Raw genomic sequence first — 72,089 nt, forward strand, 5'->3', positions numbered from 1 at the left:
AGCCTTGAACTCCAGGTTTGGAAAGAATCAAGACTTCCTGTCCTGGGATGGGCTCCTCAAAGAGATGAGGGCAAGAGTTGGGGGCAACGCCCCCTCTCCTCCATACTTATACACCCAGCAGTCTCAAAGGAATGGAGCTATTTTTCTGTATCTCCTTGTGATGCAGCCCTAGCCCCACCACCTCCTGGAAGCCTTCCTGGATTACTATCCTGTCTTTCTGTTAGGGGCATTGCCTTGTTTTCCTTCCCTTCTTGTTTTTCAATCCTGACCTCCAAATGGTGTCTCACAGAGATGCACATAGGAGGTGCTCAGTAATTACTATTTGTTGAGTGAATAAGTGAGTGATGTACTGTGGTCCAGGTAGGAAAGAATGCAGGAATCTTTGGAATTCTGAATCCATTTCCAGCTGCACCATTAATTTATCTGTGTGGCTCTGGGCAAGTCTCTCCAATTCTCTGACCCAGAGTTTTCTCATGTGTAAAATGGGGATCATAATACCTACCTTCCAAAGAACTTCAACATTTACAGGTTGTGGTAGGCAGAATTATGTCTCCCCCCACAAAGATGTCTACATTCTAACCACTGGAACTTGTGAATATGTTATGTTATACAATGAAGGGGAATCAGACCTGCAGATGGAATTAAGGATGTTAATCAACTGATCTTAAAATAAGGAGATTATCCTGGATTATCTGGATGGGCCCAATGTAATCATAAGGGTCTTTAATAATGGAAGAGAGATGCAGACGTGAACAAAAGAGATGGTGCTGAGAGAAATACTCAGCCTCAGGTCGCAGGCTTTGGAGATGGAGGAAGAGGCTAAGAGCTCAGGAATGCAGGCAACCACTAGAAAGAGTAAAAACCAAGGAAATGGATTCTCCTTCTCCTAGAGCACCCAGGAGGAATGCAACCTTGTGGGTGCCTTGCTTTTAAGCCAGCGAGACCCATTTCAGATTGCTGATCTCCAGCACTGTAAGAGAATATGTTGCTTTAAGCCACTGTGTGGTAATTTGTTACAGCAGCAAGAGGAAACTAATGCACAGGTGTTGTGTGTAAAGTCCCTGGCACACACTGGGTACTTTAATGGTTGACATCAGAGAATGACTGACTGAATGAATGAATATTAGTGTTTCTCACTAGACTATCAGCAAAGTGAGGTTAGTGTTTCTTCTCTTATATACCACCCAGCATCTAACAGAGTATTGCGCACACACCAACGCTCCAAAAGGCTTCTAGACTCAGCCTGAATTTCACCTTTGGGGATTGAGCTATGCCAGAAGAAGAGGTGGGATAGAGACTCAGCATAGAAGAGGATGTAGGAGCTTATAAAAGGCAAATTGACTTCTTGCCTGAAGTGTCAGGGCGGTGAGTGCAGGTTACCTCCAAGAACACATAACACAGAAGCCAGTTTTTAACGCCACCTTGCTGGGAGGCTGCAGGCGAAGATGCTGGAGAAGATGGGAGAGAGGACTCTTAACTCATCTCCAAGACACAGAAGAGGCTGTTTCTCTGGATGAGAGATGCTATTCATCGGGGGAAAAATTCAAGCCCGTTTCTATTTACAACACTGTTTGCTGAGGCATGAGGCTGAATTCACCCAGGGTATCCAAAGAGCTAAGCCCTGGTGCAGGCAAAGACAAGGAAGGCCATTGCAGAGCCGGATTTGGCAAACTTCCTTCATGCACTTGGGCCCTCCTGGAAGTCCAGGTTCCAAACAGGATATCTTGCTTATAGGGACCCTGCTGATCGATTATCAGTCTGACGCTGCTGCAAATCACTGAATGTCTTCCTTCCTTTAAAAGAAAGGAAAAAATTTGGTTTCAGTTAAGAAAGCACAGGGTAAGAAACCCAGAGGTCACTTTCTCTTTCTTTCGAGCTCTCTCTCACTCTCTTAAATAAGGAGAAAGGCTATATTTTTCCATGGATTAAGTCCAACACAGAGAAGACTGTCACTGTGAAAACAATAGAATTTATCTCCACTGATATAGCTTGACACTGGGACAAGTGCCTGAATTGTTGCCATAGCAATAAATGTGTCGGACTTATGCATGCGTTTTCTACTATAGGATTTTGATTAATGGCATTGACTAAATGGTGTAAAGGGGGAGAGACCATGAAGAAGGCCCGAGGAGAGAGAGCCAGGCTGCAGAGGGTCTGCCACAGCCCACTACAGATGGGTGGCAAGTGGAGTTGACCAGAAACCAGTTAAACGGGAGGTGAATCTCTTCAATGGAGCAGCATCTGCACGGCCGGCTGCAGCGCCTTGTAGCAGGGGTCTGAGAGCGGGAGGGGAGGAGGGATGACAGCGAAGCCAGAGCTCCATCCGGACCAGAGAGCTAATGAAATCTCATTTCCACTGAGTACTTCCTATGTGCCTGTGTGCTTGAGAGTTTATGTGTCTCCGTTTATTAATTCCTTACATGAACTCTATGAGACAGCTATTTTTTTTTCTGATAAAGAAACTGAGGCACAGAGAAGTTAATTAACTTGCAAAAGTCACACAGCTAGTCAGTGGCAGAATCGGGATTCAGACCCTCAGGCTGTCTGGCTTTGAACGCTGAGCTTTACCACTGCATTGTGCTTTGCTCCAGGAACAGGTACCGTTCTCCTGATTTTGCCTATCAATACTGGCAGTGAGTGTGGAAGAGGGGGCATGGCGGGGGAGAGAGGGGTGGTCTCAGTGAAAGACATCCCCACCTCTGGAAAATCAAGGCAAAGTCCTCAGAGCGCTCTGCAGGAAGGGGGCGCATCTTACTCGTTGCTAACCTCATAGGTACCAGTAAGTGGCATTTGGCGTGCTACCCATCAGTATGTACTGAGCACTTCACATTCACCAAAAGGCAGGGTGGGACAATTGAATGAGGCCTGGAAGCCAGAAAGGTTTGACTCCTGACAGTGTCAATGTGACCTCGGACTGCTCACTGGATCTCTCCAGGCCTCCGTTTCCTCATCTGTGAAATGCATATAATACAAGTAGCACCTCATCTGTGGTTGTAAGGATTCAATGAGAGGGTGTATTGCAAACACTGAACAGAGTGATTGGCATACTCACTCAAGTAACTCCTCAAATTAAGTTAATTTTTCAAAAGACTCATTTTTCTAATTTGCCTAGTGTTCAGAAAACCCTTTCTGTTTTCAGACTTATTCTTTCCTTTAGGTCAGACAAGTTTTCTACTGTCATTTTCCTTGACTTTTGCTTCTGCTCCTCTTATTCTTTCCTCTTTGACATTTTTTTTTTTGACTTGTAAACTGGGTCTCCTGCGTATGCCTGCCCACTTTCCTTCCCTCCTTTTTTCATTTCTAAGGTCTATTGTCCTTTGACATCAGGCTGCAATAATCAAGTTTGTCTTCCACCTCACTCATTTGATATTTTTCTTCAGTATTCATTCTGTTGTACACTCCTCTGAAGTGGCTCCTACTTTTAAATTATTCCTTTATGACAATCTAGTCTAATTCTACAGATGCAATGTTATATTAAATATTTTTGAAATCACTATTCAGAATTCTTTTAATTTTTTTTTTTTCAGTTTTCAGCAATAAATCTATGTAAGAAAGGCTGTTTCTCCAAGGTGTCCCTCTTCTGCTGGGCCACAGTGTTACTGGTCTGAGTTCATTCATTCATTCACTCAAGAGTTATTGAGTGTCTACTATATACCTATATCATTCATCACATCAGATGGTCATAGGAAAGGAAAATATAGCAGGGTGTTGGGGAACTGAGTGTGGCAGGGGTAGCTATTGTTTATAGCATTGTCAGGGAAGGCTTCTCCACAAAGACAATATTTGAGCAGAGTCCCGAAGAAATTAAGGGAGCAAGAGATGTGGCTCTCTAGGGGAAGAACATTCTAGCAGAAGGAATAGCCAGTGCAAAGGCCCTATTCCATTTGCAGAAACAAGCCTGTTTTCTGTAGAAGACAGCTTAAGTGGGAAACTCCACAGAGATGGCTGTCACCAGGGTACCTCTTTCTGCCTCAAGCCTAGCCTATGCCATAGGATAATTTTTGTAGGGTTTTCTCTAATTCCCAGAAATAGAGGGTTTTTTTCCCCCAGGAGAGGAAATTTTGAGTTGGTCCATGATGTCTCCATCAATAAGATGCTGCTTGCATTCTAGCAGAAATCCTTTGAGTTTTGAGAGGTGGCTGACACTTATCCTAGTTTCAGGGATTGCTGCTGGTATGATGAAGGCTTGTAAGGAAGGAGGTACCCCATACTCCACTGCAGGAGACTAAGGATAACAAATATATACCACAAGTGCCCAGATCCCATGGCAGGTAGCACTTGTTGATCATGGTGCTCTTTCTTGCTGAGATTAGATGCCACTTCAGAATCCTTCTTAACACCCCAAGTTAGTCATAATAGCACCCAAAATGAAACCTTTTGATCATCTTTGATGATGGTTTCTGATAATATACATATCAATGGAATTTTTGTATTAGGTCAAACCATATGAAATTGCTATTAGGTAACTTTTTTTAAAAAATGACAATTTCATGTGGTTCAATCTAGTCCATTGAATTAAATACAGCTCTGTTCAGTGGACGTTTGTTGAGAAATCTTTTGCTAAGCAAAGATTTCTTATTCTCTGTGAACACTTCAACCTGAATATACCTGCAATTTTTCATACATTAAATATTCTTAAAGTGGGACCCAGCTGTATTGATTAATATCCTAACACAACTACCTTGGAACCAGCTTCATTCCCAGCCTTTGTCTAATTGTTTTTCACCTTCTGGGATGATGAGGTGGCTGAACCTAACATAAAGAGCCCCCCAAAGACATGCCAATAAGCCATCATTTTCCCTCTAACCTGTATGTGGTAGCTTGTGTTATTGTTCTCATTCATTCACTCCCTCCCTATAAGAGGTTTATAGTTTCCTCATGCATTGCCAACTTGCAGTGCTTCCCTGTGAGAGATGTGTACTTCCTGCCCCCATGACTTCAGACTTGGTCAGGTTACTTGTTTTGGCCAATGGAATGTGATGTACGGTACTTTAGGCAGAAGCTTTCAAAGACACTGCATGATTCAGTCATGGTGCTTCTTTTCCTTCTGCTATGAGTCCTAGATATCTGGTTTGGAAGACACATGGAGCAGAAGTGTTAAGCCTAAGCTTTGCTGTAGCAACATATAGAGTGAGTGAGAAATAAACCTTTGAAAGCCACTGAAATGTTGGGGGTTGTTTGTTATTGTAGCTGTACCTGGCCAAGGCTGACTAATACACTTTGTCAGCATTAAATACCATGTTAAGAAATAACTTTCCCAGGGCTTGCCCAGAGTAAGTGTCATGTAGCTATAGAGCTTTTGGTTTACATAAGCTGTTGGTATCAATGGTGTGGAGGGTGTAAGACCATCCAGCCTTTCTAGACACAACCTATGATAGATGTGCCAGAAACTTTAGAAGAATGTGTCCAAACCACATGATCATAGGTGTTTTGTGGAAAAAAAAGAGACTTGGACTTCAAATATGTTTGGAAACACTGGGTTAAATGAAGTTAAACAGGATTCTTTCTAGCAAGACTTCTCAGAGTTTTTAATATGCTGAGGTGCATTGTGAGTCTCCTAGGGAAGAGGGTGATACAGAATTCACTGTTTTCCAAGGTTGTTTGATAATGGGATTTTTTTTTCATAGACTATTACATGGGCTTAACGCTCTGCAAAAAAACTCAGCAAATGCTGCCTTTGGTGGCAGCAGAATTTGCATATTTCTCGGAAATTTCCCATCTCTTCCAGCCATCGATCTATTTCACTGTTTGTCTTCACTCTCGCCTTTGTTTTGTCTTGTCTTCTTTTGCGACCTGCTCCTCCATCCCCTTTCATCATTCTACCTTTGCTTCCTATTTCTCCTTCTTCCCTTCCTCCTCTTCTTTCTTCTTTCCTCTCCCATCCCCTTCCAACCCCCATTGTCTCCTCTTCTCCTCCCCTCTCCTGTTCACTCTCTTCACCCTCTTTTTCTCACTCTCTCTGGCTTTTCAAGAAGCCCAGAGAGTTTTCTCTGACTGGATGACCCAGGGGAATGTCTTGCTTGATTGTCAAGTACCATTCCTGAAAATAAAGCCAGCGATGGCGCTGCCTGCTCTTCCCAGGTGTGGTGTTAATTTTAAAGCAATGGGCTTTAACACTGCATCAGCCTCCTTAAGGAGAGATCCTTTGTTCTAGACTCAGACAAAGCAGCCCAGTCGGCCTTAAAAGAAAAAAAAAAAAGCTGTTTCATTTTATATTGGAAAAATACAATGTGACATCTGGAGAATAAATTGTTCAGTCAGCCAGAAATACGCCTTGTAAAAATTGCTTAGGTTTCTGTAACAAGATTATTTACTGAGAGTGTTCACCTATAATACAGCACACTTTTGAAATGGACCTTTTATGAAACACGTCAAGAACTGTAGAAATGTATTCAGTGCATTAATCTACAACACTGCACACTTTACCACACTTTCAGAGTAGATTTCAAAACTCAGACCATCTAATGAGATAGAGGTTATTCTTGTCCTATATTCATTCTGGTCATGTTCTATACGGAGCCCTTGGGATATTTAACATAATGCAGTAAGTTTTTCAACACACACACACACAGACACTCCCTCTCACACACAATCATACACACTGTTACATACGCTCCCACACACAAACAAAATATATGACTCTTCAGACAAGTATTCAGTTTAGAATGCAGTAGGCCCATATTTCAACAGCCTGTGTGCAAGGCAAGGGCTGGCTATTTTAGAAACCAGAACTTTATAAATATTTAAAGATCCTGATTTAATTCCAATGAGAGATCTCTCAGGTGCTGTCAGTTACTTTCCATGACTCCTTCATTTCTGATAAGGGGGTGACAGTTTGGAGAGCAATCTCCTGGCAATTTGAGGAGCTGCCTCGGTTAGAACCTGGCAGCTGGGACCGGGCCTGAGGTGGCTGAAGCAGTTGGATCGTGGAGAAGTGGGTCAGGTGGGGCAGGCAGGGAAAAGCACGCCCTACGCTTGCCTGCTTTGCTGGCCTTGACTTTCCTTTGCCACTCTGACTACAGAAATGGGTTCTTCCAGCTGGGTGGCTCCACGTGAGGTGGTCCAAACCCTTCTGCCACAAGGTCAAGTCGACTGCTCCATTGGTTCAATGGATATCAGTTCTAGAACATACAGAGCAGAGAGGAGACTTGCAGCATGGTTCCTCCACCAACCCAGTGGATGGTTCCTCCACCAACCCAATGAAAGGCCCAGGCTCTCAAAGTTCACCTTGGCCTGGAGAGTCTAGCCTGTTGCTGGGAGAGCTAACTTGGCCAGGATGGAAATTCAGGAGAGGAGAAAAAGAGGGTGCTAGAATTCTCTCTCTAGTGCCAAAGATGAACTCATCTCTCAGCCATCACTGCCCGTCCTCTCGGCATCTCCACACAGCAAAGTCTGCGTGAAAGTGAAGGCAGAGCTGGTGGAAGTTGTGCATTTTCTACATCCTGGAGGATGGAGTTCTGGAAGACTTGCCAAGCTCTGCATTCAGAGGGTCTCTCCTCTCAGAGACTGAAGCTCTGGAAGAAGCCTGCCAGAGGGCCTGGCTGTTCTTCGTATAGAGCAAACCCCTTTGTTCCACTGCTTCTCATTTACTTGGATGAATTTCAGACCTTTCTTCTGGCTCTCAGGCTCTCTCTCTCCTGCCCTTCTGATTTGGCAAAGAATGAAGAATGACATTTTTCTACTGTCTCTGCTCAGTTTTCTTGGACTTTTTTTAAAAAATGGGCTTCACAGTTTTCAACTCCAAACTCTCTGTTACAGAGAGTTACATCATAATTTCTTGTTGAAGAGGACAAAGGCTTAACTGCATGGGAACTAACATGCAAATTAAAAGTGAAAATATTCTTCCAAAAATCTGAAGAGGTCAAAAAAAAAAAAAATAATCCAGATTTTTTTAAACACCCAGATTTCATTAAGATATTTTGATGGAAAGAGCTAGAAAATCTTGGAAACCAATTGGACAGGCTAGATCTCAGTTGGCATATATGTAAAATGAAGTTATGGTCTTCACTGGCCTTATATTGTTTGCTTATGCTGAAATATGGTCTTAGCCCATTAAGTTACATGCATAATTGAAGCTAGAAATCAAGTACGGGGATAGATTTGAGATCAATTTCTATTCTAATAACAAAAATAAAAACATATTTATTCTCCAAAAAAATGGGCTTTAGCATTTTTCAGTTTTGTTTTCTTCTAAGTCTCACACTCTGGGGATCTACCAGTCTCCTTGAGGAATCTTCTTCTACTCACAGGCTCCATTCCTTTCATGGGAATGTTGTCTTTCTTCTTGATGGTCCCACTCAAGACACATGTCCTCCCTGAAGCCTCCCATAACCCTTTGGTTCACACCAGTCTTTCCCTCCTTATCCTCTCGGGCAATCTATGGAACCATGTAGTTTAACATTCAATCACACATGGCCTTGCCTTGCTTCACCCCCTTGCCTTCCCCTGTATGTTAAATGGAGGCACGGGTGGATGGACAGACCAATGCACTAAGGTAAATACACAAGGGGCTCTCATCTCCACAGCATCACGGACTCATCATGTGAACATCGGGCAAGCATCTCAACCATTTGAAGCCTCAGTTTCCTTGTGTATCAAATGGAGGTGTTACATTGCTTGTCACATTAAAAAGTTGTAATACTAACTGTAATAGTAAGTGAACTAATGAAGCAAAAATACTTCATAAACTGAAAATCCTGCAACATATAAGGAGTATCAATAATATTGAACTTCTTGTCTTCCATTTGCTTCCAACCTTCCCACAGCGACTAGAAGAGTGTTGAACACACAGTAGGAAACCAACAAACATTGATGGCATAGAATGTCTCTTTTTGCCACAGGGTAACCTTTACAGGTTCCAGCTTCTGGAAGGTCTACTACAAAGCACAAAGCAAGACTTAATGAGGATGAAAATGATCTGCGGGCCCTGTCTGTTCTTTACACAAGGATTTGAAAAGCTAAGTTTAGATTCTTCTCCACAATTTTCTAGGAAGCTGGCTTGAGAGTTTTGTTGTAGAGGATTTTCTGGGAAGATGATGGCGGAAGCCTGAAAGTTTAGCACACACTGTGAGATGATATTTTTCCTTCTTTCAGGAACAGAATACTAACAAATTAGGATCATTATTTAATAGGTCAGAGGTCACTATATTATTTCCTGTAAAATAGATTCATGCTTATACTAAGGGAAAGAGAGAAATACCTACGCTCTTGGTGAGAGCCCATTTGATTAAGAATTTGGTTAGCTTGCTTCTTGGTATTTCTCCACAGATAAACTTTCCCTTGAATTCTGAAGACAGTGATAGACTTGACTGAGGACCAGAATGAGTACACTCTTTTCTTTGGTTGCACTAGTGGCCTGGGGGTGGAGGGGGACTTGGTTTTAGCCCTGAGGCTCCGAGCCACTCAGATACTTGAAGAATTCACCTTCAGGTTGAGGCCTGAAAGGAATGTGTGATATTTGTGCATATGATTTGGCTATTAAGATAGTGGGTAAAATCAACTATTCTTCAATAAAAAGATAAAAATGAATAAAGAAAAAGATAGTGAGTAAAGAGCAGGTGAATCCTTTTGGTCAGTCTCTCCTTCTAGGAGTTCTACAATCTCTATCTCACCGTGATGGAATAAAAACTAAGTGTGGACTGTTCCAAATAGGGGAGACAGCGTCAGGATTTACAGCACCCAACAGAGATCCTGGGTTCTGCACCCTGACTGAAGCAACCCTGTCCCTCTTCCCCTGTTCCAATGGACACGTATCTAAACATCAAACTGGTGTGGGGAGAGCTGCAGGCTCCAAACTGAGGCTCCATCCATCAGAAGCACTCTATTCTCCTTCAAATGCTGTTTAGAGGGGATTGAGGAAACCATATCTCAGTGTGCACCTCATTCACTGATGAAAATTTCCCTTTAAAGACATTTTAAAGGCATTCATCGAAAGGCTTGTCGGTTCAAGATTTTGTGAGAAAACTGTGGCATAAATGGAAATAAGTAAGATATGATCCTCTTCGCGGTAACTCTCTATCTGCTGGGGGAGACAGAGCTGTACAGAGGCAATGATGGCACTAGACTATTGTTAAGTGTTGTAATACATGTGCAAGAATTCACTGAAAGAGCCGGGAGGAAGCCATCTGTGTGGGCTGAGGGAGTAAAGCAAGCTCCTTGGAGGAGGAAGACAATCTAGCAAGGGCTATCCATGGGGATCAAACCAATATCTTCAGTCACTACACTTTCGCTTCACAAGGCTTCAGCACCAGGTTGATCAAAGAGGGCTTTGAGGAGTATTTGACATGCCATGTTGGAGAACAGGTCCTAGAAATCATGTTCAGTCTTTAGATACGGGACTTGGTTCAGCACTATTAGTCTTTGAGATTTTTCTCATCTCCTTCTGTATATCTTTTTGGTCTTTATGATTCTTGTTGGCCACTAGCGTGCGGGGGCTCTGATCTAGGTACTGTCAAAACTATTTGAGTTTCAAGTAACATAAGCCAACTCAAGAGAGCTCCAGCAAAAGAAAAATGAATTTGCTAAAAATGTGAATGCCTTATGAAACCCAAGTGGAGGAATATAGTTGAGTCTCAGAACAGAATTGCTATCAGAAACTGGAAAAGCTGCTAGGGATCCAGGCATATCTCCCCCACTCTCATTTCTGCTTCTCTCTGAGCATCTTTTTTCATTCTTCTCTTTATATATCTGTTCATACTGCTTCTCAGTCCATATAAAAAAGAGATGGCTGCCCCAGATGTCAAGTTTTTAATGTGTCTGTCATATTCCATCATTCACATGAATTAACTGGTTATCTCTGAATTCCTATTTCACATTCCATGTAAAGACAACCTATTTATTATTGTTTTTCAGGTTTTATTTTTAATTTTATTGAAGTGTAGTTGATTTACAATATTGTATTAATTTCTGCTGTATAGCAAAGGGATTCAATTATACATCTATATATTATACACATATATATACATATATGTGTATAATATATATATATTTTTTTCATATTCTTTTCCGTTATGGTTTAATCACAGGATATTGATTATAGTCCCCTGTGCTATACAGTAGGACCTTATTGTTTTTCCATCCTATATATATCATACTTTGCATCTGCTAATCCCAAACTCCCAATCCTTCCTTTCCCCACCTCCCCTGCCCCTTGGCAACCACAAGTCTATTCTCTATGTCTGTGAGTCTGTTTCTTTTTCGTAGATATGTTCATTTGTGTCACATTTTAGATTCCACATATAAGTGATACCATATGGTATTTGTCTTTGTCTTTCTGACTTATTTCACTTAGTATGATAATCTCTAGGTCCATCCATGTTGCTGCAAATGGCATTATTTCATTCTTTTCTATGACCGAGTAGTATTCCGTTGTATATACATACCACATCTTCTTTATCCATTCATCTCTCAATGGACATTTAGGTGTTTCCATGTTTTGGCTATTGTAAATAGTGCTGCTATGAACATAGGGGTGCATGTATCTTTTTGAATAATAGTTTTGTCTGAGCGAATCTGTTTAAACTAACTTAAGCCATGTGTCTCCCTTTGGTCCAGTTAAGCGTCTAACACCCAGTTCTAACTGCAGTGGGTGTCGGGTTCCCAACACATTCAAGCTATTCTCTGACAGCAGCTGGGTGTCCTACAATTCAACCCAGTTCTGACACTATTTACCTGGAGAGAGAATCAGATCCCACAGGTTCAGGGCTCAGTCCCACAAGACTGACCTCCACTTCAGATGCCAATCTGAAGCCCAGGTTGTTACCTGTGCTACATGACCAACTGGCTATAGACTGTAGGTTCCAGTGACCTCCTCCTTGGGTTATAGATTAAGGGCTCAGTGCTATGAGACTGCCCCCCTCCTTCAGACCACAAGTCCAGGTAGTCACCTAGGCTTCTGACCAGCTGGCTACAAATCAAAGGTTCCCACGATCTCCTCTTCGGATTTGATTAATTTGCTGGAGTGGCTCACAGAACTCAGAGAAACATTTTACTTACTAGATTACTGGTTTATTATTACCATTATCATTATTTTTAGCAAGGAATGGAAATATCTGGAAAGTTTTATTTAATATGATCATAAAATGAGTTATCATTTTGTGTTGCTTGATATATTGTTTCTTGATATATAAGTGCTCCTTTACAGCAGAGAGATACCTGTGCCTGGAGTCTCTTGCAGAGCCCCCAGTCCAGGGTCAGGAAAGGTGGACACCTCTTCCTGGGGTACACAAAGACTAAGGCGGTGGGTGGGGATGGCAAAGCGCCCAAGGCCTTGCCCTTACAGTGATGTGGTAGCCATTCGTCCCCCCCGATGGTCTCCAGGGAGTCCTCCAAGTGCTGGCTGTCCCCCTGTGGGATGAGGGGCCTCAGCCCCAGCTGCTGGAACTCATGGCTGTCCGCATAGAGCTGCCGCACGTGGACGGCGAGCGCGTGGCCTGAGGTCCTTTGCGGTACTGGCGCCCAACGGTGGCCGACTGCTGGATCTTCTGCGAGGAGGGCTGGGTGCGCGGGGTCAGCCCGGAGGCCGCCAGCAGCTCGGGGTCCCGGGTCTCAGAGCGCCCTCACTGGTGGTCTGGGCTCTCCGCGACATCTGCACGCAGCAGGCCAGGCCAGGTGCCCCCAGCGCGCGCGCACGCAGGGAGTAAGGTGCCCGCTTCGGGCTCCCGGGGTCCCTTAAGGTACTTTCCTGGAAGAGCCAGTCACTTCTCGTGAAGGTACAGGTGGTGGAGGGTGTCGAGGCCCCCTTCCTATGTTGCTCTGCCCCGAAAACCCAGGGTGGACTCCGCCTAGAGAACCTGGGAAACTCCAGCCGAGCGGGGAACCGGGATCACCAGGCAGCTGCCTCTGCAGACCCCACTCGACTCGGACACGGAGCCTGCCTCGAGGCCTCTGGAACTTTCCACAGACAGACTCGGGCTGGAGAAATGCCGAGGTCCTGGGCTCTTCAGGCCCACCAGGTGCAAGGGGTCATCCTGGAGGTGGGAGACAGAGGCAGTGTCACGGATGGGACCTGAGATGGGGTCGTTGCCAGGCCAGCCTGACATAGTAGGCGGACAGGTTGGTCACAGCCTTGTGCTGCGGGGGTCACGTGTCGGGGGGCTGGTGAACGCTTTGCATCGTCAGTGAAGTGCAGGATTTCCTTCCTACTGAAGGCAATCGGGGATCCAGGTATGCATGCTATTTTAACTGACCTCAGCGCTTCACTTCCTTTGTTTCCTACTTGCTCAGCAATCCGTGGGCGGTGTGCTCAGGCAGGGACAGCATCAGGGCATGCAGACGATGTCTCTCTGTCGCCTTCTCCTAGGTTTTCTTTTCTTTTTAAAAATTTTATATTGGAGTAGAGTTGATTTACAATGTTGTGATAGTTTCCGGTGTACAGCGAAGTGATTCAGTTATACATAGATTACTGGTTTATGATAAAAGAATATAACTCAGGAACAGCCAGATAGAAGAGATACATGAGGCAAGGTATGGGGAAAGGGGGCGGAGCTCCCATGCCCTCCCCAGGAGTGCCACTGTCCTTGAATCTCCACCCGTCCATCCACCTGGAAGCTCTCTAAACCTAGTCTTTTTGGGTTTCATGGAGGTTCCATTCTATAGGCACGGTTGATTAAATCATTGACCATTGGTGTTTGACCTCAAACTCCAGCCCCTCTCCTCTCCCCAGAAGTCGGAGGTGGGACTGAAAATTCCAACCCTCTAATCGCAAAGTTGGTTCTCCTGGCAACCAGCCCCCATCCTTAGGTATGGTCCAACAGTCACCTCATTAACATAACAAGAGACACCTTTATTGCTCTTAGCATCAGAAATTCCAAGGGTTTTAGGAGCTCTGTGACAGAAATGGGGATGAAAACCAAATATACATTTGACTCTTGAAGTACTCAGGGCTTATGGCTGCCAATCCCTGTGGAGTCAAAAATCTGAGAGTACAGCTCTCTCTGCCTCAGAAACAAAGGAATTGATAAATGACTTACCCAAGGACAGGAAGTTGAAACAATTTGGATAGAATCAGGACTCAATTTTGATTCCACCTATTTTGACCTCTAATTGAACACAAACTCTTCCCCACATTTCGTTAAAGATATGTAAAATGAAAATACAAACATTATATTTATCAGAAAAAAATATCACGTATAATTAGACCCACGCTGTTCAAACCAATGTCGTTCAAGGGTCAACTGTGTATTTCTTTTAACAAATCACAATATCACACCGATCGCCTTTGTCCATAGGCTGGGTCAAAGAGTATAAACACAACTGTCAGTGTCCCATTCCTGTGATAGAAAGAAATTCTTTAAAAAAAGAAGTATTGCTCAGACACTGGGCAGATCACTCCCTCCCACCTCATCTCTAAAAAAGTATATACGATCTATCCCTTTCCAAGTGCCTGTGCTGCAGGAGAATCACAAATGACCAGGTTAGGGAAAGCTCGTGTATAGGGAGAAATAAGAAAAAAGAGCATTACTAATTTTAGATGCCATCCTTCAGAATAACAGTGATGTGAAACTAATCTTTGTGAACTCAAGCTTTGGCCATATCAAGGTTGTATTTCTGAATATTCCTACAGTGCATACAATAACTTCATTTTCCACCAGGTACATCATTCTGCCTTACAGATGTATATATGATGCTCCTAAACAAGGCAGGGTCATGAAGGCCCTAGCAAGTCCAAACTCTTTGGTATCAAACACAAGCCCTTTTAGACTCTCAAGGCCTTTGCTCCTTCTCCAGTCTCAGCTATGATCGCTCCTGATCTTGCAATTTATGTTGCAGACATTTAGAACTGTATGTAATTCCTGAAACAATGCATACTGTTTGTGACTCCATGCCTCTGGACATCCTATTCCCTCTTTCTGGAACTTCCTTCTCGTCACCTGTCCATATCACAAACTCCTAATCACCTGCTAAAGCTGACTCAAATATATTCCCCTCCAGGAAGCTCTCCTTGAGACTTACACACACACACACACACACACACACACACACACACACACACACACCACTGAATGGGATGACAAAGTGGCCGAACCCAGCACAAAGTGGCACTCTGAGGCTGGGGGCCTCCATGCAAAGCGCCACCTCTAACCCTTCACTTTTTCTTCATTCATGAATTAGTCACATATACTAGATGTGACCTTAAACTCCTTAGGACCGCTTTGTTTTATTTATCTTCATGTTTACTCCCCTGTAAACATATCTTTGGACAGGAAAGTAGTGTAGCTTGGAGATTAAACACAAAAACTCTGGACAGATGGTCAGATGGACCCATCTTTGTTCAAATCATAGCTTTTCCAACTCTTAGCTGTAACCCTGTGCAAGGTATCTCAATCTCTAAGTCTGTGTTCACACCTATAAAATAGGAATAATCTTAAGACTTACCTGTAAGGGTTATAATGTGGTGATTTAATGAGATAATATGTGTAATCTAGAAAGTCTTCAACAAATGTTAGATATTATTATAAAAAATCTTCTGAACAGAATTTCTCTGTGGTTTGATGACTTGGAAGGGACTCTATTTCAACAACAACAACAAATCTTGTGTACCTTGGGGATCCTTCCTAAAAACAATGATAAACCATTGTCCATTAGATGGGCTAAAGTGCTGGTTACCAGGAGGTTCTGGTCAATAAATTCAGTTTCATCTCCTGCGCGCTTTTTAGCTTTGATTCATTTTCCCTTTTCCTAGATGGGTGAGAATTGGAAATACAGGCTGAGCTTTGATTTTGCACCTAGGGATTCTCTTCAACAGCCACGAGACTACTGGGATGAAACGTCCTTCCAGAGCTCTCTCATCCTTCTCCCTGCTTACCAGCCAAGCCTGTGCTCAATTCATCCCAGAAAAATGTCCAACTTGAAACAACAGAGGAGTTTCTGTAAAGTTCTAGAACTCAGACCTTCTCAACCAGAACTCCAGGGGGAATAACCTCTTATTCTGCAAGAGAAAGCAGAGATTGGGGGGAAAGAGCAAAGGAAAAGAAAAAAAAATCTCTCTCTCTCTCTCTTATACATACAAACCCTGCTCTGTATGTGAGCTATAGGATTTTTGAATTTATAAGAAAATACAGCTTTTTGTTAAGTCTGCTGGGGACAGCGCTTCTTTCTGGATCTCACTGGAGGGTGATCCATCTTGAAGTGCGCCCACATCCTCAAAGGCACAAGGACCAAAGGTCTGGAGCATATCTGCACACTCACCCACCTTGGCATGCTTTCTCCAGGCCACTCATATACTGGCTCATTGTTTCGTCCATTCTTTCATCTCTTTTTCTCTCTGTATTTCTCCCCTCTCCCCACTCCTGTTTTTTCCTCCTCCTACTTCTCTCTCCCCCGCCATCGTTGGAGGAGCCTATACATTCCTGGTCATAATTCTGTTCTCAACACTAAGAGATGGGACCCATTTCCACCTCCACAAAATCAGCCCCAGGACTGTGTTCATCACACCTGAGCACAGCTTTTGTGGGCAGACACATGCCTGGAGGGATTCTAGCCCCGGAACACTGCCCGGCAGCCTCTTGCCTCACGCTATAGAATGTGGATAATGTTGCCCCATCCAGAAAAGCCTGCACTTCCAGAGCTGCTGCTTTTGGGCCCCAGCCAAGATCCTCTTTGAGCTGTTTATTTTGAAACCATTTCTTGTTGGATTCTGCAACAATCAGTCTCAAAATTAAAAAAAAAAAAAACATAAAAAGAAATGGCCTGATCGCCACACACTGATTAACTGTCCCGGGAACATGATAGATCTCTGGCATGATGCAAATAACTGTTTTAAATCTGCTGCCACTTTTCTAAATATTAACATTAGGATTAAAAAGAAATGTCTCCTACCCCAAATAAAAGAACATGAGGTTTAGGGCTGAAGGGAGTTGATTCTGACATTGGTTATGATGTTTTTAAAAAAATATTTCAATTTGGAGAAAACGAGATAGGGGATAACTGGGTACAGGAGAGAGTTGGGTGTTTTTCTTTTTCTTTTTCTTTCTCTTTCTTTCTTTCTTTCTTTTTTTGAGAGGGGGTTGGGTCTGAAGCCGTGCATGTCAGAGAATTTACCCAGGAGGATGGCAAACCTGCGGCAGAGTCAATTTAGTTACAAGATCAAAATCTCTTGACTCACAGGAGACAGTGTTAAAATGTTGGGAACAGCTACAGATCTTTAAAAATCGTGCTTCTGCAGCAAAACCAGATTCCGAATTGCTTTACAGGCTCTTCATTTATAAAGCCCCTTTCAATCTGGCAGTTTTGGGTCCAAGCCGTCAGGATGTTTAGGAAGCTGTGAAACCAAGGCATTGACTTCATGCAACCCGCCTCCCCCCACCTCCGCCCCAAATCCCAGCCCCGACCCAGGGCAGGTCCAGTTGCTGGAAGGACAAGAAGAAAAAGCAAAGTCCCAGACTAGGGCTGATTTCCAGGTGTTTGTGGAATGATGGGTTGCAGGACTAGGAAGCCACTCTCTGATGCTCGCTTGCTAATATGAATAACAAACGTGTTAACGTCAGCTACTGGGCACGCACTATATGCCGCGCATTGTGCCAGATATTTATGGGCAGGGATCAGCAAACTAGGGCCCATGGACCGTGTCCATTCCACTGCTTCTTTTTGTATAGCCTCTGAGCTCAGAATGGTTTTTGACATTTTTTAAATGGTTAAAAGAAATCAGGGCTTCCCTGGTGGCGCAGTGGTTGAGAGTCCGCCTGCTGATGCAGGGGACACGGGTTCGTGCCCTGGTCTGGGAAGATCCCACGTGCCGCGGAGTGGCTGGGCCCATGAGCCATGGCTGCTGAGCCTGCGCATCCGGAGCCTGTGCTCCGCAACAGGAGAGACCACAGCGGTGAGAGGCCCGCGTACTGCAAAAAAAAAAAAAAAAAAATCCAAGGATGAACACCTATTTCATTGCAAAGCCACTCATGCTCTGCCATCCCCTGCCTAACTTCACTCCACGCCACCCTCTTCTTGCCTTTTGCCTGTAAGCCACCCTCATTTTCCTTCAGGTTTACTTCAAAGTTCTTGCCTATGAGGTTCCCATGAAGAAGTACACTCTTCATGTACCTGGCTCCTTTACATCTCTCAGATGAGGTGACCTTAACAAAAAATAGGTCCTGCCCGCTCACAAAGACATCTCCAAATAGCAGTATTTATTTCTTGCTCAAGCAAAAGTGTATGCAGACATTAAAGGCTGGTAGGCAGCTCCATAATCACGGAGGACCAGGCTCCTTCTTCAACATGCCTTCTGTCTTGGAGTCCAAAAACATTGCTCTAGCTCCTGCCATCACATATGACTTCCAGTCAGCCAGAAGGAGGAAGAGAAAGTAGAACAGCTTGCCTCTTTTGCTCACCTTGCATTGGCCAGGATTTGGTCAGATGGCCACAGCTAGCTGCAAGGGAGTTTGGGACAACTAATCCTTTTTCTAGAAGACTTTATGCCCAGCTAAAAAGTAGAGAGTTCTGGTGATGAGTGAGAAGGGGGGAATGGGCGTGAAAAGACTACTACCATAGAACCTTGTACTTTTCCTTCTCCAACTTGTAGTTAGATCTTTATTTGTTAGTATTTTTGAATGTCTTTTTCTCTCACTAGGCTAAAACTAAGACCTTCTAACCCGTTCCTGCTATGTCCCCAGCACTGAGCAGAGAGCCTGGTCTGTTGTTGCTAGCTGCTCAGTATTTTTTGAATGGATGACAAGCGGAGTCAGGCATGGAACTCAGGATGCCAAGCTCTTAGCCAGTTTCCCCAGCTCTAAGCCAAGGTGTAGGTAGAGGTCACTTTATCTTTGTTAAGCTACAAGATAAGAGAATTCCAGGCAGAGAGTATACAGGTGGGTGATCTATTCCTGACCCTCTGGGTAAAGTTATATTGTCTGATCAGTGATTGCCCACCTGATGAGAAAGACACCCAGTGAGAATGTGATATGATGAACACGTGCACAGGTCAACAGCAAAGGCTTAGCTCAGTAGCAAGAGGGCTGGTCTCCTGTGTGCAGCCCTCTGCCCAAGTCATGCTTAGCGGTGTCATTTCATGAGCCCCAGGCAACAGGGATGTCACCATGGGTCCATTATTTGAGCACAGTTAGCACCAACCCTCATACTCTTGAGTGAGATCTCTACTAGCCAAGATCACTTTTGTAGCTTTCTCATAGAGAAATATCTTTTGTAGTCACTTAGATTTTTTGTTTTGCAGAGTGCTAAGTAGAGACATCATTTCTCAACTGCCTACTATGTGCCTGGAACACCCAGTCTCTGGAACATACACCGTCAATCAAAGCACTCAACTGCTATGAGAGATTGTCAGTATAACCAGTGGAAGAAACAATGTTCTGTGTTCACCAAACCATTTCTTTCTCCTTTTGAGCTCGCAGGAAGGTTACATTTCTTGTCTCCTCTTTGATGGGAGGGCGGGTGGCAGGGAAGGGTACATAATCAGATCTGGTCATTGGAATGTGGGCAGAAACAACATATGCTATCTCCAGGCCAGGCTCCTTCTTTTCCTCTGTCTTCCCCTTCCGTGGTGTGGTGGCCATGTGTGAAGATGGTCAAGCTACAATATGGAAGAAACCTATGCCCCTTAATCCCCAAGTCTCTGTGTGTGGCATCCCAGGAGTACCTCTTCAGATTCCCCTGTACGTTATTCAAGTCATGCTCTGATTACCAGCTCGCCAAAGGTTCAAGCCTGCAAGTCTTATTTACACCAAAGCTTCATTGTTGATGGTGAATATATAGATAATTCAAAAGTGTGGAGGTGTGAAGGCTCCATTGGGGAAAATTTTTTGTTTGTTTATTTGTTTTTCCAGTTTTATTGAGAAATAATTGTCTACATCATTGTATAAGTTTGAGGCATACAGTGTGATGATTTGACTTACATATACTACTGTAGAATGATTATCACAATAGGTCCAGCTAACATCCATCATTTCATACAGATACAATATAAAGAAAAGAAAAAAAAACTAAATAATAAAAAAACTAAATAATTTTTCTCCTTGTGATGAGAACTCTTAAGATTTACCCTCTTAACAACTTTTCTATATATTACACAGCAGTCATCATGTTGTACATTACATCCCTAGTACTTATTTATCTTATAACTGAATATTTGTACCTTTTGACCACCTTCTGCAAATTTTCCCTCCCCCACCCCTTCATCTCTGGTAACCAAATGTCTGATCTCTTTTTCTATGAGTTTGTGGGGTTTTTTTGTTTGTGGTTTTTAGATTCCACATGTAAGTGAGATCCTACAATATTTGTCTTTCTCTCTCTGACTTATTTCACTTAGCATAATGCCTTCAATGCCCACCTATGTTGTTGCAAATGAGAGGATTGTCTCATTTTTTATAGCTGAATAATATTCCATTGTGTGTGTGTGTATATATATATGGCCAGCTTCTTTATCCATTTATCCTTTGATGGACACTTGGGTTGTTTCTATTTCTTGGCTATGGTAAATAATGCTGCACAGGTATCTTTTCGAGTTGGTGTCTTCATTTCCTTTGGATATATTCCCAGAAGTGGAATTGCTGGATTATATGGTAGTTATACTTCTTTTTTTTGAGGCTCCTCCATACTGTTTTCCTTAGTGGCTGTACCAATGTACAATCCCACCAACAGTGCACAAGGGTTCCCTTTTTTCCATATCCACACCAGCATTTGTTATTTCTTTGGATGCGGACCATTCTAACAGGTGTGAGGTGATATCTCATTGTGGTTTGAGCATCTTTTCATGTACCTGTTGTCCTTTCATATATCTTCTTTGCAAAATGTCTGTTTAGGTTCTCGGAGTAAACTTTTGATCCATGGGGGTGGGAGCCAGTGGATAAATGCTTCACCCTTTTTCTAACAGATACATAGTTATAAGGCCCATTTCATGCACTTTCTCAGAGTCTGTGACATCACACACTCCATCATTCTCAGTGGCCAACAACTTGGTGAGGCGTCCTTGTATTCACTCTTCCTTCTAACCTGCTTCATTCTCGTTGTTCTCACTCCTGCTGCCTGGAATCATGCTCCCCAATAAAGTACAGGTATGTAAATCCTTTCCTCAGGCTCTGCCTTCTGTGGGACCCCATTTAAGACACCCAGCTGCATAGAGAGCTTTCTGGGAGAGCCACTCAACCAGGAACACCAATGTCGAATTTTGTGTCAACAAGAAATAAATTGTGATTGTAGTAAGCTATTGAAACTGGGTTTGTTTATGACAGCAGCTAACGCTAATTACTCTCACTAACATATTACTCTCTTTTTACAGATCTGAGGACTGAGTTCAAGGACGTGAAATAACTTTCTGTTAGTCACACAGTTTGTGTTAGGTTCAACCAAGGTTCACATAACTTGCACTGACACGCTTCTGTAGAAGTTTTGCTTAGCACTGAACGTGTTTAATTTGCTCTGTAGAGTTCTGTTTATTCCCCATATGTGTGGTGGTGATTTAAGCACTTGAAGCTGGCCAAGAGTGGGGTTTCCTGAATTTCTCTTGGTCAAGTGCTAACGAGGCCTTTGGGTGCCAGACTGTTCCTCCAGAAATCTTCAAATGAAGCTTTCCCCCGAAGATGCTCCCCACTATGTAAAAGGTTTTAACAATGAAAGGAAAGAGCAACTTGAAAAAACCCGACTCTGGGCTCTGAACAGTTTTTTGGTTCAAGAATTAAACCATAAGATCCAGCAATCCCATTTCGGGGAAAAGCATAATTTGAAAAGATTCATGCACCCCAATGTTCATTGCAGCACTATTTACAATAGCCAAGACATGGAAGCAACCTAAATGTCCATTGACAGAGGTATGGATAAAGAAGATGTGGTAAATATATACAACGAAATATTGCTCAGCCATTAAAAAGAATGAAATAATGCCACTTGCAGCAACATGGATAGACCTAGAGATTGTCATACTGAGTGAAGTAAGCCAGAGAGAGAAAGAGAAATATCGTATGATATCCGTTATATGCAGAATCTAAAAAGAAATTATACAAATGAACTTCTTTACAAAACAGAAACAGACTCACAGACTTGGAGAACGAACTTGTGGTTACCAGGGGAGAAGCATGGCAGGAAGGGATTGCTAGGGAGTTTGGGATTAACATGTACATACTGCTATATTTAAAATGGATAACCGACAAGGACCTACTGTATAGTACAGGGAACTCTGCTCTATGTTATGTGGCAGCCTGGATGGGAGGAGATTCTGGGGGGAGAATGGAAACATGTGTAGGTATGGCTGAGTCCCTTTGCTGTACACCTGAAACTATCACAACATTGTTAATCGGCTATACTCCAATATAAAATAAAGAGTTTTAAAAAAAAGAAGTACCAAATTTCACTTAACTAATTACCCATAGGTAAGCATTCTATATTGTTTCAATTTGATTTGTTGTTATAAAAATGACTGTAATGAACATTCTTGAATATATATCTTTACATACTCATGCTGTTATTTCTGTGAAATAGAAGCCTAGAAATAGAATTATTAGGTCACATCTAACATTTTAATAGATACTGTTAATTTACCATCCAAAATATTGTACCCATATTTAGGTAGAGTCTGGATCTGCTCTATTCTCTTTACCCTCTCCTGCACTTAATGTTCTCAAGGTCGTTTTTGTCCCCCATTTTATAAAGTGAAAATAATATCTCATTGTTGCTTTTACGCATTTCTTTAGCATGTGGCAAGGCTGAGCATCATTTCACGTTTGTTGGCTGAATGTGTTTCTTCTGTGAATGGCTGCTCACATCATGTATCACTTGTCTATTGGGTTTTTTGGTCGTTGTTATTTCTTCTCATTAATTACTATTGAACCCCTACTGTTGTGAACCTGTCAGATAGATTGCCCTCGTGGAGCTTCCAGTCCAGCAGGGAAGAGAGACCTTGAACAAAGGTAAAAAGAAGCAAATGCAGCCTATGAAAGTGTTGTATCCAGTTCTGTGGGAGCACCTAACAGTCTTGGGTGGGATGAGCAGGGAAGGCTTCCAGGTCGATGAGCTATTGAATAGTAGGAGGAATTGGCCAAGTGAAGGCAGACAAGGGGATTAAATTCGAGGATAAGGAAGAGGCAAGCATGAGGGCAATTAGGAGCCTCTGGTCTGGCTTTATTACTTACTTACATATCTATAGAAATATAACCGCTTGTATCAACAGACTGATGGGACCAGGTGATATTGATTGTAATGTAATCGGTCCTTTGTATTATTAATAACAGTAATAATAATAGCTAACATTATCGATCACTTAGTATGCTCCAGATAATTCTTTGAGTACCTTATATGTATTATCTCATCTAATTCTACACTAGATACTATTTTTTTATTCCCATTTACTGATGAGGAAACTGAGGCACAGCCAGGAAGTAGTGAAGCCTGTTGTTTGCACCTGTGTAGTAAGTACTCCCTGTGTCAGGAAATTTCTATTTCTGTTGTGTTCCGCTTAGTATCCACTTTAGGGACGGGGCTTCATTGCGCTTCCATCACATCATTGCTGTGTCATGTTGGGACCAGGACTCTGAGCATTAGATTCTTCTTCTGTAAAACAAAAATAAGGATGATAATGATACTTAACATTGCTAGATCACTTTGGTAAGTAGGATTATATTTCAGTTAAAAAAAATTAACCTTATAATCACAAAGTGTTATTTCTCACTCATGCTCCGTCATGAGTTGTCTGGGAGCTCTGCTCCACATCTCCTTTCTCCAGGACTTCAGCTCTCACGGGCTCCATCGTGGCATGGGCTTCTGCTGTCCCTGTAGCAGGGGACGGGGGCACCACAGTGTCCTGCACTAGCAGCCATGTGCTTCCATTCGGCAGTGATGTATATTCTTCCACTTTCATTTCATTGGCCGAAGGTAGACATGTGGGCACACCTGAGGTCCAGCATAGGAAAAGGCAGTCCTTCCAGGTGTGTGGAGGAAGAGGACCGAGACCACTGGTGAACTACCATCGTTCACGTGCCAACTCGGTTCTGCATTTTACTGTAACAACTCTGCGTAGTAATTATGATTGCTGTGCCCATTTTAAAGATGAGGAAATTGAGGCCCAGAAAGGTTGAGTAACCTGCCCAAGGTCACTTGGGTAGTAAGTGGGAAAACCAAGTTGCAACCCCATCAGTCAGTGCCCAGATCCCATACTCTTAAGCCACCCCCCACGTTTACCTTACAGGGTTATTATGAGAACAATAGATAGGAAGAGATTTGAAAAATGTAAATTACCATAAGGAGATCTGCACTGTTGTTGGTGTTGCTACTGCTGCTTCCTCAATGTGCAGGTTTCAGGAAGTCCTTAGGTGAGGAAATTGATTTGACTCAGCCCCCTCCAGTGGCCTCCTCCCTCTCCACTCCCCAGCCATAAAGACATAGATTTTTCAGAAGGTGTTGCTGTCTTTATCATGAATGAGTCCCACATGAACAACTCTGCACACAATCTTTTTCCAGTCCGGGTCCCATTAACCTAAAAATCTCAGGCGAGTACGGTGATTAGAATGAGTAAACATCAGTCACCAAAGGGCCAGCTCTGTGAATAAGTCAGGTAGCACAACGTAAAGTGGGATAACACGTCGTAAATTAATGTGGTTAAAATGCATACTTGATAGTGATCCCAAGGAAGGCTATTTACCATCAGCACTTGACGCGACAGGAGCAATGTGGAAGCCAAAGCAATTTGCATCGCATGGAAACACTCAGGTTTGCCACTGCTGACAAATTATCAAACACTTTGGCTGTCCTCCACGCGCAGTGCTGTTTAATGTTTACCTAAAAAGCAATGGGGCAGGGATGTGCTCTGTGTGCCTTGCAAATGGGGAATGATAGAGGTCAGTAGTGATGCACAAAGCAAAGCAAAGGAAATCTATTTTAGTAGCCATTCCCCTCCCTGGGCTAACACACCTGGCTTTTATCCTCTCTGGAATTTGATGGGACCATTCCATCCCGGAACTGGGTGAAAAGAGACACAGTCAAGACATCAGCAGTCATCTGCACTCTCTATCCCAGCCTCCCTGTCCTGGTCTGTTTCCTCCAATGAGCAGCCTCCATTGTTTTTGGTACTAAGATTTCTTTATGCCTAATCAGACAGCTAAGGAATGGTACCTTCCATTGGTGCAAGTCTCGGGTAAAAATTATGTGTCTCTTTTTAAAAATATCCAGCCCAGAGCCCCAGGGTCCTCCCCTCACCTTGAATGCCTTGGGTGCCACACAGAGAATAACACATAGCATCATTGCCCTTCTCTCCTTCATCAAAAGCAAACATTCCCCTGTACCTTATTCTTAATGTTCTAACAATGTGTACATAGCGTATCTACATTATAGGCACTTTTATCTTAGGAGAATTCAACTAGAAAGCAGGCAACCAAAAGGAGGAGGAAAAGAAAAGATGTAAAGAATGCTGAAGACTTCATCAGAGGTTGAGAAGGGGAAGGAGAGTCTGACGGTCTCAGTACCTGCTGGCCTGTCAATAACATGAATGGCTCTCTACACCGAATGCAAGGGTTGGGTTTACAGATATGCAGTTTTCATGGAACATGGCCCTTGACTTCTTCTTAAGGGGGTGTGAGGATAGTAACTTGCTTTTCATCCTAAAAGGTAGAACCTATACCCACTGTAATGGGGGAATACAATAATAAGTGAATAGCATTGAAGCTCATTCTTTAAACTGAACTTTCAGTAGATTTTGCACCTTTGGGGAGTTGTACCAGGAAGGACAGAGGATTTGCTCTGTCTGGTGTTCCTTTTCTCTCATGCCACCAAGGAAAAAAATGTCTTGTAGTCTGGAATAGGGCAGACCGTTGCTTAATTTTCATTTGGTTGAGAAGAGGATTTCTCAAACTTGAGCCATAGGTAGACTCTTCTTAGAGGAAAGTAATCTTCATAGATCCCAATGAGAGCATAAAGTATTTTTATTAAAGGTTAATATATATGAATGTAAAATCAAATACAATCTCCTTGTGCTTATTGTTTTAGTCAATTATGAAGCCAAAACAAATTCGATACTAAACAAAAACATCATTGCAGATTCAAACTAAAACTATTCAATAAATAGGATGGAACATGTTGTTCGGCTTAATTGGATTCCCATCTTTGAATACGGTTGTCATACTTTGGGCTTTTGGGCAGGCTCTCCTGGGGTAGGAGACCTAAGCTACCAACAATACTATCTGTCTTCTCTTTCTCATCTCTTGGCTTGAATTTACCGTCTCATATGAAAATGTAGGCACTGAGTTCTCCTGTATTCTTTTCTACAGAGAGAAAAGGTAGTAAGTAGTACTTAGAGCCTGCATGATGGTCAATAAAAAATGCAAAGGTCTTTTCTGAAAGAGTGTGGTTGAACTCCATCAGAAGGTGGCCATCCAAATGACCCACACTCTGTTCCTATTGATTACCTTTCACTTGTCGTTGAAGTTGCATGTGACAATGAAAATTTTTTTTGGAGAGAATAATGTATGTGGACCCTCAGGGGCTGTGGACTCTGGTGTGAGCACAGTGTTCTAGACGGATTCTCCTAACAACCTTTCCATTTCTCTTGCCAATCTTCTCCCTTTGCCCTGTGCACCAGCAGAGCATAGTCAATTTAGCAGATCCAGTTGGACACTCTGGAGACCTGGCCTCTAGCTCTGGTTGTAGCCCTAGCTGTCTCTGATTCTGGCCAGGTCTCCTCTGAGGTCTCTAACAGCCCAAAATAAGCCACCATCATCTCCTGCCCCAACTGAAAAGGCATCTCAACCAGCCAATCTGCTTCCACTCTTGGACCCCTTCCCCATTCATTCTTCACCCTGCAGCAGAGGGTGATCTTCTTAAATTGTAAATTAATCATGTCACTTCCTTGTTTAACACCCTTCCACTGGGGTTCCAATTTTACTTAAAATAAAACCCACGATGACCAACCAAGCTGTGTGTGACCCAGCTTCAACCTAACTCTCAAGCTCCATCCCCACCTCACTTCCTCTCCTTCCCCATGATCCAGGCCCCGAGTTTCACTTTTGTTCTTCAAACTGCCCCAACCCTTCTCTACATCAGGCTTTTGAATGGGCTTTTTCTCTACGTGGAACACTCTTGCTGCTGTTTCCACCAGTCAACTCTTCTCTCTCTGTTTTCTTATTATCCTTTAGATCTCAGCGTAAATCCCTACTTTTTCAGGTAGACCATCTCTGATTACCCTACTTAGGTTAAATTCCCCCTAAACATTGCTCTCTGTCTCCATCTTTTGTTAAACTTCATCACACCGCGATTTAGTTGTGTGATGTGGGTGGACTTTCCTCTTGGGGTCTGTCTTCCTCCCCTGGGAGGGCAGAGTCCCTGTCTGCCCTGTTTATCGTGCTGTCCCACACACCTAGGACAGTGCTGGCATAGAGTAGATGCTAAATTGTTTAATTAATATTTGGGAAGGAATGAAGTCTTCCAGCTGGGCTCATTTTCTTGGTTTCATTTTCCTTAGCTGTAAGGTGGAGCTAACAACACCTGCTTTATTAGACATCCTCCACTTAACACAGAAAAGCTGCTTGCTAAGTGCCAGGGACACGCATTATCTTGAAAACATTCAAGGGGTCTTGAGGAGGGTCAAGTGCTGGACGCTTGGTGTCAGGGGCTGGGTAGAGGGTGTGTGACTTGGGACTGACTCACTCTGCTCCTCCAGAGCTCTGCCCTTCAGGCACCACCAGCCCAGCACCCCAGGGGCCTTCTCTTCCCCATTCCTGTTGGCCTGGCTGCCTTTGATTCAGAACAGAGTGTACTTTAGGTGTGCTCATTGAATGACCATGGTCATGTACTTAGGAAACTCTGAGGTCTTTCTACCGTCTTCCCACTCTGCACCTTATTTAACGTAGCTTCTTGTGTACCCTCTTCCCACTTCCATTCTGGAGATCCTGATAGAGTGAATGTAGCTTGGGTCATCAGTCCAGCCATTCAGTGAACACGGAATGAGCACCTGCTATCTTCTGAGCAGTGTTCTAGGTGTTTCTAAGCCATTGAGCACTTTGCTTCTGCTGCCTCTGAGACAACTCAGTTCTTGTTTTTTTAATTGAAGTATAGATGACTTACAACATTGTGTTAGTTTCAGGGGTACAGCAAAGTGATTGAATTTGTTGGCAGGTTATATTGCCTTATAGGTTATTACATGATATTGGATATAATTCCCTGTGCTGAACAGTAAATCCTAGTTGCTTCTCTATTTAATGTATAGTAGTTTTTATCTGTTAATCCCATACCCCTAATTTCTTCCTCCACCCCCCTTCCTTGGTAACCATAAATTTGTTTTCTATATGAGACAATGCAGTTCTGGCCCTCACATAGGCTTGGGGTGTGGTGTGCTAGTTGTTTTTTTCTGAAGCACATGTCCCTTACAGGACGCTGGGACATAGTGACCACATGGGGAGGTACAGGGAACATTGGAGGAGGACTTAGGAGCCTCGCCTTCTTACCTCATTCTATATGAACCATATGACATTGGGGAGGTCTCTTTACCTCGCTGAATCAAGGACTTGCGCTCAGGTAAAACCGGGCTATCAATTCCTGCTCCACCTACTCTTCTGGGTTCTTTTCAGACTTGAATAAGGTCATGAGTAATTATAAGGGAGCTTAGATGAAGATTATGAGCAAAATGAAAATATAATGGACTCAATGGCTGTACAATGCTAAGCAGAGGGAAAGAGAAAGAAACTAATGTTGATTATGTATTTCCTGGGTGTCTGTGCTGAACACTGAGTGTACAACGCCCGAACCCTCCCCCAAACCATTTTATGAAGAGGAAACTAGGACCAAGAATGTCTAGGTCACTTGTTCACGATTGTGCAGGCAGTAAGCAAAGAAGTCAGTTTTCACACCAGATCTGGGTGGCTTTTAAGGCTAAGATTCTCATTTCTCCAGGGAGTTCAGAATAACCAAACACTGTGTGCCATTCTAGATTACATTCCAGAGTACGTTATAGAGTACACCCCAGAGTACCATTCAGCCCCTAGTTAAATGTTTCCGTGTGTTCATTGTCTGATTTCTTTGAGGTCTTGGCCCTGAGGACAGGTAGGATGGACCCAAGGTCAGAGCATCTCTCCACTGGTAACATTAGATCTTCAATCTTCCCTCAGTCCAACTGGAAGTACCCTTCTAGAAGTCCCAGACTTGCAGGCAATGGGGAAATGTCTTGAAAAATCAGTTTCAGGCAATCCAAGTTCCTCCAAGTCACTATTGTGGGCTGTCAGCCTTCCAGTTCCGGGAATGCCTCCCTCTCTGCTGGAAACTCCATCACACTGACAGCTGCTTTCTGAATTCTGAGAAGGGCTCCCCATTCCACTGGTAATGGAATGATGGGGTCGCGGCTGCATCCAGAGAGATGAAGCCTGTAGCAATTTGGTAACAGCTAACACCCCAAATACCCCGAGCCTCATCTGTATTCATTCTCCCCTGGTGCCGTGGATGGCTCCCGTGGACTCGAGTTTATCTCAGCCTCAAAGCTAATAGAGTTAAACCAGCTGGTCAATTTAAACAGGAGCAGAACCAGTGAGATGTTACTGTATTCTGAGACGGTGCTAATAAACTTTAATAGATTTCAGCTAACAATTTGGTATAAATTAGACATTGCACTGCAGCTGAGGTAATAACTTTTGGCACTAAATAACAGAAAATCAAGCTCTGAGATGTGCTTCAAAAGCACCTCCATTGAGCCTCCGAGATTCGGGCAGATTTCACTATTGATTACCGCTTACTCTTCTCCAAGCTTTAAGAAAACAGCAAACTGCTCCAAAACGCACCCCCAAAGGAGCTCAGACTTTTTCTCCCGCTGGCTCAATAGCTCAGTTACATGAAGGACTTTGGAATCAAAATGGGGAACATGATGGCTGAAGGGCCTCTAACAGGTGAGTCAGGAATGCTGTGGTTAGATGATTCTTTCAAGAGCACACAAACGCATGTTCATACTTTTCTGGAATCTTCCAGAATGTTCATCGGCTGAATTCATTTCAATTCAATTCCGTTGAATACTAGGATTTGTAGTTAGCAAGCTCTGTAGTTAGCTTGGGTTAGGCACCAGAGTCAATTGGGTGTCTCGACATGGCATTAGGAGAATTTGTTCAGGTCCTGGCTATGGCACTAATTATCCGTGTGACCTTGAGTGAGTCATTTAACCTCAGTTCCCTTACCTGCCTTAAAGGGTTGTTGTGAGGTGGAAGGAAATGTGGGAATCCTTGTGAAAGTGTGTTGTAGGCCAGGAAGTGCTATCAAACATAAGTTGTGAAATTCAATAGGCCACACGACCTTATGCTGGGATTCTGAAGTTCAGGGATGTCATCGTGAGCTTTGGAAGTGGCCAGAAGTTCCCTTGTTACAGACACATTGGTCCCTACCCACAGGTCCTAGCACGCATCCTGCTCTCCCCCTCCACTCTGCATGTGTGGGACCTTCATAGCCTTGGAACCACACTCAGGGTCAGCACAGTAACTTGTCTGGGTCTTCACGGGGGTCAAGAGATTTCTCCAATTGTTACTGAAGTCATTGTTATTGAAACATTTACCATATGTCTTTGCATCTAAGACATGATTTTTTTCCCCCCGTAATTTAACATCTCCGGGCTGGGATGTGCCTCTCAGTCATCGTCAGGCCAGAGTTTCATTAGCAGCATCTTCTTCTTTCTTAGAGGCGCACAATAATGATGCATCTTGCGATCAAGGTCATCTTAGATGTGATGGATTGTGGAATCGTGTGCCTGTTACAAACCAGGTTCGACTCTGGGTGCCGCAGAGAGTGAGGCCCGAGGCAATCTGTTCCCTCTCTCGCCGTATTCACATCCTGCCGCAGTGGAGTGGGGCAAGCCAAAGAGGCAAAGAATTGCATACAGTATAGTGTTTTGAAATGACTCAACAGAAAAAAATGATAAAGAATGCCAAGAGGCTTGGGTTACTGTAGTGTGGATGGTCCATGAAAGCGTCTCTGAGGAAGAAAAGCTGAGTGCAAGAAGAGAGGTTACATGGTAAGATCTGGGACAAAAGATTTCCAGTGTGAGGACAGCAAGATGGCCCCTGAAATGGGAATGAGATTAGTGGGACACCGGTGACATAATCCTTCCAGGCATAATTATCTCAATATGTTCAAATGAGGATAGTTATATATGTTTCCAAAGATCTAATCTCCCTGTCCTTCCTTGATTTTTTTCCCCAAACCTCCAACTTGACCATAATCAGACTATATTAGTTTCCCAGGACCGCTGTATCAAAATACCACAAACTTGGATGGCTTAAACAAGAAAAATTTGTTCTCTCCACAGTTCTAAGGGCCGAAGTCTGAAAACAAGGCACTGATGGGGCCACACTCTCTCTGAAGAATCTAGGTGAAAGTATGTCCGTGCCTTTCTCTTAACTTCTGGTGTTTGCCAGCAATCCTTGGCATTCTTTGGCCGGAAGACATATCACTCTAATCTTTGCCTCCATAAGCACATGACATTCTCCTTGTGTGTCTGTGTCTTTTTTCTTCTTATAAGGATACCAGTTATATTGGATGAGGGCCCACCCTAGTTCAGTATGACCTCATCCTAACCAGATTACATGTGCAAAGACCCCATTTCCAAATAAGATCGTAGTCAAAGGTACTGAGGGTGAGGATTTCAACATATCTTTTGGGGGGACGCATTTCAACTCATAGCAGAGGCACTGATGACATATCTCAGGGAAATTTCTTAAGGCAGCTACTTTGATAACACAGGGACCACACGCTCCTACCACCAGATAGATCTTCCATATTTTGCCTACTTAGGACAAAAGCCATGACCCCATCTTCAGCATGAAAGACTCCAATGCCTGGCTTCCCTATGGACATTTTCTTATTTCTCTTTTAGCCTAAGTGATTTTGAAGCTTTATTTTGGTGGAAGCAGGTTACTACCATCAATGTCTCTAAACTGAATCACTGACTTAAAATGACTGTTACTACCATTGGAGGGCATGGGTGGCAGCAGTAGCAAATTGAGAAGTTTCAAATTCCTTAGTAGCTGCTTGTCTTCAGTAGTATTGGCATATAAATAGGTAGTTAATTCCTCAGTCTACTCCCTTTACTATCCACGGCTACCTTTGAAAGTCATCATAAAGTAATAATAGTGAACATTTATTGAGTGTGTGCCATGTGTTATGCATTATGCCCCACAGTTTAAGTGGATGGGAAGCCCATTTAATTCTCGTAATAACCCCAGGAGGGAGGTACAATTATTATCCTCCCTTTACTTAGGGGAACACGAAGGTTAGGAGAGCTTATGTGCCTCACACTGCGTCACAAGGCTGGTGAGTGCTAGAGATGAGATTCCCACCTAGAAGGCCTGGCTCTAAAGTCCATGGGTGCAACCACCCTGCTCCTTCTCTTCAACAGGGCAGCCCCCTCGTTTTATACCAGAAGTGGGAAGCGGCACCCCAAGGTCCCACAACTAAGAGATACCAGAATGGGGAGAAGAGCCTCGATTCTTCCGATTCCCAGGCCAGTGCTTGCTCTTCTCTCCCTTGCTTTCTCAAGGCTTGTCAACATCCACAGCCCAGTGAAATGTTCCATCTTGGCATTCGACCCTCATCCCCAGGAGAAGGACTCAGATAGTCCATGATTGTCTATTCAGCAAAGACTTGCCCAGCAGTATTGATCCTGCACTGGGGGTCTCAGCCTCTGGGAAGCCCAGACTTTCCTCGGGGTATTGTGGACACAGAGGTGCCCAAAATTGTTATCGTAGATTTAATCATTGCCCCGAAGCCAAGTCTTCTCTGTCCCAGCTGACCACTGGGGGACAGAGACTAAAGCTAGGAATATTTTTCTGGACCACTTTTCTGAAATCAAAAGACTAGATTCTGAATGGGAAATCAGTACCATCTCCTGTGCCACATCCCCTCAAAGCTGCCGGTTGCCTTGAATGTTGTCTCACAAAAGATTCTGAGCCGGAGCACCTTGGTCCCAGTCTGGGGAAGGGAACTGGGTGGCTGGGGATCAGGGGTGGGAGGGAGATTTCTCAAGTATACATACTTCTGTATTTTCCCCCTGTGAATGTACTGGAGAATACATTTTAAAAGATCTGAAGCCCTACCTTGGGATCATGAGAAAATACTAACTACGTTGTAATCAATTCGTGGGGTCTCCCATGACACGAGATAAGGCAGCGTCTGCACATGAGCTGTGCATTTCTTATGTCTGGACACTAGTCATGATTTCCATAACTTGTACCTCGTGAAGATAGAGCTTCTTATTTCCCAGGGAGAAGATCCTACAGCAGTTGCCAATGTTTTGCACGTTTCCCATTCTTCCTCAACAACCCATCATGGCTACATGAGTGTCATAAGTGGGTTTTTGCAATTTCTCAGCTATAAGAGGAGAAGTATAGACAAACCCGTGGGGATCTTCTTTGTGTCCAACCTCACCCCTCCCTTCATTGAGAATAGGAGTTGGCTTCATTTTGCCCCCTGGGGGCATCCTTCCCTGTGCTCCCTGGAGCCACCCCTTTCTCTCTCCCGCAGGAATTAGGTAACAGTTGTGGAGGCCCCTGCCCAGTGTTTGGGATCTCAGCCTCTATTAGATTTTTCAAACAGAAGAGGAGCCCAGGCGTGGAGACTCAGGACGAGCCTCTTTGGATGCTCCTGCCTGGGAAAACTGCCCTCAACAAACACATTTGTTGCTCACACATTATCTGTTGGCTATCTACCCACGTGCCCATCTGTTGAAATGGCAGTGTGCCCCAAAGCCAGCTCCATTAAACCTAGGTGCCAATCACTCACGAGCCGGCTGCAGGAGGCTTCACCCTCTGGGGACCCTTCTCCGCCCCTCCCCTTGAGAATACTGAGACCCCCACCCCCCACCCCAGCATGCTTCTGACTTTCTCACCTGGTACCTGGCTGGATGTATAGTCCCCTTTGGAGAGCTCAGCTCGGGATGAGAAAGGCTCGTCCTCTGGAGGACAAGGTTCTGTGTAAGCCGAGACTCCGTGCTGGGGAAGGGGAGAGGTGGTGACATTGAGATGTGTGTATGAGTTGGGTGGGATCCTGCCTGCCTGCCCTGGGGGCACAGGGGAACTTTCACGTAGAATAGTTAGAGCTACATCCTTTCCGCTGAATCTCATATGTGTGAGTGAGTGAGTGTGTGTGTGTGTGTGTGTGTGTGTGTGTGTGTGTGTGTGTTGCAGGAGGACTAAATTCATCCACATCGTCAGTAATACGTCAAATATCTTTATTCCCTTCTTTTGTTCCAAAATGGGTTTGAAGGGACAGATGACATGTTAGGTATCTGTGCAACCTGCTAACGGCGGCACGTTCTCATCTCCTGGGATACATTTAGGCCCCAAAAGTGTACCTGGCAGGGACGAGGAAGTTGATTAACTATGACTTGTGGCTGACATGATGTCAGGCACATAGTAGACACTCGGGCAAAATTGTTGGATGACTGAATGAATAACAGAGGTCCCCTCACAGCGCAATTGTGTGAAATGTGATGATGTATTTGTTTACATTAACTTTTGAGCACCTTCTATATGCCGGGCACCACTCTAGGCTATTGGGAGTTAGTGGCAAGCAAGATAGACAAGATCCCGGCTCCCATAGAGCTTATCTTCCATCAGGAAATAGACAAAAACAAACAAACAAATGCACAATGGAAGCCGCAGAGCTCAATTACTTTAGATCTCTTTCTTTTGCTCCTATGGAAAGTAGCAAAAAGGAGGAGACTTGTAAGCACATATATGATCAGGCTCTTTCACCTGTATTTGCTGGGTGGTTTCCAAAGAACTTCCCCCTCCATGGACACATACTCATATATATAAATATACACATGCACACAGACGCACACCATCTTCTTGGACTTGTAATGCTCCTGAAATATACATTATTTTTTCTTGTAAAATCTGCAAGAGATAGATACATGTGATCTTACTGAGAATATAGTCAAGAATCCAGAGAGATCTTAGTTTGTTTGGAGCCATTGTCGGGTCATGGTCCCTCAGATCAGAACATCTGGGCATTTCTTTGTTTTTTTAATTAAAAATATTTTATAAATATAATTTTTAAAAGTTACTTTCCATTTTCAGTTATTACAAAATATTGACTATAATCCCTGTATTGTACAGTACATCCCTAAGCCTATCTTACACCTAATAGTTTGTGTCTCCCACTCCCCCAGCCCTATATTGCCCCTCTGCCACGCTGGTAACCACTAGTTTGTTCTCTATATCTGTGAGTCTGCTTCTTTTTGTTGTTGTTGTTATATTCACTAGTTTGTTTTATTTTTTAGATTCCACATATAAGTGATATCAGACACTATTTGGCTTTCTCCGTCTGATTTATTTCACTTAGCATACTTCTCTGCAGTTCCAAAACCTGTGTCTGGCTGCATCTGGGGAAGGATCATGGCTCCTAGGTCACGTCCCCTGTGTATCTATCCTAGAAAGCTACAGACCTGGAGGATGTGGGTATGTGAAAGATGGAGAGATTCCTAAATAGGAGGTGGGTTGTACTCTACTTTCTCTAAGATCTCATCTGCCTTAGAGATTCTGTGATTCCTGGAATATTCCAAAGCTCTGACCTCCTTGGACTGGTTAGGTGCTCAGGAATGGAAGGGTGGTGGGACCTATGACTTTTCCATATGGTCGAAGTCATTTGGATGGCAGAGAGAATACCACCTCCAGTTGAGAGACTGCACGCAGGAAAACTTAATCTTTTATGAGATTAAGACTGTCTCCTCTTTAGCGTACTTGGACCACTCCGACATGTCTAATATGCAAGTTGCTCACGAGTTGCCCATTATAGTGTTGTCATGGTGACCATCTCCAATTATGACCAGCAGGATTAAGAAGACAGTGTCTGTGAAGCTCTCCAAGGCTGGTGAGTGAGTACCTATGGGAGAGAGAGGAGGATCTGGGATCAGTCCTGCCTCTAGTGTGCTGAGATGGAAGCAGATGGCGAGCCCCAGGCAGTCTGCTATGTGAACGGTGGCAGGGACCATCTGCTCCCTGAAGACAGGGATCTGGCCAGTCTCATCCATCACTATTTCATTAGCACCTACATCAATGCTGGTACAAAGTGGGTACTCAATAATATTGGATGAATGAATAAATGAAGGACTGGTTGCAACTTTTTTCTTCCTCCAAATGAAGTAAATGTGGTAGAAGTATAACTGGTGCTGGTACCCCTAGTGCAGAGAAATTGGTCATGTTGGTAGTGGTGATGGGGAGAGGACAGTTATTATTAGACTAAGAGATAATGCACTTCCTTGGTTCTGGTTGCAAAAGCCCAGCATAAATTGAATGGTCGAAGATAAAAAATAATCATCACCAGTGTGTTGAGAGTGTCGACAAACAGACTTCTTGCAAGTTTTGTAGAAGGATACTTTGGTACTATCTCTCTGGAGAAGGATGTTGGCAAAAAGTTTCAAAATTTTTAAATATGTTCAATAGTTTAGCTGCACGCAGGTAAACTGGCGTACATAAACTCATTTAGGAATTTATCCTAAAGAGATATCTGAGGATAAACATAGATGTTTAACTACTAGGGTGTTCATCAATGCCTCGTTTAACATAGTGAAATATTGGAAAGAGCTTAAACATTCTACAATAGTAAGTTGTGAGTAAACTGTGGTCTTTTCCTTTCCTGCTGCCATTTAAATGGTGTTGTAGACATATATTTGTCAACACAGAAGCTTGTGCATTCATGACGATTAGGTTAGGCTCAGGTAACAGAGAAGAAAAAAGGGTGTTGCTTTAGTGTCTTATGTGAAAGTTTAGGGCTGTGATGGGGCTCCTCAGTCTTCTATAGTTGAGCTTCTAGATGGTTGCTCTGTCAGGATTGGTAAAAACCCATAGCACTGAGTAGCCATCAGAGAGTGGTAAAAAGCACATGGCTTTCCTCTGCACTGTTCCTTCTTTGTAAGGATGTCCTTATTCTTCTCAACAAAGTTTGGAGCTTTCTTGTTTGTGTGACTTGCGTGAACTTAGGCAGGGCTAATGAAGACTCTAGACAACGGGGTTGGGAATATGGGACTCCAGATGGCCATGACTCTGTCTCCCTGATTAAGCTGCTTTGAATTTTTGTTGGCTCTTTCACTTCCATGATATTCTAAATTAATAAACTGTCAAAGTTAGGAGAAACATTGTTTTTTCACCTTTGATGCTACAATAATAAAAGGCATTTGTGGAGGGTAAATCAGGTTTATTTTAGTCTTTCCCAGCGTAGCCCCACGTGTAATTGTGTTGGGTGATCTCTAGACACCAAGAAGCGTTTGTAAAGATTTTCTTACAAGCCCATATTTGTGGGCTTCTATGAAAAGGAGGCAGCGTTTGTTCGTTAGGATGGACCCTGAAGCACGGAAAACTTCACCAGTCTTACTGGAACACTCGATTCAATCAAATTAGATAGGAGAGCATCACTTCAATTCCAGCATCGCAAGCCCATAGCCCCAAGCCAAAATAACTGGCACTAAGTGTTGACTGTGATTACTTCTGGGAGGCAATAGATTTCTGGGAATCTGGGTGAGGTCTGAGAATTAGGGGGTTCCGAAGGAACCCTGAAGTCAGTGGTGAAATGGTGACATGTTCATGGCAGGCAGAGCCCTGATTTCCTGGGTAGGAAAGAGTTAGACACAGCATTGGTCCTGGTTGGGGAGCAGTGTATCAGCTTATACATTTTCCCCAGTTTTATTGAGATACGATTAACATAACAGAATTTTATTTATTTAAGGTGTATAATGTAATGATTTGATCTACGTATATATTGCAAAATGATTACCACAGTAAGTTTAGTTAACCTCCATCACCTCACATACAACTTTTTTTTCTTGGGATGTGAACTTTTAAGATCCACTCCCTTAGCAACTTTCAAATATTCAGTACAGTATCATTAACTATAGTCATCATGCTGTACACTATATCCCCAGGACTCATTTGTCTTGTAACTGGAAGTTTGTTTTTGACCACCTTCACCCATTTCTCCTACCCCCACCCCCTGCCCCTACCAAGCATCAATCTGTTCTCAGTTTATATATTTTTGATAGCACCTTCCATTTTACTGATGTTTCGTAGGTCCCTTAAGTGTGCATTTTCACGAGAGGCGTTTAAAACTAAAATGGAGAGAAGTCAGTGGTGAGAGTGCTTTACTCTATGAGGGGCTCATTGGATTGCAGGAAATGGCAACAAACTTGAGTGAGTTTCTGTACAAGGAAACTTTTGTGAAAGAATCAGAGGTATCCTATAAGCTCCCAAGTAAGAAGTATGACTAGGGGAAAAAAATCTGGGATCAGGAATTGTAAAGCTTTCAGGGGTCTGGTAAGCTTGACTGACCAGGTGTCTCTGATTTCTGGTGGGAGTACAAGGTTCAAGATGGCTTCTACAGATACAAAATACTATATATAAAATAGAGAAACAACAAGGTCCTACTGTATAGCACAGGGAACTATATTCAGTGTCCTGTAATAAATCATAGTGGAAAAGAATATGTATACATACATATATATATATATAACTGAATCACTTTGCTGTACAGCAGAAACTAACACAACATTGTAAATCAACTATACTTCAATTAAAAAAAGAAAAAAACAAAGATGGCTGCTACAAAATGGCTGCCCTGGCCACCTCCAAGTCTACATAATCCTACAGCTTCATCATCCAAAATTAACTGATACTATTTCTTCATGTTCCAAAAATCTGATAAAATAGAATGTGATTGGTTCACCTTAGGTTATATGTTTATTCACTGTCCAGTCAGCTGTGGTTGAGGGGTAAGACAGAGTCTTTGAGAAAATATAAAGGGCAGATCTTCTAAGAAGGAATATGGAGCAGGTAGAAATGATTAGCAGAGAAATGATTTGCATCTCTAATATATTGATATTAAATCCAGAAGGAGAAGAAAAAGTGTTGAGCTCAAAGGCTAGAGGGTAGATTTCTGGGAGAAAGGAATGCATGCTGTGTTTTTCCTTCTTGTGGCTTCTCCATTTACTTCTCTACCATTTTTCTAATTACTACCAGCAGAGCAATCAATACAAGGTTATCAACAATATGGACAAGTTAATTAAGATGAGCAAATTAATCAGGTAATTAAGTGGCCTTCCCTGAGAAGGTGAGCCTGTTGAGGTGTTAGTGACATTAGGTCACATCAGATTGTCTTTATGCAGACTCTTAGGAATCATGGTAACTGTGGATCACGTCAGACAGAACTAAAAGTTTATCCTATTCATGGATGGGCACACGATTTCTCGTGGTCTTATCCATAATAAGTCCATATTCTAATACACTCCTAGAGCCTTGGTCTCATTCTCACTGTATGAGCCCTTTGTTTCAGTGGCAGACATGGGTAGTTAATAACCCAATACTTATTCTTTCCTTTTACTCAATAAACAAGACTCCAATCTATTCCTGGTGGCCCTGCTTAAAGACTACCTTTTCCAACCTCCCTGGTAGCTAGAAAGCAGCCAATGAGATTAAGTGGAAATCATTGAGTGGTTCTTCTGGGGTTCATTGAAGAGGCTGACCCAGCTGGGAGATATACTCTTTGTATTTCTGTTATTATATTTTTCAGTCTATAATTTCCTTTTGGTTCTTTTTTTAAAACACTTCTGTCTGTTTGCTGAGATTTTTTAGTTTTTCATTTGTTTCAGGAGAACTGTGGTTGACTGTTGGGGCATTTTTGTGATGGCTGCCGCAAAGTCCTTGTCAGATGATCCGGCATCTGATTCATCTCAGTCCTGTTGTCAGTTGATTATCTTTTCTCATTCAGATTGTGATTCTCCTGGTTCTTGGTATGGTGGTTTTCAATTGTATCCTGGACATTTGGGCTATCATTGGTGGGAGACTGTGGGTCCTATTTAAATCTCTTATTTTAGCAAGTGAACTAGGCTCAGTCCCTGGCATGCTTTCGTGGGCTGGTGAGAGGGGGAGCTGATATGAGTCTAGGATGAACATGTCCAATGGCCGTTTAATTTTCAGAGCCTTTGTGGTATGATTTTGGTCAGCTTGGCACAGCTGGGGCTCCCATTGGCCTCTAGTAGAGCCTCCTTAGGGGATAGAGGGGTTTCCCCAGGCCAGCAGAAGAGTGGCACTTGGTGGGGTAGGAGAGTCTCAAATCTTCAAGACAAAGAGGGTTTCTGGGCTGGGCTGCTTCTTGAGGCTGGATATCTTTCAGTCGTGCTGGGAAGTTTCTGGCCCTATGAGGAAGGGGAACACTTCTTCCAACTGCTCATTTTGGGGGGCAGAAAGTTAGAAGAAACCTGATTCTGCTGATTGAAACCTACCATACCAGCTTTAGATTAAATATCTCTGTTCTTAAGTAAGAGGAAAAAGGTGCTATCATATTTTAGCCGCTGTTATCTGTATTGTCTGTAATATGCTACAGAACTTAATCTTAATTGACATAGTATCTAAAGGAGGGAAGGATTGAACTAGTAGTCCCCAAAGTTGGCTGACCACTGGACTGAACAGTCTGACAACCCCATACCTATAACTTATTCTCTCCTCCTTAGCCACAGGCATCCTCTCCTCTACATCAGAAAACACCTTCTTGGGTGAAGGGACAGAATGACTGTTTTGAAAGAGCTTAGAGGCTGATAAGCTTGAGCCTGAATCCCAGTTTCATCATTTACTAGACTCATGACCTCATGCAGTTACTTCAGTTACAGCTATAAAACAGTGATGAAATGACAGTGATTCAAATCTGTGTTGTAAAGATAAAAGAATACGATGCATATAAGGCAGCTAGTCTGATAGTTATTTTACCATCATCACCATTACCATTATCTTCTAGCCATAGCAAACATTAAGAGTAATTTTATGAGATGAGTCACATAAAATAATGCATATACTGTACACCTGAAGCTAACCCAACATTGTTCATGAACGATGCTCCAATATAAAATAAAATTTTTTAAAGTACTGCATATGAATAATCAGAGACAACGTTTTCAGAGCACTTACTAGGAGCCAGGCAATGGGTTACTGTGTTCCCTCATTTAATCCCATACAAACCAGTAAGGTGATTATTGTAACTATAACCATCATTCTCCTTAGGTAAGTTGAAGAGACTGAGGCTCAAGAGCTGAGAGCGTTGAGTAACTCAAGGACAAGAGTTGGAGCTGAGACATGATCCTGGGTCTGTCCAACTTCAGAGTGAAAGCTTTTATCAAGTAGACTATAGAACAGGAAGAGGTATCTTAGAAGTTGGAATAGTATCCATGGAGCTCTTACTCTGTGCCAGTTCATATATACAGAGATGGACAAAACATGGCCATGCCCTCAAGGGGCTTCCTGTGTGATTGCCGGGGATAGACATGTAAAGAAATATGCACCCTAAAAACTTTGCATTCTGTGAGATATGTGTGCTTGCGTTTCATTTGGGGCACGCAGCAGAAAGCAGGCAATTCTAGAGGAGCAGAGGGATGAATTAGCCCTACAGCTCAGAAAGCCCAATTCTGCATTTCCTAAAAGGTCTAGTTTTTAATAGAATTTTGAAGGATCTCTGTTTTCTAGTTCTGCTTTTGGGAAAGCAGCATGACAGCACTTAACAAATCATACCTTTAAAAAAATGTGATGGTTGTGAACAAAGGAACTGTTTGCTTTCAGTTTAAAGCCAGAAAGTACTAGAATGTGCTTCAGCAGACATGGTACTTCCCTTCCTAGAGGTCAGAAGAAGCACCAGGACAGGTTATGCTTTGCTTTTTTTTTGTTGTGGCTTCCCTGACACCTCATTTGCCTTTTCTGCTAGCAGCTTCCACCAGTAGGCGCCAGTTGGTTAGATTAATGAGGAAAAGTCCATGTGGAAAAAGAGATAGAAATCAAGTAAGAAAACCAGAGGCTCAGCTGAGATCAAAAGGCAGATGCTCTTGAACTCACATGAGGTACCACTGGTCATTTCTTTTTCTCAGAAGCCAAATAAATTAAAAACTTCTGCTCTTTGAAAAATACGAGGAAGAAAGTATAAAGAAGAGACACAGAGAAGAACTAAACAGACATTTTTCCAAGGAGGAAATGCAGATGGCCAAGAGGCACATGGAAAGATGTTCAACATTGTTAATCACCAGGGAAGTACAAATCAAACCACAATGAGATATCACCTTACCCCTGTCAGAATGGCTATCATCAAAAAGACCACAAATAACAAATGTTGTCAAGGATGTGGAGAAAAGGGAACACTCGTACACTGTTTGTGGGAATGTAAATTGCTGCAGCCACTGTGGAAAACAGTATGGAGGTTCCTCAAAAAAACTAAAATTAGAACTACAGTAGGATCCAGCAATTCCACGCCTGGGTATATATCCAAAAAAACCCCAAAACCACTAATTCAAGAAGATACATGCACCCCAATGTTCACAGCAGCATTATTTACAATTGCCAAGATATGGACACAACCTAAGTGTCCATCAACAACAGATGAATGGATAAAGATGTGGCATATATACACACACACACACACACACACACACACACACACACACACACACACACACACATATGTAAATTACTCAGCCATGAAAAAGAACAAAATTTTGTCATTTGCAGCAACATGGATGGACTTGGAAGACATTACACAAAGTGAAATAAGTCAGAAAGAGAAAGAAAAACACTGTATGATATCACTTATATGTGGCATCTAAAAAATACAATGAACTAGTGAATATACCAACAACAAAAAAAGAAGCAGACTCACAGATATAGAGAACAAACTAGTGGTTATCAGTGGGGGGGAAGGGAGGGGCAATATAGGGTTGGGGGAGTGGAAGGTACAAACTACTGGGTGTAAGATAGGCTACAAGGATGTACTGTACAATACGGAAAATATAGTTAATATTTTGTAATAACTGTAAATTAATGTAAACTTTAAAAAATGTATTAAAAAATTTTTAATGTAAAAAGGGAGAAAAAACAAAAAAGAAAAGCCACAGCCTGGGAGAAAATATTGCCATACATGTAACTGACAAAGACTTGTATCTAGAATATATAAAGAACTCCTAGTAAAGGATAAATTACTCAAGAGAAAATGGACAAAAGGTTTGAACAGAAAGTTCACAAAATAAAATATACAAATGACCAATAAGCACATAAAAAATGCTCACATTCTTAGTCATTAGGGAAATGTAAAAACTACAATGACACACAACTGTATGTCCACTAGAATGGCTAACATTGAGAGATAGGCATGGACATATATACACTGCCAAATGTAAGGTAGATAGCTAGTGGGAAGCAGCCACATAGCACAGGGAGATCAGCTCGGTGCTTTGTGACCACCTAGAGGGGTGGGATAGGGAGGGTGGGAGGGAGGGAGACGCAAGTGGAAGAGATATGGGAACATATGTATATGTATAACTGATTCACTTTGTTATAAAGCAGAAACTAACACACCATTGTAAAGCAATTATACTCCAATAAAGATGTAAAAAATAAAAAATAAATTTTAAAAAAGACTGGGAAACCAAGTTTGGGGAAGGATGTGGAGTAACCAGGATTTTCATACATTGCTGGCAGGGCTGTAAAATGGTATAACCACCTTGGAAGCCAGCTTGGTAGTTTCTTAAAGTTAACCATTCCCTTCCCTTATGATCCAGCTATTCTGCTTATGAATATTTACGCGAGATAAATGAAAACATATGTCTATGAAAAAAACTTGTTCAAGAATTTCACAGTAGCTTTATTCATAATAGTCCAAAACTGGAAACAGCCTAAATGTCCATTATCTGGTGAATGAATAAACAAAAGTGTGGTATAGCCAAACAATGAAATACTACTCAACAGTAAAAAGGAATCATCAAGTGGTTAAATAATCTACCGATCTCAAGATAACACACAACAAGAAGGATGGATCTCAAAAACATCCAGGCTGAATCTGAGCCACAGAAATCAGGCACATATACTGTACAATTCCATCATATGAAACAAACAAAATCATAGTGACTTTATTAGTTTGCTAGGGCTGCCATACAAATACTATGGACCGGGTGGCTTAAACAACAGAAATTTATTTTCTCATGATTCTAAGAACTAGAAGTCCAAGTTCAAAGTGCCATCAGAGTTGGTATCTTCTGAAGGCCTCTCTCCTTGACTTGTAGTTGGCTGTCTTCTCCCTGTGTCCTCATGCTCTTCCCTCTGTGCACGTCTATGTCCTAATCTCCTCTTCTTAAAACGACAACAGTCATATTGGAGTAGGGCCCACCTATGTGACCTCATTTTAGCTTCATTACCTCTTTAAAAAGTCTTATGTCCAAATACAGTCACATTCTCAGGTACTGAAGGTTAGGACTTCAACATATAAATTTTGGGAAGGACACAATTTAGCCCATAACGGTGACAGAAAGTTGCTTTGAAGCCAGAGGTGAGAAGGAGTTTGGCTACAAAGGGGCATGAAGAAACTTTTTAGGGTAGTAGAAATTATATGATTATTCTATAATTTAATTGTTCTGTATCTTAATTTGCTGGTGATATGAGCACATACATTTGTCAAAACTCATTGAAATGAATACTTAAAAATGAGTGCATTTTACTGTATGTAAATTATACTTTTATACAATTGATTTAAAATCAAAACCTTCACAATATTTTCAGAATTTTTGGTAATAAAAGTAATACTTGTTCACTATAGAACACTTAATTATAAAAATGAGCAAAAACAAACTATATGCATAATTGTACCACTGTCATAATTTTTTGTATGTCATTAAGATATATTCATATTACATATTTGTACATGCATATCTTTTAATGGCAAGATGCAATACATGGGTTTTTTTTTTTAATCTCCTTTTTGTCCCCCTCGATAATATAGTACAAACACCATTCACTGTCATTAAATTTTATTCTATTACATCATTTTGAATAATTTTATAAATTGTGGATCATCATTTAATTAGCTGGTCTCAATTGTTTGACACTTAGGTCATTTGTAATATTTCTTTTCTTATCATAAGCAAAGCCGTACATTCTCATAGTTAAATCTGTGCACAAATCTCTAATTATTTTCTTAAGATGCATTCTAGAAGTAGAATTTCTGCGTCAAAGTTTAGACAAATTTTAAGGCTTTTGATAACTATATTTCATACATATATAATTGTTATACATATCATGTCTAATTGAGGAAATCTGAACTATGACAAAGGGGGTATTTAGAAATATATTTGCCAATGGAGAGGAGGAAAATGGTATGTCATTGCTGTTTTAGTTTACATTTCTTTGGTTGCTTTCACCAACCTATTCTTCCTATCTCGGCTGTGATGCGATTGGACCCAGAAGTTTAATGCAACGAAGTTCAAAGGATGGAGTGGGAGCGAAGATGGATGACTTCTGATTCTCTAAGTACCCCCATGCCAGGGTCAACCGGCTAATATTGGCCCTGACACTAAACAGATCCCTAGGCAAAGGGATTTTCTGAAGTAGATCCCTAGTTTAATTACAGCCCTGGCCAGTGGGTAGAAAAAATATTTCTGTGCCCAACAATCCTGGTTCAATTTTAGGCAGTTAACACCTACAGAAAGTGAACTAATTCACATTCAAGGGATGTGAGCTATTAGGGCCAACACCCATTCTGTTACCATCTCCTTCACAAGCTCAGAGATCTATTAACACTTTGATCCAATTACTGAGCTCGCCCTTGGGGAATCATCATCAACAACAATAACAAAAAGAAAAATTTGAGGGCTTCCCTGGTGGCGCAGGGGTTGAGAGTCCGCCTGCCATTACAGGGGACACGGGTTCATGCCCTGGTCCGGGAAGATCCCACATGCCGCGGAGCGGCTGGGCCCGTGAGCCATGGCCACTGAACCTGTGCGTCCGGAGCCTGTGCTCCACAACGGGAGAGGCCACAGCAGTGAGAGGCCCGCGTGCTGCAAAAAAAAAAAAAAAGAAAAAAAAGAAAAAGAAAAATGTCAATATGCAAAGAGGACCACCATTTCTACCATCTCCTTCTAAAAGGAAGGGAGAGTGAGACCAAATAAATGCTTTGTAGTAATTATGGAAAAACAAAGCGCTTCCTGTTGGTAGAGGGGCAAATTTTTCTTTTCTACAACATTCTGAGCTCTGGCTCATGCCCCTGACTTTTGCTCGACTTCCCTGATGAGGGAGAAAGTCTGTTCGTCCTTCAGTCTTAAAAAAAAACCTTGAGACTGGAATGTTCCATAAAGGCAGAGCTGTTGGTGCCGGTAAAAGAACAATGTTGTGTATTGTGAACAGGGGAATTGATGAGGTCAGACCCACCCCAGGGACATGAAAATATATATTTATATAAGAGGCAGTAAAATTTGTCTGCAATTAAGTTTTCCCCCAACCCTCAAAGCTGTTGTTTGGTTTTAAGCAGATGTTGAAAAGGTTTATCCTGGATTCTGTCTTTATTGATAGGATGTCTTTTGATCTGCAGCCAAATAAAAAATCTGGTTGTTATTTTGGATTTGGAAATTTCCTTTAAATAAACATATTAGTTAAGTATGTAAATCTGCTTATCATCACTTTGGGCATATTGCCAGAGTGGGAAACATCTGGGGCCTAGTGTCAGCCGACTTATTAATTCACACTTAGAGTAAGTTTCACCCAGGTTATTGCTGAATAATATTATCTTGATTGCTTGAATCAGCTGTCTCTTGACAACAGTTTGTTACGAGTTTGTGGTTTAAATTTTGACTCATGAGAAATCCGCCATTTAAGGTCTGTCTGGGCCTAGGCATTTGGGCTTCCAGCCCCCTTCAGGATTGATTTCAAAAATTAATTGTTAACATTTTGGATTATGAATGGTGGCGATCTGTGTTATTTATCTGAACTGGCCAGCATGTAATTCCGGGAAGGGATTATATGACCTCCTCCTGATAAGCACGGAAGTGGGGTCATTAATACAACTTTCTGCCATAAAGCTCTCTCCACTTTATGGAGGAGCCTCTCCCTCCAATTAAGATGATACTCAGTTGACTTCAACCTTTAAGTCTAGAGTGAATCATTTTGGGCTGGCCGATGATGGATGGCCGCAGCCTGGTGTTCTCACTAATACAGGTAATAGAGAGTAAAAATCCAGGGAGTCTTCTGCCCCTCCCATGCTTATAGGTAAGGAAACCAGCACCAAGGGATCAATGTGTTTGGAGGGCACCCAATGAATGAAGACTTTGTGCTCAACAGAGAAAACGGTGCTAGCCGTTGGTTGATGGGGCAGCTGGAACCCATGTTCCAAGGCCCAGGAGACATAAATCGTGGGAAAGAGGAACTTCAGAGAAGCTGTGTTTATGTGGGTCTTCTTACAACACATCTGCAGGACTTTGTTGGCATAACAGCTAAGGTAAGTAGCACTAGCTGCTATAACAAAGACCCCTAATTGCCACAACAGAAGAGAATGGAAGTGTATTCCTAGTTCACATATCTGTGCAATGTGGGTTCCCGGGGTGGGAATGGGAACTCTGCTCCACAGGTCATTCATGGATCAGGCTCTTTCCGTCTAGTGGCCTGGCATCCCTAGGACTTTGGAGATCTCCATCAGGCTGGAAGGTGAGAGAAATGAGAGCATGGAGGGAGATTTTATAAGCCAGGCCGGGAAGTGGTCCTTGTCCAGAACCCAGTCACATAGTTGCATCTAACTATAAGGTAAGCTAGAAAATATAGTCGAGCCATGAGCCCAGGGGGAAAACATTTGATGCACACTTAGTTTTGCAATAGGCATCTTGGCTATAATAATAACAGCAACAAAAATAATAGTAATAATAGCTAACATTTTCATTTAACATGTGCCGAGCCCTGGGCTAAATGCCTTGTGTGTGTGACCTTATTTAATGTTATTCCCATTTTATAGATGAGTAAGCTGAGGCTCGGGGGGGCTGAAGTAATTTCCTTAGAGTCACATGACTTGTATATAGTGTGGCTGAGATCCAAACCCAGCATACGTCTGACTTGAGGTCATGTGATCTCAGTTTTTCTATTCTCTGCCTTCACATTTTCAAATTCCTCTGGCTGGTGTTGGGCCAACCCTCCCCCCCCCACCCCGTTTTTTGTCTTGGGCTTAAATAGTGCCCACTACTGACTGAGACGTACAAACTTAGCATCTTCATTAAATCCCCTGTCATTTCCATGAATACACAGTAAACCCCAGTGGGGGAAAGACACTGTTGGATTTTTAGCCATAACCAACACATAGTCCATACTCTGGGATGAGAAGTGGGAAGGCTGGTACCATAGATGTTTTTGTCCCAAATAGCACTTCGGTTATAATTTTCTCCTTTGCAAGCAGTGAAGTCTTTTGTTTGCTTGTTTGTTTTGGCGGCGCTGTGCAGCTTGTGGGATCTTAGTTCCCTGACCAGGGATTGAACCCATGCCCCCTGAAGTGGAAGTACGGAGTCTTAACCACTGGACCACCAGAGAAGTCCCTTAACAAACATATAAATGACCCCTCAAGCCCCTAATGATTCTAAGAATATGGGCCACTTAATTTTTTTGTTTTATCCCAAACTTATGCCTTCTGGGTAAGTAATGTCTTCTTCTATGATCGTTTATACTCTCTTTACCCCCAGCCTTAGCACTTGTCCTTCAGGACCAGCTTAAGTTCTTCCCTCTTTACCTACCTCACCCCTGCTCCCTCTTTCCTTTCCCCAAGCTCCCTCCCTCTCTCCATCCTTCCTCCCACCCTCCTCTTCCATCCTCCCTTCCATCTTTCTCTTCCTCACTCTCTATCTTCATTTCATTTAATAAATATCTTCTAAGCACCTACTTGGTACAAGACATACGATAGTAACAAAGAGAATCAAGAATTCTCCCTTCAAGGGGCTTATGTTTAGTTTTCCACAACAAATTAAAATTTAAATTTCTGTAAAGATGGACACTTAGGTTGCTTCCATATCTTGGCAATTGTAAACAATGCTGCATTGAACATTGGGGTGCATGTATCTTTGAATTTTTTTTTTATTTCTTTTGGATATATGCCCAGTAGTGGACTTGTTGGAACATATGGTAGTTCTATTTTTAGATTTTTGAAAAATCTCCACACTGTTTTCCACAGTGGCTGCACCAATTTACATTCTCACCAACAGTGTACAAGAGTTTCCATTTCTCTGCATCCTTGCCAACATTTGGTATTTCTGTTCTTTTTGGTGATAACCATTCTGACAAGTGTGAGGTGATATCTCCTTGTGGTTTTGATAAAGAGGATGTGGTATATAAGTACAATGGAATACTGCTCAGCCATAAAAAGAAGGAAATTTTGCCACTTGCAACTACATGGATGGACTTGGAGAATATTATGCTAAGTGAAATAAGTCAGACAGAGAAAGACAAATACTGTAATATATGGACTCTAAAAAATAAAACGAACTAGTGAATATAAAAAAGAAAAAGAACTGGACTCACAGATATAGAGAACAAATTAGTGGTTACTGGGGGGGAGGGGCAACATGGGGGTAGGCAATTAAGAGGTACAAGCTATTATGCATGAAATAAATTAGAAGGCTATATTGTACAACATGGAGAATACAGCCAATATTCTATAATAACTATAAATGGAGTATAACCCTTAAAAATTGTGAATTACTATATTTTACACCTGCAAATTACATAATATTGTACATCAACTATACTTAAATTGAAAAAAAAAACCAAATGTGACAAAACATTAATATTTACCATTAAAAAATAATTAAAAAAATAAATTTCTGTAAGGATATTTTTCATGTGAAGAGAGGTGAGAATCACAAAGTAGCTTTATAATATGGGTGTGAGGAAATTCCACGAAGCTCTCCAGCAAAGTGACTTGTTCCCAGACACCAAGTATGAGGATTCAAATCCAAACCATACACAAAATATAAACTGCTACATGTTTTGGAACATTTGGGACTCCTCTGCAATAATTGAACCCAAGAATTTTAAATCCATGAATGCCTGGAAATTACTGCAGTGGCGACAAAACACAGCCCAAATGCTGTCCCTCTCCCTTTCTAAGTGTATGGCAGGCATTGCTAATTGACCTCAGCATTCTTTGCCACTGAACTCAGATGCAACCTCAGAAACTTTCTCAACACAATGCTGTAGTCAACCCCTACTAATCAATTAGAATTGACATAGGAATGAACTTATTTGCCACCCTTAGAATGCTGTCTACCAATGGTCTTTTAAAATGAACACACAACAAAAGACCTCGACTAGCCAAAGCAATCTTGAGAAAGAAAAACGGAGCTGGAGGAATCAGGTTCCCTGACTTCAGACTATACAACAAAGCTACAGTATGGGGCTTCCTTGGTGGTGCAGTGGTTGAGAGGCCACCTGCCGATGCAGGGGACACAGGTTCGTGCCCCAGTCCGGGAAGATCCCACATGTGGTGGAGCGGCTAGGCCCGCGAGCCATGGTCTCTGAGCCTGCGCGTCCGGAGCCTGTGCTCCACAACGGAAGAGGTCACAACAGTGAGAGGTCTGTGTACCGCAAAAAAAAAAAAAAAAAAAAAAAAAAAAAAGCTACAGTAATCAAGACAGTATGGTACTGGCACAAAAACAGAAATATAGATCAATGGAAAAGGATAGAAAGCCCAGAGATAAACCCACGCACATATGGTCACCTTATCTTTGATAAAGGAGGCAAGAATATACAGTGGAGAAAAGACAGCCTCTTCAATAAGTGGTGCTGGGATAACTGGACAGCTGCATGTAAAAGAATGAAATTAGAACACTCCCTAACACCATACACAAAAATAAACTCAAAATGGATTAAAGACCTAAATGTAAGACCAGACACCATCAAACTCCTAGAGGAAAACATAGGCAGAACACTCTATGACATAAATCACAGCAAGATCCTTTTTGACCCACCTCCTAGAGAAATGGAAATAAAAACAAAAATAAACAAATGGGACCTAATGAAACTTCAAAGCTTTTTCAAAGCAAAGGAAACTACAAACAAGACTAAAAGACAACCCTCAGAATGGGAAAAAATATTTGCAAACGAATAAACGGGCAAAGGATTCATCTCCAAAATATATAAACAGCTCATGCAGCTCAATATTAAAAAAACAGACAACCCAATCCAAAAATGAGCAGAAGACCTAAATAGACATTTCTCCAAAGAAGACATACAGATGGCCAAGAAGCACATGAAAAGCTGCTCAACATCACTAATTATTAGAGAAATGCAAATCAAAACTACAATGAGGTATCACCTCACACCAGGTAGAATGGGCATCCTCAGAAAATCTACAAACAACAAATGCTGGAGAGAGTGTGGAGAAAAGGGATCCCTCTTGCACTGTTGGTGGGAATGTAAATTGATACAGCCACTATGGAGAACAGTATGGAGGTTCCTTAAAAAACTAAAAACAGAATTACCATATGACCCAGCAATCTCACTACTGGGCATATACCCAGAGAAAACCATAATTCAAAAAGACACCTGCACCCCAATGTTCATTGCAGCACTATTTACAATAGCCAGGTCATGGAAGCAACCTAAATGCCCATCGACAGATGAATGAATAAAGAAGATGTGGTACATGTATACAATGGAATATTACTCAGCCATAAAAGGAATGAAATTGGGTCATTGTAGAAACATGGATGGACCTAGAGACTCTCATACAGAGTGAAGTAAGTCAGAAAGAGAAAAACAGATATTGTATATTAACGGATATATGTGGAACCTAGAAAAATGGTACAGATGAACCGGTTTGCAGGGCAGAAATAGAGACACTGATGTAGAGAATAAACGTATGGACACCAAGGGGGGAAAGTGGCAGGGGTGGTGGTGGTGGTGTGATGAATTGGGAGATTGGGATTGACATATATACTCTAATATGTATAAAATGGATAACTAATAAGAACCTGCTGTATAAAAAAATAAATAAAATAAAATTCAAAAATTCCAAAAAAAAGTAATAATACAAAATTGCTAATTGGGATAAAAGAAGAAGCAAGATCAAGAAAGGAATCAAGGGGCTTCCCTGGTGGCGCAGTGGTTGAGAGTCTGCCTGCCGATGCAGGGGACACGGGTTCGTGCCCCGGTCTGGGAAAATCCCACATGCCGCGGAGCGGCTGGGCCCGTGAGCCGTAGCAGCTGAGCCGGCTCGTCCGGAGCCTGTGCTCCGCAACGGGAGAGGCCACAATGGTGAGAGGCCCACGTACCAAAAAAAAAAAAAAAAAAAAAAAAAACACATAGAGTAGATATTTGTTCTGACCAAGGCACCCTACTGGGGTTGCGGCATGGAGTGTCCAGTGGCAAGAAGCTAGGATGGCAGGTCACTCAGCCCAGCACTGTTCATGTCCTGATAGCCATAGTTTACTGAATGTGGAAAGCGCCAGAATAGAGATGAGAAATAAGCATCACTAAACGTAGGTCTCTTGCCATCACGCCATTCCTATTGCCAGAATAGACCAGCTCTCCTCCTCCCCACACCCCACTCCATTTGCATCTTTGTCCGTGTGGCCCTAATGGAGAAGAGGGGGCCGTGAGCCGTCGGTTAGCAAGGCTCATGGACTTGGTTAAACAGAGCTCTTCCTGCTCTCCAGAGAGGGGCTGGAATGAGAGAGGGAGTTTCTGCCAGGGCAACAGGAGATGGAGTTAGTGGGCAAAAATCTATTATCAAGGGCTTCCCTGGTGGCGCAGTGGTTGAGAGTCCGCCTGCCGATGCAGGGGACACGGGTTCGTGCCCCGGTCCGGGAAGATCCCACATGCCGCGGAGCGGCTGGGCCCGTGAGCCATGGCCGCTGAGCCTGCGCATCCAGAGCCTGTGCTCCGCAACGGGAGAGGCCACAACAGGGAGAGGCCCGCGTACCGCAAAAAAAAAAATCTATTATCAAGGTGTTTTAGTAGCCTGAGAGCAAGGATGCCCCGTAGCCAAGGTAAAGATCCTAATTTTTACCATGTTCACTTATATGTGTGTTTGTGAGAACATCTGTGCTGTCGTGGAGCTGGCTTTCTAGCGTGATTTCAAGGACACCTGCTCTCTCAATAAACGTGCTCAGACAAGAACGGAGAAAAAACAAGTGATGTGCTAAGGTAGGAACAGGTGAAGGTAGGAACAGTCCACCCAGGGTCCAGGCAATGAAGGATGCATAGTCTGTAGAGAATTTAAAACAATGATAAAACTGACTAACAGTTGTTTTGCTTTTCATTGTCACCGTACTCCAGCGATTCTAAACGGCTGTCCCCATCCCTAATGCTGTGCCTTGAACAGCACCTTTGGAGCCTGCAGGGACCATCGGGATAGTTAAGCCCCATGGTTGAGGTTGGTTTCCTGTCCCACTTTTCCACACTGCCCACTCCTGTCCTCACCCATTACCAGCCCTTTGGGATGTGAAGATTCATGAGGCACAAACTCCAAAGACTAAGTAAGGACACATTTGTTGTAAAGACAATTAATATTTTGTTTTATTAAAAAATTATCGAATGGTTGTTTTCTTGGAATAAGGGGAAGCCTTTATAGGGAAGAGGCTGAAGAGATGGGGGAGGGTCGATCATGTAGGGTCATATGACTATGATACGGAGTTTGCACTTTATAATTCAAGAAAGGGGGTGAGTGATGAGAATTAAAGCTCTTCACTGCTTTTCCCACCCCCCCCCCACCACCCTGCTTATCTCCCTAATTTGCATTATTGCTTCTTTTGCTTTGTCACTTTTCTGTTTCTAGTTTCAACCGACTATTCTCCATCACATGTCCGTTTCCCTGTCTCCTGAGAGTTTACCTATCCCACTTGCTCTCTGATCAGTTATTTACCTTCTGAATTTCTTCTCACTGGCATCCAGTTTCCCAATGTGGTGTTCTCTGTAGTCTGTATACTTGCAATCTGTTGAGGAAGGAAAGTTTGAATGGCTCTGGACCTCATTATGGTCATTGGCAATTGTCAGACACATCAGTTGTTTAGGTTGGAAGAGATCAATCAGATGAACGTATATCTTCCTTTTCTCATGAATGAAATTTATTACCTTGGACTTTTCTTTGAGCCTTTTGGGGGAAAAAAGATGAGCCTGTAAGTGAGGAGGATTGAGAAGGAAGGAAAGGAGCTGTTGAGGCCTGGGAGAGTTTAGAGAGAAGGGCGCATGTCAGCCAGTGATTCCCTCGCCTGACCTCTGGGCTGAGAGAAGTTATCTCTGTCTTCAGAGTGTATTTCTCTTTTCAGTCTTCAACAAGACCTTCTTTCTTCTGACCTTTGGCTGTGGATTTGAGAAAAAAACAACCATTTAAGAACTTAAAATGTAAACTAACTTAGGGTGGAGAAAGTCTGGTTATCCTCTGACTGAAGAAAAAAAATAATGGTGTTTTTTTTTTCTCTCTCCCCTGCTCCCACACATATACTCGCAATTTGTCAACAGTTGGTGAGAACTTGCTGCTAGATTCCACTCTGACATAGGTCAGGTGGATTTTATCTTTTACTAGGGTGGAATATGATACCTACGGAGTCCTTGCTTTAGTTTCTTTCTTTTTTAAAACAAAGGAAAATTATAGGAAAAATGCAGCAAGTTATAGCAATGAATGGCTGAAGTCCTAGAGGAGAGGAAGGGCAGGCGGATCTGGGCTTCTTGTCTGAAAAGAGTACCTGCCTTTTATTTTAGAAAGAAAAAGATGACACTTAATTTTCAGGTTTCTATAAGAAGGAGGGTAGAATTGAGCCCTGGATTTGGGGGGATTCCCTTGAGGAAGACGGCTCAGTGGGGTTCCTTAGATATTCAAGCTCACCTGTTTTCACCTATTGTGATGGTTGGAGAAGCCCCTTATATCTTCCGAATTCCTGTTGAGGAGTTAGGCCCAGTAAAGTATGATCCCTGTAGAGATTACTTTGGAGATTCAAGAGCAAATATATCCAAATGTGACTTGAGAACCTGCCAAATATTATGTAATCATTAAGAATTTATTGATCACTCGCTCACCCATGGATCCCAACCTTGGATCCAGATCAGATAGACAGGATCCCCATCTGGATGGGGAATGAAGGCACACCTTTATTATACTAGGATTCTTTTCATTTCAAGTGACATAAAACTTGATCCTAACTGGCTCAAACAAAAAGATAAATTATTGGTTCATGTAAGTGCAAAATTGTGGGGTGTCATTGTGTGTATGAGTTAGTTATTGATGAGTAATAGATCCCCTCAACATATAGTCGCTTAAAACAGCTATTTATTTAGCTCAAAACCTGTGGATCAGCAGTGTAAGCTGGGCTCAGTTGGAAGGTTCTGCTGCTCTCCACTGGCTTCCCTCATTCATCTGCAGTTAGCAGTGGATGGGGTAGGTAGCACTGCTTCTGGCAGTTGGCTAGGATGCTTGGCTCTCCTCTACCTCATCTCTCCTCCTTCAGCAGGCTAGCCCAGGCTTTACTGCATCCTGGCCAGATTCTAAGGGAAAGAGTAAGTGCAGACCATGACCTCCACTGTCATTGCACTGGCCAAAGCAAGTCACAAGACCAGTTCGTATTTATGGGGTAGGAAATTCTCCGTCTCTTAACGTTCTCAGTGAGAGAATCTGCAGACACATTCCAAAGGGTTTGGACGCAGGGAAGTGTAAAAACTTGTTTACTTTTTTCTCCAATTGATCTCCTTAAGGTTGGCTTTAGGCAAGGCTATACCGGGGGCTTGAACAATGTCATCATTCTACTCTGTTGACTTCAGCCTCCAGCTCCACACATTGGCACAATGGCTGCAGCAGTTCCAGCCCTCACATTCAAGTCTAGTGGGAAAGGACAGCCCATCTGATTGCTTACTGCTTTCAGTCTCATTGGCTAACTGGGTCTTGTGTGCCTATAACTAAATCAATCTTTGTGGCCAGGTGATGAAGTACATTGATCAGCCCAGGTCTGGCTACATGTTTCACCCATGCACCGGAGATGAAGCCCCACTAGAAGCATAAAGGTTGAGTAGGGGAGTGATCGAACCTCAAATAAAAATTGTTGGCTCTTGCCAAGAGGAGTAATGAATGCTGCTGGTGACAGTAATAGTGGCAGAATGACAACAGACATCCGTAACATACCCATAACAGAACGCAGCACATTTGCTGGTTACTTAGACTAACACAGTAGGTTAGGAGAAGTGCAATGCAACCAAGATCTGAGCCCAGATATTCAGATCTCAAATTCTACATTTCAGTTTGAATTATTTTCCTCCTCAAGACTGAGCATAATTCTTACATGATATGAGGTATATATGGTCCTGCCTGGAGGGACTTTTACTTTGTAATAGAAATATCACCCTGATGGCAGCTGTAGTTTTTCAGGATCATCTTCTACGTGTTGTGGGATCAATACACTTTCAAATACTTGCCCATTCACCAAGGCCTTATCTCCCCAAACTTCTTTGTCCCTGCTTATATTTGTCAACTTTACAATCCTTTTATTACCAGCAAAAGCTTTGGGAAGCAACAAATAAAAGCAGGGATTATAAAAGGATTCTTATTAAAGCATGCTTTCTTTGAGCACAGAGTACAATGCCTTCCGTTCTCCCCTTGTGAAAAGATGTGTTTTCTTGTTTAATTAGAACAGACCTCCATTCCATTAGAAGAGGACAAGTAGGGCAGCAGGATTGAGACTCCAGGCCCCAAGGAAAAAAAGATTTATTTATTTCAGCTCCAGCCAACTTTAAGAGCATATTGCAACTTTGTGAAATATTCCATCATATTCCGAGATGGATGAATACATGTAAAGCACTCTGTCCCCACTGCACGGTAATTGGTCATAGTCTCCATTTTTGTTGTTAGTTTTGTTGTTGTTGTTCCTTTGCAATTAAAGTCTGTGATGGAGAATGCAAAGCCAAGTGCATCAATTAGGGTCTTAGCAGGAAACAGATGGCACACTCAATTTGGATAATTCGAGGGAAGCTTAGAAAAGGATTGTTTGCAAAGATGTGAGCAGGGTTAAAGGAAACCACAAGGGACAGTGTTGTACCCTAGCGTTAGCAGCCATGGGGGATTGTCTCACATAGAGCAGGGGTTGGCTCTATATAAGACATGGTCCATGGGCCAAATATGACTCGCTACCTGTTTATGAAAATAAAGTTTTATTTAAACATAGATGTGACCATTTGTTTACATATTGCCTGTGACTGCTGTCACATTTCAAAGGTGGAATTCAATAGTTACGTCAGAGGCTGTATGGTCTGCAGTACCTAAAGTATTTACTATCTGACACTTTACAGAAAAAATTTACATCAGTGCCAGGACAAGGCAAGGGTCTTAGAGTCAGTAGTGCCTTAAATTTTGCATGCTAGCCACCGCACTTGTCTCAGCTTGATTTGCTGACTCCCAGCTTCCTGATAGGAGCTGTGGCTTTCTGGACAGAGATTCAATCAGTGCATGGCAACTCTGCAGCTATGGAGATGGGGAACACACGCCACAGTCTCCTCCTGGCTTCCAAGCCCTCATATGGCCTCATCCACTTGGAAGGCGCAGGGCCAGGGGGCCAGTTAATAGGGTTCATAAAGATCAGCCTCCTGGGGAACACAGTAGGGTGCAGAAGGGTGAAGACAGTTGGAGAGAGAGTCCATAGGGCAAACCAGAGGACAGTTGTTACGGAAGATTTGCTCCTCTATCCAGGAAAGGCACCATGGTACCCAGTAGCCCCTGCCAGCGCTTCTCAAACTTCTACATGTACCTGAATCACCAGGGGATCTTGTAAAATGCAGATTCTGATTCTTTAGGTCTAGGGTGGGGCCCAAGATTCTGTACTTCTGACAAGCTCTGAGATGATACCAGAGATACTGGTCCCTGGACTGTATGACGGGGTTCCAGGGGAAAGAAATGAGGATATAGCAGTGGTTATTCTAAGTTAGAATCCTGGATCTGGCATTGGTGAACTTCGAGGTTTGGGCAAGGCATTTCCTTATTTCAAAACTCGTGTCCTCACCTTTAAAGCAAGCAACAATAATCATACCACCTCAGGGTGGTGTTGGGAGGCTTACATGAGATCATACGTGTGAGAACTCTTGTCGCTCAGAAAGCACTGTGAAGTGTGAGCTCTTAGTATCTCCTCAGGCTTAAAGGACTGGGCTCTCTCTCAACCTGAGTGACTCTGTCCTCTCTCTGGCTCTGCAATGCCTTACACAGCAGATGTGCAGGATACCTCTTCCCCATATGCTGTGGTAAGCACATCTCAGCTTCCAGAGAGATTTACCTTGGACAACTGACAAGTGTCAGGAAACTGTGAATGAGGAAGTTTCAATCTAGACCACGTACATGTCCCTATAGGCATGGAGCTTGACGGGAGGGGTGGCCCCCAAGCTAAGGAAAGTTGGTATAAACGGTCCATGCAAAGGCATCTTCACCAAACAGGACCTGTTAAACCAGGCCACAAGCAGTGAGACCCTACTTTTTCTTATGGGATGCAGTGATAAAGAAATTACATAGTTATTTGAGAGGAACATAAATAAAGATTAATAGGTTAATGAGTTATTTTCCTTTCATTACTACACTATTGTACTTTATTATAATTGCTTTGCACTCATTTAATTAAATTTGAACTGGGGCCAACACAAGATAATTTGTTTTCCCTGTACTGAACAATGAGTATGCAGATTGGATGTACTGAAGCAGTAATCAGCCCTCTGTTTGCAACACTTTTCTACTCTGAGTAGACATTATAATTGATAATTTGATTGTTGCAGCACTCTGTGCAATATATTTTAAAGCAACATTAACATAATGGAAATTATGTTGTGAGCTTAATCTCAGCTTTTCACTGAGAGGCTATCTGGCTCCTCAGTGTAAACCAGTGAGGGTCTGACAGCCACAGATCTCGCTCTGTCTCTCTATCTCTTCGTCTCTATCTCTCTCCCTCCCTCCGCTCTTCATTCCCTTCCTTCCTGTTCCTTCCTCCATCCCTCTCCATACCTCTCTTTTCTGTAATTTTTCCTTCCTCCCTCCTTTCCTTTTTCCCATCTTTCTTCTTTGTCTCTCCCTCCCTCCCTCCTTCCATCCTTTTCTCATTCTCTGTCCTTTCTTCCCTCCTGCCATGACCACATTCACTTTCTTGTCTTGCCTGTTTTCTCCAGGTCCATCAAAGAAAGCAAAAGGATACATGGGGAGTGTGGACAGCAACCCCTCCCAGCTGCATTTCCTAATTTTGAGACCCATTCACGTCCCTGGGACATTTGGGAAAAGCCAACGAAGGCCTTTCCTGTAAACAACCAAATGAGATATTATTCAAGGTGGTCAGCACGACAGCCAGAACTACACTTTGTGTCGTTGATGATCGTAATGGATTGATTTGCAAGGCGGTCATGCGCTCTATTTTTTTAAATAAATTTATTTTATTTATTTATTTATTTTTGGCTGTGTTGGGTCTTTGTTGCTGCGCGCGGGCTTTCTCTAGCTGCGGCAAGCGGGGGCTACTTTCGTTGCAGCGCGTGGGCTTCTCACTGCGGTGGCTTCTCTTGTTGCGGAGCACGGACTCTAGACGCGCGGGCTTCAGTAGTTGTGGCTCGCAGGATCTAGAGCTCAGGCTCAGTAGTTGTGGCGCACAGACTTAGTTGCTCCGCGGCATGTGGGATATTCCCGGAATAGGGCTCGAACCTGTGACCCCTGCATTGGCAGGCAGATTCTTAACCACTGCGCCGCCAGGGAAGCCCTGTCACGCGCTCTTTGAGGGCATTTCTGCAAATATTGGCAGATGAAGAGAAAGCCATTGGTATCGCCTTTCTTCCCCTGGAGCTGCAAACACTTTCTTGAAAAGATGCGCTGCTTTTCTTTATGAATACATTCTGGAAACGAATTCTCTTTGGCCCAAGGGTTTCCTGTCCCACAATGGAAACTCGTTGTGAGGTTCTGTTTAATGATCCCAGGCCAGAGATCTTGGGCACAGGTGGGAAACCTAGTGCCCAGGTGACTTCTGTTGAATTTTCATAACTCTGTAAATATTTGTTTCCGTATTTGTTTTGGGAGGAAGACGACCTGTGAGTGGTTGGAAATGACTGTGTTTGTTTTGGAAGAGCCTGTGGAGGGGATTTTCTGAGTGTCCTTTGTCCTCCTCTAAACTGTCGGGACCCTGATTTTTTGCAAAAATCTAATTTCTTTGAAGAAAAGCCTGTCCTTTAATCTCTTTGCTCTTTCTGAGGCCTGGGCACCCACACTCGAGTTTCCTGTTAGATTTTCAAACGATCTGTCAGTGTGGAGAATGTCCCAACAAACTGCACATGCCTCCGGAGCAGGCAACTTTGTGGGGAAGGCAGATTTATCTCGTAAACGTGCTAAGTTTCTCCTGTGAACACTTGAGTGTCAGAGCTGGCTCTGAGTATCTTGTTTCATTTTGATTTTTTCTCTTCTCTTTTATGCTTTTATTTTTCATAGAAAATTGAGCCAGAACTTGACTTATTCTTTTTTATTTATTTATTTTTGGCTGTGTTGGGTCTTCATTGCTATGCGTGGGCTTTCTCTAGTTGCAGCGAGCAGAGGCTAACTCTTCGTTGCGGTGCACAGGCTTCTCGTTGCGGTGGCTTCTCTTGTTGCGGAGCACGGGCTCTAGGCGTGCGGGCTTCAGTAGTTGCGGCATACTGGCTTAGTTGCTCTGCGGCCTGTGGGATCTTCCCGGACCAGGGCTCGAACCCGTGTTCCCTGCATTGGCAGGCGGATTCTTAACCACTGTGCCACCAGGGAAGCCAGAACTTGACTTATTTACACACCAATTACCCAGTTGAGAAGCAGCACTTCTGAGTTTTACTTTTTCCCTCACTGTCTCCCTTTTTGTTTAGGGAACGCATCTTTTGGTCTCATTGTCATGAGATAGACTCCTCTCAGCTGGATTTACTGCTCTAATTCTTTATTTTTTACAGAAAAATGGCCAAGAGACTTAAGTATTTTTATATTTTACCACCCGTTAAAAAAAAAAAAGAAAACCAATGAAGAGACAACTCCAGTTTGCCTGGCTGGAATGTGCTGCTTCTTGTCGACAGGGGCTGTGTTAGAGTTGAGAAGCCCACAGTGGGGATGTGGTCCCAGCCTAGAGACACAATCCCAGCTTCTTGCATCAGTCTACCCATGGCTCCAGGGACATTGCTAAGGAAGTCTGCTCCCGATCAAGGACCCGAGGGTGGATTCGTGGAGCGCAGGTTTCAGGTCTTCAGGTGCGCAGCAGTTTCCCACCAAGGGAAACCACGGCAAAGAGCCTCTCTCCAGGTCCCCACCGTGGATCCCTGGCACCTGCAGCCTATACAAACATCATAGCACTTTGGGATATTCAGCTTGGCTCTGCAGTTTGTATCTATCATAATATGGTTCCTAAGACAAGGATTCAAGTGCAAGTAACTTATTTGGAGATGATCCCAGGAAGCACCAGGAGAGGAAGCAGGGAATGGGACAAGGCAGGAAGACAGCCGATAAATGATGTGTCATCAAGCCAGTGGGCAACTGGGGCTCAATCCTGTCGGGGGAACTCGGAGAGCCAACACAGAATGTGCATGCAGTTATCTCACGGAGGCATGAGGGACCCGGGGTATTTTTATAGCAGCTCCTTTCAACCATTGCTTGAGGACTGCTCCCTGGGTTGTGGTGGGTCGGGGGGGCATTAATTCTGCGGGATTTCTGCCCTGCTGAACACGTGGGCAGAGCAGGCTCTGGATGCCAGAGAAGGATCTCGGGTGAGTTCCAGAGGCTGGCAGTTGGAAGGTGGGTCCCTGCAATGCACGTGAACCACAAGGCTAAGGCCTGAGAGGACACGGGTGGGTGTCAGCAGCTTCACTGTAAACTGTCTCATGTGTGTCTACTCTGTCTCCCCCCAGACGGTGAGCTCCATAATGACAAGGGCTGAGCTCATGCATCGGTCTGTGTTCCATATTGCCCACCTGGGTAATCATATGTCTCATCCATTAGGCACTCATGGTGGGTGTAATGCTAAGCACATCCCAGGGTTGGCTCTACCAATCCTCAAAACAGCCCCGTGAGGCTGTTATTACTTCCATCTCAGGTGAGGCTGTAGGAGTACAGTGAGTTAAAGTAACTCACTAAGGTGGTAGTCAGGGTAGCCAAACTTGGGCAGCTCGGCCCCAGAGCGTACCCTTTGGGATGCTGTGCTAGACTGCTTCTCCAACGTTCTGGTTGGAATCTGAGTCTAGAAGCTCTAGAGACCACTGCGCCCCCAGCTATAGCTGTCATTTGTTGACTACTTCTCATGTGTCTCATCCTAAAGGAAATGCTTTACATTCATTCTTTTGTTTTAATTTTCTCATTCCCATTTTGGAGCTAAAGACGGCAAGGTTCAGAGAGAGGTTAAATCACACAGCTGGTGAGTGGAAGAGTCTGGCTTCAGACAGAGGCACCTGCACAACAGATACCAAAGCCGTGACTTCAGGACGCTGACAGTCCTACCTGGGCCCCTGCGGTGGGGAGTGGGCAAGGGATGAAGGAGATCAAGAAAGCAAGTTACATCCCCTGATTTGCCCCAGAGAAGGCAGGTGGGTCAAGGGTCAGACAAGAAAAGAGGGTCATTAAGAACATCAAAGACCCCCTCCCTCTCTCTGCTTCCTATCAGGAACGTGGCACAATCAGGTTGGGCGGTTGCTGCTTTCTTTTAATAACCTGTGATAATATCCAGAGTGTTTCACAATCTACTTCCCCTTCACCTGGTGTAGTGGCAGGGCTCCGGGAATGGAGCCAACCCTGCCAAGCCATCAGAAGCTATGCCTCCAAAACTCTTGGTCAGTACTTGAGACTGACGACACAGCAGCACCAAGCCCCACAAGGTGGACTTTGGCAGTTGCATGCGTTCTGCTCCTTGCGTGGGGGCAGCAGCCAAACCTGACCAGGGTGCACTGTCATTTTGGGGTTGCTGGAGCCCGCCCGAGGAAGAGGGTACCCGCCTGTGCTCCAATGAAGGGCATGCTGAGCACTTGCTAGGGCGTGCCAGGCAGGTTCCTCCTCTCTCTTTTCTACACTAGCTCCTTCTCCCCTTTTCTTCTTCATTTGTCTCTCGCTTCTGCCATAGCCTTTCCAGAAAAGGAAGCCCATGTGGTAGAACAAGACCTGCCCAGGAAATCAGGAGACCTGGTTGTAACTAGCGAAGAACAAGGGATGCTGATCTGAGCTACGAGGTCCCAGCTCAGTGCTTTGACTGCCCACCAGCCAAGCAGCCTTCTTCCACTCTTTAGATTTCAGCCCCCAATCTGCAACACAGGACACATGCACCAGATTATGGTTTGCAGCCCTTTTAAAAAGACAGGAGAACTTTTCTTATACTGTTTACTGTTATTTTTGAGACTGTTTCTTTTTTTAGAGCCAGTGACTTATGCTTAGTTTTATTTTTAAAAAACTTTAAAGTTTTTATACAATTTAGTTTTAAATGCTAGATTTTATATTTAAGAAAATTCAAGATCGTTGTCATTCCTTGAAAAATCAAATCTGGCCACCCTGGACCTCTACTCATGCATGCCAACTGTCTGTTGGCCCTGAGTTCCGCCGTCCCTTCTAGGTGAGGTGTGTACTCCCCACCCAGAGCTCACTCTGTCTTACCATCACCCTGCTTCTAGGTTTGTCAGAGGCTGGAGAAAGGTAGAACCCCAAAGGAACCTCAGATTCTCCTAAAAATGCAAAAGGATAGGGAGTTTCCATGTCTGTGCTTTTACTGTGTGAGAAAAGATTGAAAACAAATTGAAAACACAGTTTTCAAGGTGTCCCCACACGTGAGAGCTCATGGGTCCTCCAAGCCGGAGAGGCACGGCAGCCAGGCTGTGCTCTGCTTCATTGCGTGATGAGGACCCCGAGGCCCAAAGAGGTGAAGTGACTTGCCCAAAGTCACAAAGCTGCTGACTGTCAACATGAGAGTTCCAACTCAGATTTGCTCATTCCTGGCCCACTGCTCCTTCTCTACCAGGAAGTCTCTCACCTCAATTTGAATACTACCTTACATTTCCTCACCCCCTTATCCATTGGGCTCCTCTGATGACTCGGCAGGTGTGCAGGGCAGCTGTTACTAAACACATTTCAATAGATGAGGAAACTGAGGCAGTGAGGTCAATTGGCATAAAAGCAGAGTAAGCAGTTTTCTTGGTGGCATAATTTGAAGGATAACGGGAAGGGTGTGTGTGTGTGTGTGTGTGTCTGTCTGTCTCTCTGTCTGTCTCTCTCTCTCTGCATGGGGGAATCCTAATACACTCCCCCCACCCTTTTTAATGGACGGAAAAGGGGCAGGGAAAGGAGAGATCCAAAAGTACCAAACACCAATCTCACTCACTTTGCAAATTTGGAAACATCACTTTTGGATTCTGTCTCCTTTTCTCCCTTCCTTTCCTTCCTTTCTTTTTACTGTGTGAACAAAAGAGTGATCTGATAGTATTTTAGATTTTCAAAATGCTACATGGACTTCTCAGTTATCCTTGTCAAAATCCATAAAAGGCAGAGTGGGATGATGAGATCTATTTCCCGAGCAGGATATTGAGTCAGCAATAGGATGAACAAGTCCAGGTTCACTCAGCAGCTTAGAGATCAGGCTGAGCGTAAACCCTGGGTCACATGGGACTTCAGAGGGAGGCAAGCTTAGTCTCTCAGAAGAATTATTGCTTCGGTTTTGGGAGCATCTACAAGGTGCCAAGTATGTGCTGGGTACTTTATAGACAAAAATCTCCTAAACCCACAGGATGTTCCTAGGACAGCCTATGGCCATCTCCATTTCACCATTAAGGAAGCCAAGGAGGGCCAAAATGCCCAGAATGCTGCCCAAGGTCATCCCACAGGCCTGGGTCTGAAATCCCACGTTCCCTCCACGACGTTGCTTTTTGCAATAGAAAAAGAATTGTCCACAATTCTCTTCCCTCCACCAACAATCCTATGTCAGGGTCTTCCCTTAATCCCTGCATCCCCAGTGACCCCTCCTGGGTGTTTGGGGGTGTCTTCCAGGTCCTCTGGGATTGTCTGAAGGTTAAATAATGTTTGGGTCATTTTGCTACTAAAGAAGCTTCAACAATGTAAAAGGGAAAACAAAACCCTACATCGTAGCTAATCGTGCATGGGTTCTCAATTCAGCTTAGGGTTGTCAATTTTAATGTCTCTTTGGAAAGGAGTAGGGCTGGTTTAAACTGAGTAACAAACATTTATTCAGGAAGCAGAAAGCCCATGCCACACCCTTGACGTGCTACTAGGAAAGAGGGACTAAACATTAACCAGAAGGCAAATACGGAAACATCAGAGGGTTGGTGCACGGAGCAAAAAGCAAGGGGCACTGGATAACAGTAGTGAAGCTCGTGGCCTTGGAAATCAGCCAAAGCCTGGGTTCAAATCCCTCCTTTGATACTCACTAGCTGCATGGTTTTGGGCAAATGACTGAACCCTTTTTAGCCTTCATTTTTTTGGTAAATCTGGGGTGAAAATAATGTATTCCTCTGTGACTTGTGATATAGATTAAATGATATAATGTATAGAACATGTTTGGGAGACTGCCCTGGCATTCTTACAGGCTCCATCAATGAGAGCTCTTGTTATATACAATTAAACTGCAATTAACCTATTTTCAGGCTCTCTCCTCTCAAGTTTTTTGTTTTTTTGGTTTTTTTTTTGCGGTACGCGGGCCTCTCACTGCTGCGGCCTCTCCCGTTGCGGAGCACAGGCTCCGGACGCGCAGGCTCAGCGGCCATGGCTTACGGGCCCAGCCGCTCCGCGGCATGTGGGATCTTCCCGGACCGGGACACGAACCCGTGTCCCCTGCATCAGCAGGCAGACTCTCAACCACTGCGCCACCAGGGAAACCCTCCTCTCAAGTTTTTTGCTATGTTCATATTTCAAGAAAAGGTCACAGCGGGGTTTTTTATTATATTGTTCTTTTAAATTTTCTAGAGCATGTTTTGTGGCCCCAACAGATTCAGGCTAAATCGCCATCGTAGGATATCTATCAGCCCTCGCAGTAAGAATGGCTGCCTTATGATGAGCAGGTGAAGCTATGCAAGAAGCAAAGAAAGAGAATGATGTGTCCACTACACTCTACTTATGGAGGAAAGATGGTGAACAGGAGAGCAACAGGTTTTTCGAAATCTATGCAGAACAGACTTTGGGGAGAATGCCAAGTGTTGATTAACCCAGGTCCCGGTCCTGGGTAGGGGCATCCCGGTCAACTGATGTCATGCAGAAATGGAAACTGGCAGAGATTGGAAAACAACAGTCACAAGACTTTGAGAAAATAAGCTCCTGGTTCGTAAGAGGCAGGATGAAAGCTGACACCAGCCATTCCTGAAAAGAGAAAATGAGGGTATTCGTTGGATCAGTGCATGGTATCTGTGATGAATGCGGCGATTCTGGCTGTGTACAAAAGTCTACTGTGCCATTTTGGATACCTTCTGATGAAAAGGATATTGTACCATTAGTGAGGCCCAGTGCAATACAGCTGAAGTGATCGAGGCCCACACAGAGCCGTGGATAGTTTAAAAGGGAAGTGAAATCAGGCTGGCGTTCTCCAGGAAAAGGCAGATTGAGAGGAGGGTATCACGGAATGACACAGCATTCTGAAATGAGAACAGAGAATAAAAGCTACAAAGGCTATTGGAGTTCATGGGCCTTTCTCCTTGCCTCCCTTCCACTTCTCCCTAATCCAAACAAGGCAGGGCAGTCTAAAAGAATTGTATATTAGCAAGGACATTTAATATATGGGCATTTAAAAAATACTAAACATTTACCTGGGAACCAAGCAGAGAAAAGAGAAAGAGGGAATGATGCATTATAGAATTAAGGCAAAGATTGCCTACAGCAACCACACGGAGGATTTTGGAATAGCATCAAATAACTGAAGAAAAGGAAAAAGGAAACAAGAAATATTGAGCAATTGATATGTTCCAGAACGGGCTTTCAAGTCAAATACCTGGGTTCAACCCTCACGCATGAGCTGTGTGACTTTCGGTAAGTTCCTTAACTTCTCTGAGCCTCAGGAGCAATGCAATCCCCTACCTCATCACCCTTTTGTGAAGATTAAAAGTAATAGTGTATGTAAAATACCTAGAATAGGGCCAGCTGTGGAGTGGGCCCTCATAGTGATAGTTATTATCATTGCAGTTTTTACCAGCGTTGGTCCACAGAGCATCCCTGGGAGGAGGTTCATGTTTTACATGTGAGGAAACTAAGGCTCAGAGAGGTTAAATATTTTGCCCAAGGTCACATAGGCAGTAAATGTTGGAGCTTGTATTTGATCCCAGGTTTGTCTGACACATTCACTTCCCATCCTGCCTTATGGCAGGTGATAGGCAGACAAAATCTTACATACTAGCTATGCTTAATCCATGCTTCCTTCATAGATATACATTTTTCTAGGAATCTAAACCATTAGCACATATTTATATGCTTTCTACACCTGTGAGGGCTCTGTAGCCCTCAGTGAAAACCTGACATATTTGGAGATCCTAGGGAAATGAACATCCTCAGAAGTCAAAATAAGTGGGGCACGCGACTGCATGCATTACAATAGGATAAAAATAGCATTCAAGACACAATGGCTGGGAGGGAGAGGGTTCAGTTATGTAGCAAGGGACTATGGAGCGTCTCTGAAGATTCGTAAAGCTTCTGTGTGCACGAACGTTCCTGCCCTCAGCAAGCTTACTGTCCCATGGGCCATCTGTGGATACAAGCTGCTCTTCTTGTTTGCCATTCTCCCCTCTTTGTAGCTTTCAGTTCAGTCTGGATTTTGTTCAGGACTGTCTGGGCTGGGCTGGGGATTGGGTGGTTGTTCAATGCCATTGCTAAGGACTTGGTGCCTGACACTGAGCCAGTGGCTATAAACAGGGCAAGAGAAGTTTAAGACCCAGCCTGTACGACTGAAATTCTTCCAAAGCAATTGGGAAGATAAGGAATACTCATGTGAAACCCTCAGGGACACAAAAAAGCCATATATAATTAACCTTCCCAGGGGATGGCTTGGGGAGTAATAGCCTCAGGATGTCAGAGTCTGGAGAGAAGCATGTGGGGTAGAACAGAATCATGGAATTGAAGGATGTTAGAGGTGGAAAGCGACCAGCTGGCTCAGTGTCTCACTTCCTAAATGATACTGGATTTCCATTTATGATGTTCTCGGAAAATGGACCACTGGACTCTAACTTCATCTGGGACAAGAATTTTGCTAGTTTACATCTATCATTGGACAGTTTCAATGATCTTTCAGTTTTTTATTACATTATACCAGAATCAGTGTTCTTTAGCCCACTGAATTTAGTTTTGCCCTACTAGTCTGGGGTGGGATAAGTTGAACTACTGGTTTTACTACTTTGTAATACTAATACATCCAGTTCCCTTCCCATGGCCTCGTTGTAATTTCTTGACCCTTGACTTTGGGATGGCTTGATTTGGACAACCGGAATATTGTTGGATGTGATGCCCAGAGAGGCTTTGATTTTTGTGTGCCTTTTTGTGCTTCTTCCATCACTATGAGAAAAATATTCCCCACGGCACCTACTGATTCTCAAAGACAAAGAAACATGGAGAATAAAACTGAACCCAAGCCATGACCTGAAGCAGAGCCCAGCCAAGCCTACATCAGATCAGACAAACTCCAGCTCACCTGCAGATACCTATGAGGCAAACAGATGTGGTAATAAGCCGCAGCATTAATGTGGCAATAGTGCACTAAAACATACAGCAACAAAGATTAGGTTTACTCCCTTTTACACCTGAATGCTCTTCAAATAGATGGAGGACATTATTATTCCCCGAAAATATTATCATTTTGTTCTCATTTGTCCTCAGTGCTGATAACCATTTCTGTGTGACATGCATTCCGAATCCCTGCTGTATATAATCGCTCACTCTTTCACCCAGAACTGAGCAAATGATACTCCAGATGTAATATGCCCCTCACAGATTCTATTAGGATCGTCATTGCCCTTCAACTGAAAATAATACTTTATTACTGCTTAAAATTGCATTAAATACAAAAAGCAGTTCTGTTGTTGGGGCATATTGAGCTTTGGGTTAATTAAAACCCTCCGATTTTTTCTGAGTCAGTTGCTGTCAGTCCAGCTCTCTGACCCTGTATTTACATAGTTGACTTTTTTTGATGTTAAAGACAGATTCTATTACACTTAAATTGTGTATGGTCGATTTTGACCTAGCAACCTGAACTGTCAGTACAATTTAAATCCTTATTCTGCCATCAAACATACCAACTATTCCTCCCCTATTTATGCCATCCATAAATTGGGTGAGTATGCCTGCTATGTCTTTATACAAATTACCGAAGGAAGAATATTGAGCATAGCAGATATAAAGACAATAATCTTATGGCATATCTCTAGAGACTTCTAGGTTGAATATAAGTATGGTGGGTTGAAGTCAGCAACAAATGCCTTTTTTTTTTTGTGGTACGCAGGCCTCTCACTGTTGTGGCCTCTCCCGTTGCGGAGCACAGGCTCCGGACGCGCAGGCTCAGCGGCCATGGCTCACGGGCCCAGCTGCTCCGCGGCATGTGGGATCTTCCCGGACCGGGGCACGAACCCATGTCCCCTGCATCGTTAGGCGGACTGCGAACCACTGCGCCACCAGGGAAGCCCCAACAAATTCCTTTTTATTTATTTATCTACTTATTATTTATTATTTTTTGGCCACACTGCGTGGCTTGTGGGATCTTAGTTCCTGCGCCGGGGATTGAACCCGGGCCCTTGGCAGTGAAAGCATGCAATCCTAACTATTGGACCTCCAGGGAATTCCCAACAAATGCCTTTTTAACTGTACAGTCATCCTACCTGTGTTTCAGCATGTTGTCCACAAGAGCATTATGAGTGACATGATCAAAAGCCTTGCTTAGATCAATGTTTATCAGAGGAATAATTTTATCAAAAATGGAAATTGGTTGGTACAGTATGATCTGCTCTTGGAGAACCAATATTGGGTCTTAGTAATTACTTCTTTCTTTTCTATGTGCTTATCAACATTGTTTAATAACCTCTACCATATAACTGTCAGGAAGCAATATTGAAATAATGTCTCTAGTCTTGAGAATCTACCTTTAAAATTTTTAAGGAAATTTCTCATTCACATAGTAGCATAATTTGGTACAATGCACTCCAAGACTGTGCGTCTTAGGACACATCCCCTGCACTTGGTTCAGTCTCCCACATTGTCTCCTGGACCAGAGGCATTTGTGCACCATCCCAAATCCATCCTGACCTCATGAGCAGTTAGGCGGCCCCAACATGGGAACGCATTGCTCCCATAGTTATGAAGCTGGATCGCTACAGCATCTGGATCACTACAGCTGGATCACCTGTTACAGGAGGAAGGGCTCACTGAGGTGCTCATGTCCTGCCCCAGGACTTGCCTACTGCCACTGAAGTGCAAAACGCTATGACATCCACTAGGCACCTTCATGCCTACGACCCAGAAGTGCAGAGGAGCTGAAGTCCCTTGGACATCCTTCTTCCTTCCTCCTCACAGACATATAGGATGGAGAAGAGGTGGTTTCCTATGGACTTCAAGAAGACATCCAGGGGCTTCCCTGGTGGCACAGTGGTTGAGAATCTGCCTGCCAATGCAGGGGACACGAGTTCGAGCCCTGGTCTGGGAGGATCCCACATGCCGTGGAGCAACTGGGCCCGTGAGCCACAACTGCTGAGCCTGCGCGTCTGGAGTCTGTGCTCCGCAACGAGAGGCCATGATAGTGAGAGGCCCTCGCACCACGATGAAGAGTGACCCCCACTTGCTGCAACTAGAGAAAACCCTCACACAGAAACAAAGACCCAACACAGCCAAATATAAATAAATAAATAAATTTAAAAACAAAACAAAACAAATCTAGAATTTGTAATTGGGTAACCATCCCTTTAAAAAAAAAAAAAAGGAAGACATCCAGTAAAACTAAGCAATCAGCGTGTCATCGAGCAACACACTTCCCTGTGTGCCTCTCTCTCCTTCCCCGCTCCCTAGGCACAAAGGCTCTTGCCACAAGCTTTGCCTCTGGGTAAGCCGATGCTCATGGTGCCCTGCCCCTACCCCCTTGGCACTCGCGTCCTCTGCTCATGGATGACTTCCTACCACCAACACTTTCTCAGCCTGCACGTGGGGTAGGCTGGACATGCTGGAGAATTGATGCCACCAGGAGCAGAGGATAAATACCTCATATTCCTCCTTCTATGGGTGGGACAACTCAACAAGTTCTACCCTGGCTCTTGGAGGTCCCCAGGGGGATTGAGTCCCAGCTGCCCACAGCGCCAACCATTGACACACTCCTTATTGACCCTCTTGCCTTTCTTGTTTCGCTTTCCCACTCCTGTTTTGGTGCTTCTTGGGATCACCTTCCAAATAAATTACTTGCACTAAAATCCTTGACTCTGGACCTGCTTCTTGGAAAACTGAACCGAAAGCACTAGAGAACTTGAGACCTCTCCCATGATAAGAACTCCCTCCTCACTAGCATCTCCCATTCTGATGGAAAGAGTGACAAGGGTATTTGTTGACCAGATAGATTTTTAATTATTTCCTCTATTTTTGTATACTATTTCTGAGCAAAATTTAGTCAAAGCCCTCAGTCATCAAGGTTCGTATCATAGAGTGTTACCGTAGTGTTGAAGCTTGTCATCTCCAACATTATGTTAGTACAGCTCACTTTTTTGTTTGTTTTTGTCAAAATGTTATTTCTATAATTTGAATGGGTAATAAATGGGAACATGGTAAAAATATGTGCACAGTGATAGATAATGAAAGTAAGCACCCCCCATCCTAAGTCTACCATCCTGTTACGAGTGCCTTTCCAGAAATACTCTGTGCGTTAACAGTCACACACACACACATAAACACACAGCACACACATCTGCACACACAGGCCCACAGGCCTATGTCCCTGTAGTACTGGTAGAATCCTGTACTGTACTCTCCAGACTCTTATGAATCTTGCCTTCTCATATGAGAGTAAATCTTGGTGACCACTTCACACCAGTAAACCTAGACTTGCCTTCTCCTTTTATAAGGATCAGTTTTGCGTTGATGGCTATTTAGGTAATCTCGCTTCTTTAACATAATCTAAGCTGTAGCAATCTAAAACCTTAAAACACCAGCCGTTTTGCGCTTCCCTGGTGGCGCAGTGGTTGAGAGTCCGCCTGCCGATGCAGGGGACACGGGTTCGTCCCCCGCTCCGGGAAGATCCCACATGCCGCGGAGCGGCTGAGCCCGTGAGCCGTGGCCGCTGAGCCTGCGCGTCCGGAGCCTGTGCTCCGCAACGGGAGAGGCCACAACAGTGAGAGGCCCGCGTACCGCAAAAAAAACAAAAGCACCAGCTGTTTTATTTGCTCACAGTTCTGCAATCTGAACTGGGCTTGGTGGGGCAATTCTGCTGGTCTTGCCTGCGGTCATTCCTGGAGGTGCATTCG

This window comes from Tursiops truncatus, chromosome 19 (genome assembly GCF_011762595.2).
Source record: "Tursiops truncatus isolate mTurTru1 chromosome 19, mTurTru1.mat.Y, whole genome shotgun sequence".
Taxonomy (NCBI): Eukaryota; Metazoa; Chordata; class Mammalia; order Artiodactyla; family Delphinidae; genus Tursiops; species Tursiops truncatus.